The following is a 63,072-nucleotide window of genomic DNA, read 5'->3' as shown; positions in this document are numbered from 1 at the left end:
AGTAACATCTCATTCTATATCAATATCAAGATGTCTAAAACCTTTAATATAAGTTCATTAATACGATGATTAAAAAAATTCTCTTGAAAGTGAGGACTATGCTGGAATTATATCCATATCACATAAAAGAATCCGGAACCCTTCTATGTCACAGAAAAAGACATTTAATACTATCAACTATTTTGAACCTTCAAGACAATGACACAATTAAAGATATGAAAGAATCCTCATGTTGGTTCTAATTTCAATTACCATAAAAAGAATATACTTTTTATGTTAGTTCTAGATTTAACTTACATGAAAGTATTGTTAGTTCTAGATTTAACTTACATGAACGTATTTTATGTGTCAGTTGTAATTTTAATTTTGTATTCTGCATTTAATAATATCATTCTTATTTTCACTCGTTTATTTTATGATCGAGATATTAGAATGAAAAAGAAAATCAAAGAAATGTTAGAGATTTGTAATCGATTAAAAATAAAAATAAGATAAATTTATAATATATAAATAAGTGTGTAAATTTTATTTTATAAATTTATTTTATGAAATTAAATTAAATTTAAAATCTACTTTTAACAAAAAGATAAAAATATGTTTCATATATAAAATTGAGAAAAGGGACTATAAGAGTGTATTCCTTTTAAGAGATAGATTTAAAGGAATAAGTTGATAAATTTGAGTAAATTTTGAGGTATAATTTATTTCGTTATTTTTAGGGTTAAATATGTTTTTGGTCCCTTAACTTTCAGTAAATTTTGGAATTAGTTTATTTCGATACTTTGAACTAGTCTAGTCTTTCATCTTTTGAAATGCGTGTATTTAATCCTTTTAATAAAATTTTATTAAGTTTATTTGACATTTCAAATACGTTTTATAATAGTATTTGACTTAACATTAAAATAAAAATATGTCAAACAGTATAAACAACTCAAATACAATTCTGAAATGCATACGAAACATCAAATAAACCTACCAAAATTTGATTAAAAAGATTAAATCCACGTATTTCGAAATATCAATGACTGAATTGATCCAAATTTTTAAAATAGACTAATTCTAAAATTTATTTAAAATTAAGGACTAAAAACATATTCAACCCTTTTTGTAATGTACTTAGAAGTGAGAGTTAAAATTTGTGAAAAAATGAACAAATGTAGTAAATAAATTTTTTAATAAATGAATAAATAAGATTATTAAATTGTCTTTTTTCTTAAAATTAATATAAAATGATTTTTGAATTATTTAAATAAATATTAGTTCTTCTTTTCCTAAAACAGTTTGAAAGTAACTTTGATGCTTAATAATTGCACTTTAAAACTGTAACATTTTTCGAGGTCTGTGGTCTATTACATTGGAAGTTGCTCCTATCTCTCTGTCACACAAATATATATAATATTTAAACCATTTGTATTTAATAAATCATAATTAAAATTAAAATTTGATCAATGATAAAAGTTATCATGCATCAACGGTCGTTATATTTCTAGCTACTATAAAAAGAAGTTGTTGAATTGTGAAAATTTATAAATATGTAATTAATGTTTAATGTGGTAGGTATTTAAACAAAAATTGACCTTTTACCACAGTGGTTCAATAAATTGGTCAGCCTTTTAATTTTTACTTCTGGTAATGGTTGCTTCCATTAAATTTACACTGTGAAAAAAAAATTTAACATGCAAATCAGTTTTAAATACAAGATTCATAATTTAAACACATTTTTTCTAATATTTATCTTTATTTATCAGAATTAAACACATTTTTTAGAAAAAATATATAACAAGTGAGATATCACACATGTTTCATTTCATCAGTTTTTATAATTTTATTGTATTTGGTAGAAACCAAATTCATGAAAAAACGAAAGAAAAATGGTGGTGGCCAAAAGCAGAGACATGATGTGACATGATATGCAGAGCACATGGAACAGTGAAACATGTGGAAGAATGATGAGTGGTTGGGTTCAATCTCCAATTGCATTTCCATTCCTTCACACTTCTGGAACACATACCGATACCAACTTTTTTTTAAAGCATATCCTCCCAATATTAATATTACTAATTAATTATTCACTTATTGATACTATGGTACATTTATCAAAATATTTATTTCGTTCATGGGTGTCCATAGATAATAAATATTACTAATTAATTTCAATCTTTTATAGAATAAGTAACTGCAAATCATAAATATTAGTAATTAATCATTTATTGAAAAAATAGATGCATTTATTGATATCTTATGGTATAAATATTTCTATAATAATTATTATTATTATCATTAAAACAAAATGTAGTTTTGTTTAGAGTAACTAAATTTATTTATACTTGACTATAGTTTTTTAAAAGTTATACCTTAAAGTTAATTTTTATTAGAGCTGATAATTTAAATAATTTTGTTTAAAAATAAAAATATTACATGATATGATATCTCTTGCATTAAAAAAATTGAGGATTTTTTTTCACGGGATACCTTCTCATGCTTTTTCCCACTCTTCAATTAAAGAGTTTTGACAGACAATAAAACAGATTAAAGACATTATTAAATGCCGAAGTTCATGATATATTATTTTATTATTTAATAATTATTGAAGAAATTTTCAGAATAATTTTTTTTTATTGAGTATTAGATGTGTTTTCCTAAATAAAATATATTTATATTTGATTTTCATCTATTTTGCTCTCTCTACGGAACAGTTCCTTGATTATGTGATCTCGCTCACCCCGACAGGATTATTTGCTTTGTTTTTTTCTTCTTTGCTGCAATTTCGCATCCAAAGCAGCGTCGAAAAAAAGAAAAGAAAAAAGGACATATGTGAGGGGAACCAAAACATCAATGTCACAACTGTTATTTTACAACAATTTATATTTACTTAGTATTTAGTTCAGTTTATTTTAGAAAAAAACACAATCATATGTTTTTATTACATTTTATTTTATTTTGAAAACTACACTTAGAAAGCAATGTGGTGTTGATCACGGACTACACACTCTTCAACACTACTCTATAGCCACAACAAGTTACAAAAAACTTCTCTGTAATTATTTTTTACTAATGATTCTATTTCTACATATTCAGTAATTTCATTATCTTTGAATTATTGAAATATCTTACCTTTAAATAACTTAACTTTTTATTTTAACAAAATAATAAAGCAATTTTATTCTTATATGTCTGCCGATGGCGGCATATTTTTTATCTATTTATTCTGGCGGCCGGGTATCCCTAATACGAGACTAATAAATTAAATATTGTTAATTAATTTTTAATTAGTGTTAATTAATCACTTTGGTGATCGGATCGTGTAATATAGTATCTGACAAACTTTGGAACGTCAACTTGCATCCTGATTGTCCACATCCCTCTACAGCTCTACATCAATTATTCATTACTGGTTATCTCTAAAATATATTTTTTATACGTTAAATTTTACAACCACACGATTTAATCAACGGTGAGGATCTTTGCTGGAGAGACATTACGGGTACAGGGATCTCATACCAAATTCGGAACTCATTTTTCTCGTTTTATAGTCCGCCGTGTTGGGACTTTGAATTGGGCGTGTGTCTTTCACTCTCTCAACAAACACATTATTTCAATAATATAATTCCAACATTTATTAAAAGCAATACAGAAAAATAAAAAATAATAAAAATATTGTTTGGGTGTTTGAAAAAGACGAATAATACCCACGAGAGAGTATGTGGATTACAAGGTCAAAATTACCATAATTATGATAAGATTTAAAGTTATAATGTAAGAATTTACTTATTTACTTTTTCAAGAAAGAAAATATTGGGGTTAGAAAAGGAAATAGCAAAAATGGTAGTTGAGAAAAGTAAAAACTGAGCCACATGCATGGCTGCTTACAGGAACGGATAATAAAAAAAATAATAATAATAATAATTATTATTATTATTATTTAATAATAATAATATAATAATAATGTTTGTCTTGGTAGCTGGCTAATTACCATGATTTTGTCAGTATTCCTGGAATTTGCAATTCAGTGGCTTCACACATTTCAAATAAAGAGTGAATTTGTGTGAAACAGAGGGCTCTGAATTTTGGTCCACCTCCCACCACCACACCCTTCTTCTCATCTCCCCCAGGTAAACTATTTCATTTCAATTCTATTCGATTCGATTCAATTCAACATTTTCAGCTACAAATAAAAAACTTGTAGTCAATGTTTTCTTTTCCCTCATTGTTTCTTCTTGACTGAATATAATATTTTGTGACTTTGAAATTCGTCTCGCCAAAAAAATATTTGTTGACGGCTTCTTCTGGTTAAATTTCGATACCTTGTGGTTTCTTTGGTGTTGCCATACATCTACTAAGTTTATTTTGGATATCTAATTTGTGAAATAAGGTAATCTTGAGCTTCAGAAATGGCTTCCGGAACTGTGCCAACTTCGTTTTCCTCCCTCAAGACATGGGATTCCAATCTGGGGTTTGCAAAAAACGTTGATTTTGTGAGAGTTTCCGATTTGAAGAGCATGAAAGCTGCGAAGAAAAGGGTATCAATCATCAGGAACTCGAATCCTGGCCAGGATATTGTTGAACTTCAACCCGCATCCCCAGGAAGTCCTCTTTTGGGTATGCATGCTTACTTAGCTTCACATATATTGCTTTATTTGTATTTTTTTACTGTTTTTAAGCTTCGTTTGTCTTTTTAGTCCGTCGATTTTCAAATTTGGATTTCTAAATGTTGTCTCGAACGACTATTTGGGTCTGTGCTTGACTACGTGTAAATATATTGGTTCTCTGAAACGGTTCAAAATTTGGTTTTTAGTTCCTACATTTTCTCAAAAGTAATGTTATTCTGGTGTCTGGTTAGAGACTTAAGATACGTATTTCTGTTAAGATCTGGATTGAGTAAAAACGTGTTTTTAACTTGCATTATTTTATTTTCAGTTCACCTGATCCTTTCATGATTTTTCTTTATTGTAGTTCCTAGGCAAAAGTATTGTGAATCATTACACAAAACTGTCCGGAGAAAAACTAGCACAGTGATGGTTGGTAACGTGGCTCTTGGTAGCGAGCATCCTATAAGAATTCAGACAATGACTACAACTGATACTAAGGATATTGCTGGAACAGTTGAACAGGTTATACAACTGTTAATTCTGTTTTGCAGTAATAACACAAGCTTCTGACTAATTTACACTGTTATGCCGATCTATTTTTCTCGATATAACTGCCTGACGGATGTAGTAGTTTTGTTGATTTATCTGATGTCTATGGGCAGGTTATGAGAATAGCAGATAAAGGAGCTGACATTGTACGGATAACAGTTCAAGGGAAGAAAGAAGCCGATGCATGCTTCGAGATTAAAAACACCCTTGTTCAGAAAAAGTAAGTTTAAATTATAGTTATTGTAAAGGACTTGGTTGAGATTGTAAGCATATATTATTTATGTATTCATCTGGGTCCTTATTGATCTTTCTCCAGCTACAACATACCGTTGGTGGCAGATATTCATTTTGCTCCTACTGTTGCTTTACGGGTAGCTGAATGCTTTGATAAAATTCGTGTTAACCCTGGAAACTTTGGTATGCACTTCTTTTATTTTATTTTCTTCATTTTTTTTCTGAGTGTTGGCTTTTCATTCTGAATCCAAGATGTTGATCTTCTGCAGCTGATAGACGAGCTCAATTTGAACAATTAGAGTACACAGAAGACGACTATCAGAAAGAACTTGAGCATATTGAGAAGGTTAGGCCAATCATCTGTCGATTTCAAATTTTAGTGAAGAGCATGCAGTGTGATAATTTATCAGTACTTCATTTTGGGTCCCGCTCCTGTTATACACTCATATATGCCTCCTTAGTCTTTACTGAAGATGTGGGAATACATGTTTTATGTCAATGTGATTAAAAAATGATCCAGTATACAGGAAATGGATTTGGAATGCTAAATCATTCTGTCCGCAAGACTCTTTCCTTACTCTTTTTTTCCGAAAAATAAGTACAGGCTTTTACTGAAGTTGAACAGAAGTCTAAACAAAAGATTTCCAGAACTGTGTCACTTTTGTATTTTCTTCTTGATGCATGTATATTGAGAAGTCTATTTTATTATTTTCAATTCCTGTTGGAATTAATTAATAATACAGAATATGAACTATTGACCCATTTTAGCTTTAAAAAATGCCAGGTTTTCACACCACTGGTTGAGAAATGTAAGAAATATGGAAGAGCAATGCGCATTGGGACAAACCATGGCAGTCTTTCTGATCGTATAATGAGCTACTATGGAGATTCTCCTAGGGGGATGGTAAGCAGTCCTTTCCCCTCTTATTCTGCATGTTCAATACATCTTTTGTGTATTCCTCAGACTTGTCGTTCTTACTGAGTAATGATTGGACAGGTAGAATCTGCTTTTGAATTTGCAAGGATATGCCGAAAGTTGGACTTCCACAATTTTGTTTTTTCTATGAAAGCAAGCAACCCCGTTATCATGGTTCAGGCATACCGCTTACTTGTAGCTGAAATGTATGTCCAAGGCTGGGATTATCCATTACACTTAGGAGTTACTGAAGCTGGAGAAGGTGAAGATGGGAGGATGAAGTCTGCAATTGGTATTGGAACTCTTCTTCAGGTATGCATGTGATTCATTGCATTGTCAAATGGAAATTATTCAAATTGCCATGAAAAATGAAAATATGTTTCCATCTGTGTATTCATCACTGACTCACTGTGTATGTTGACAATATGACGTTCTTTAGGATGGTTTGGGTGATACGATTAGGGTTTCTCTCACAGAACCACCAGAGGAGGAGATAGATCCTTGCAGAAGGTTGGCAAATCTTGGAATGAGAGCTTCTGAACTCCAGAAGGGAGTGGTGAGATTCAAAATAACACTTCAATGAGATGTTACTAAACTTTCTAAATTTTTCTATCCTCAAATACTTAGAACTTACCTTTGTTGACATTACTTCCATCAGGAACCTTTTGAAGAAAAGAACAGGCGTTATTTTGACTTCCAACGCCGATCTGGTCAATTGCCAGTGCAAAAAGAGGTGAGGTTATAAACTCTATAAAAACACTTGAAACCATATGCACAAACAGGAACAATGTATTTATTTTGTCCTTCCTTCTTCTGGCACCACCCTTACATTTATTACTGAAATCTCCATCTTCGGACAGGGTGAGGAGGTGGATTACAGAGGTGTCCTCCACCGTGATGGTTCTGTACTTATGTCAGTCTCACTGGATCAGTTAAAGGTGACATTTTAACAACTCTTCCCTTGTTTTCTCTTCTGTTTGTTTGATTGGATTTCTCTACCAGTGTATATGTTTACATGCATCACATTTCCATTATCTTTGTTTTCTAATTTATTTGGAGGTGGGTATTGTCATTCTGAAAATTTTTCCCTCTTGATTTTTACAGACGCCAGAGCTCCTCTACAAGTCTCTTGCTGCCAAACTCATAGTTGGCATGCCATTTAAGGTTTTTGTTACTCTCTTTTAATGGATGAATGTGTTGTGGATTTGAACAAGTAGTTATTGACATAGTATGGCCTGTATATTCAGGATCTGGCAACTGTAGATTCAATTTTATTACGGGAACTTCCTCCACTAGATGATGCTGAGGCTGTAAGAACCTGCACTGTGGCAACCAAGTCTTAATTTACTTGTTCTACTTCATTTTCTATCAAACTATTTTGGCTTTGTCAATAGTTGTGACGATTGGATTTTTGTTTCCTCTTTGTTGGAATTTTGGATACTGTGATCAGCGACTAGCTCTCAAGAGACTAGTCGATATTAGCATGGGGGTAATAACTCCTTTGTCGGAGCAGCTAACAAAGCCATTACCCAATGCATTGGTTCTAGTAAACCTGAAGGAACTATCTACAGGAGCTTATAAACTTTTGCCACAAGGTGCTTTTCATTCTCTTAGCCCCATTTCTCTTATTTTTAGATTCCAAATTAATTACATGGACCTCCCTTCAGTTTAATAACATTGATCAGACCTTGTCTTGAAAATTATGTTGAGCTCCCTTATTTTTTGAATTTTAACGTAAAAGCTATAGGGGGTTCTGATAACATCTTTTCCTAGTCCACTTCAAATTCACGTGACCTTATATCAATTGTTAAACCTATCAGGGACACGCTTGGTTGTGTCAGTAAGAGGTGATGAGTCTTTTGAAGAACTGGACATTCTTAAAGGTGTTGATGCTACTATGCTTCTCCACGACTTGCCTTATACAGAAGACAAAGTTAGTAGAGTGCATGCAGCCAGGCGGTAAGAAAATTATGCATAATTATTTGTTGCAGCATTCTGGCATTGTGAATCCAGTCCCTGATTGACCTTGCTTTCTGAGTTTAACTGATGATGAACACTAAATAGTGAAATGAAATCATAATTGATTGGTGACATAGTTGATCTGAGCTGCTTGTATATATGATTCCTTTCCACAAAATTAATCTTCATTGGTTCTTAAATTTTTCTAATCCTGATTTCTCTGCATTGGTATCAGGTTATTTGAGTTTCTATCCGACAACTCTCTAAACTTCCCTGTTATTCACCACATTCAGTTTCCAAATGGGATTCACAGGTAGTTTTTCAAGTTATAGTAATATGCAAAAAGTAAGTAGTTCTTATGAAACCTAATCACTACTTCTTGTAGGGATGACTTGGTAATTGGTGCTGGTTCTGATGCTGGGGCCCTTCTGGTTGATGGGCTTGGAGACGGGCTTCTTCTGGAAGCCCCAGACAAAGATTTTGAATTTATTAGAAACACTTCCTTCAATTTGTTGCAAGGCTGCAGAATGAGAAATACAAAGACAGTAAGTAGATCAACCGCAGACAAAACATAAATTGACTATGAAAAAGAAATAACCATGTTATTTATTGACATCCCTGACATGAACTTGCAGGAGTATGTCTCATGTCCATCATGTGGCAGAACGCTGTTTGATCTTCAAGAAATAAGTGCAGAAATTAGGGAGAAGACTTCACATCTCCCTGGGGTTTCGGTAATCACCATATCCTTTCCTCTCTAGTCGTGCTCCTACCTTCCAATTGCCACAATGTAAACTAATTTCATTTGAACAAAATGGGAAATGCCTTTGATTTCCTATGTTTTCTTTCTCCTGCATCAGATTGCAATCATGGGATGCATTGTAAATGGTCCCGGCGAGATGGCTGATGCAGACTTTGGGTATGTGGGAGGCACTCCCGGGAAGATCGATCTCTATGTTGGAAAGGTAACATTCTTCATACCCAAATTACAAAACCTTATCAAAATGAAAAAGAAAACTCAACTTGTTTCCAACTTTCTATGTATACTGAATGGATTTTGACATAATGTTCAATGAATTGTTGCAATTACAGACTGTGGTGAAGCGTGGAATTGAAATGGAGCATGCAACCAATGCCTTGATTGATCTAATAAAAGAGCACGGACGCTGGGTGGATCCTCCTGCAGAGGAGTAAAAGAGGGAGTTCAATTTTTAGATTTGCAATTAAGGTGATTATAAGATAGTTATTGCACGTAGGTAAGTTAAGCACTGAAAGCATAAGTTGCAGCATAGTTTGAAATTCCTTCTACCAAATATTATCCCAACTCTATTTATCTTAGGACGGGGAAATCAACAGTTACATCATGTATACAGACAATACAGTGTTCCTTTGCCCCCATCAATAATACCAATAATAACACTTGGAATATTCCAGGGATATCATTTGTCCATATTGGACTATTATCATGGTTTTTATGTCAATGATGGCATTCAATTTCTTAATCACTATTTCCCATCGGTTTAAGTCATAACTGTTGACAGAAAAAAGGGTAAGAAAAAGAGAGGCAGCGAACAAATCAATAAATTCATTCCCATGTGTGCAATGAATCTATCGATTTAGGTTGACTCCTAGAATTTGACTTTTCAGCCAACTCAATTAAATTAGTCAAAACTGATTTGATTAGTTGGTTTGTTGAATGAGTAAACCAATTTTTTTTTTACGACAAAGTGGAAATATAAATAATGTAAAGATTTTTTATGGTTTTATACAATAACAAAATCAAATTATGTATATGTACACGATACGATAAACTTGTTGATTTTAGAATATCTATTTTATAATTGTATTTGCTGTGAGTGTCAATGTTTTCGTTGATGATATATAAAGTAAAACTTCTTTTATTTCAAACCGAATTGAAATTAGTTGCAATTGATTATCCTTTCAAAATTACTTTTTTTAACATAAACCTAGTTCGATAACCCAGTAAAATGTTTTTAAAAAACATTAAAATTTATTCATTTTATATCTTAGTAACATTGTATACTTTCTATAATTTTTTCACTTGTGCCTTAAAATAGGTGTGAATAAATTCAAAAGTGATAACTAAATTTAATCTGTGTTTGATATTTAGTTTAATCAATTCTGTGTTGAAGGTATCTGAGTTTTATAAAAGGTTAAATATATTTTTAGTCTATGAATTTTGATCTAAAATTGGAATTCGTCCTCGTATGAAACTTCAATATATTTTAGTCCCTAAACTTTTAAAAATGAATGAATATGGTTCTTTTAACTCAATTACATTAACTTTTTTTTTGAAGTGTCGAACATATTTCTCAGTAGATATTGAACAAAAAATGTGTCAAACAGTGTAAAAAATTCCAATACTATGAAAAACGTTCGACACGTCAAAAAAAATTAACATAATTGAGTTAAAAGGACTATATTCATTTATTTCTAAAGTTTAGAGACTATAATGTATCAAAGTTTCAGACAAGGACGAGTTCCAATTTTGAGTCAAAATTTAGGGATTAAAAACATACTTAACCCTTTTATAAATTAAGTTTTAGTTTTTTATAGTAAAGATAATAGTTGTGCTAAAATGGAAGACTGGGGATAGTATGTTACAAGAAGTAGAAAACATAAATAGCTTGACTTTGGGCTTTGATTTTGGGGAGTTTGGGCTAAAAAAACAAAAGGAGTGGGGCGTGAGCTTAGCAGACAGACAATGATGCTAATTGCACATTTTTAAGCTTTCTTTCACTTTTTAAGCTTAGCAGACAGTAAAATCATAAACAAAGTCTCCATCTTAAGAATTGCAATAGATAAGTTCATATTATATTCCATTTCTTCAAATTTTCATCTTTATCTTCTAGAATCTATTTGCATCACTAAGTTTTTGCAGGGAAGTAGTGAAATTTTGGGTTGAAACTTGATTTTGAGATTTTTAATTTAAATGATTTTCATCTTTAAGGTGACCAAGGAGTTTAATGAGTGTTCTTGACTTTTCCACTTCAATGTCTTCAATCTTCAGTTTTGTAGTCTATAAGAAAAACTAAGATAAAGGATAAATAATTTTGTTCTAAGATTTACTTGAGGTATATAAATGAGTTGTGGATTAATGTCAAATCCTTACTAGTGTAGAATTTGGGTAAATTTTGAATTTTTGGTTAATTATTATGGGTTGATAGATATGTTGAGATATTTCTTTATAAGTGATTTCATTAATAGATATCTTATTATTTTATAAGTTTGAATGTATCAAGCTTGTTATACATATGTGCCAGAATTATAACTTTGATAACAAGTTTGAAAGTTATTTTATTGTAATGAATTGTTAAATGAAATACAATCTTTTAATAATTGTTTTGATACAAGTTTTAAGTTAAGTGAGGTATTGCATAGGATATAGTTTAATTTTGAGTAATACAACTTTAAGGTTACATGTGAACTTAATATTGCCTTAACTTTGTTAGATTGTGGTTTTTTTTTTTTTTTTTTAAGTTGTTTTCTACGTATAATCTTTATACGAAGATTATTTAAGTGAATTTATATAACCTCAGTCTTAAAATTCTTTGCTAAAATAAGTAATTTTAATAATTTGTGAGATTTTTGTTCAAACATCATCCTGTCATTTAATTAATTAAATAAAATAAATGAATTTTTAATTAATAATGTTATTCAGACAATATCTTACGTATAGTGTACTTGTTTAAAATAGTTTTCAAGATTTAAATATTGTGTGATTTTTATAATATTTTATCTCATAAAAGCTAATTATATTGGTTATTGATTGGACTATTTTTATATAGGATGAGGTAATACTTGAGTTTTTTATATGAGTGGAAAATTGTAATGAGAATGAGAGAAGATATTATGAAGGTATAAATGAGTTATTCATGTTTTGACTACTAGTAATGATATAGATAAATGTATGAAGTTGGTGGAAAATTAATACACATTATTGTCACAAGTCAACAGTTACATATTTAGTATATCAAAAGTACTCTATCATGTGCAAGTTCCAATAAAAAATTAAAGTATGGGATAATTTTATGACCATATATATTCACAGTATGGTAAAGGAGAATGTTAACCTGTGTTAGATGGTAATATGGGTCTGGTGCTGGCCTGTCCGTATAAGTTCGTGGTCTGCAGTTCACGCGGGTTGGTTTGGTAAGTCTGCATAAAAAAATCTTTTACTTGTGTATATTATTATTTTTTTTATGGATTCTTACATTAATATTTCAAAATCTTGTATAATTAGAAAAGACAAATATTATGTATTTTTTAATGTGTTAAAATTTAAAGAATATATTGTGTATGTCATGAATATGAATATGATGAAAATGTTGAATTATCAATTTATCATCCAACTCCCCAAAGTCTTTACTTAATTTTGTTAATTTTGTGAACTTCTTAAAGTTTCTCAATTTTTAAACATTGAAAATTTTATCATAAAATTAAAAAAAAAAAGCAAAAAACGGGACAGCCCACGGACCTATGGACCAAGTGATGTGCAGGACGGACCAGTGATTACAGCCCGCATAAATTGTGCGGAGCGGGCCGACTCGCATTGTCATTCCTAATCCTAACTGGTGTGGTTAAAAATAATAAATGTAATTAATTTTATATTGAAAGTTAGAATAATTAATTTTATTGATTAAAATAATATAAATATATAATTAATTTTATAAATATAAAAATATTATTTAAAATTTTTAAGCAATAAAAATGAGTATTTTGAAAATTCAATTAAATATCAAATTGATAATTTAATTTTTCTTTTATTTTTGTAAATTTTTTAGATGTTTAGTATTATTGTTTGTTCATTTTTCTATTAATTTAATTTTTTATATATTTGATTATAGGGTTAAATATGTTTTTGTCCCTCAAATTTCAGTGAACTTTGAAATTAGTTTCTCATCAAAATTTTATACCAATTTAGTTCTTCATCTTTAGAAATGCGTGAATTTAGTCATTCTTACCAAATTTTATTAAGTTTATTTGACATTTTAAACGCATTTTATGATAATATTTGAGTTAACATTAAAGCTGAAATGTGTCAACCCGTGTAAAAAATTTAAATAGTATCATGAAATGCGCTTAAAACGTCAGATAAACTTAATAAAATTTGGTTAAAATGATTAAATTCACGTATTTTTAAAGATAAAGGATTAAATTGGTCAAAAGTTTTGAAAAAAGACTAATTTCAAATTTCATTTAAACTTGAAAGACCAAAAATATATTTAACCCTCAATTATATTTTAATTTTTATCGATAAATATTAAATAAAATATTATAACAACTGTACAATATTAAATATTAAATAAATTTTTAGATGAGTTTAAATCACAGTAACATCCAACTTAACCTGTGCTGAAGTTAATTTACCAATGATTATCTTCTTCGGTTATGCATTAGAATGAGTGAAATATCCGTTTAATATCATTTTAATGAATTTTTAAACACTTAATACTTGAGTTTGTAATTACATTTGAATTAATTAAATTATTAAAAATAATTATACTAATTAGTTCGGATAAATATCCACATTTGGATCTATTAAATAAAAAGTGTCTAAGAATAAAAAATATCACAAAATATTATTATTTTTAATTGAAATTTATAAAAAATTTAAAATAAAAAAGTCTAAATTTTATTCAATAAATATTTAAAAAATATATAAAAATAAAAATTTAAAATTAACGACATCCATTATAGAAAGTTTGGCATAAATGTTAAACATTATTTCAATTAAGAAGTTGGAACAGAAAACATCACGATGATTGAATAAATAAACATAAAACATGATGAAAGGCAAAGGAAAATATCAACACTTTAGCAAATAAATACGAAGATGAAGGAAACAACATTACATGATCAATAACATATGTTAATAGCATATGACTTTCCATTGTTGGGTATAAACAATTCTAAAATGAGTTCTTTAGGTGAGTGGGGGACATGGTCAAATGAACTTTAAGGGTGTGGATAGATTTAAGGAAAAATGTAAAGATGGATTTGTGTGAATTTGAGTTGACGAATATGTGTGTTTTTTTTGAGTAGATTTAGAGGGTAAAGTAAGTGGATTTGGAGATAAATTTTATGAAAGTTAGTGAAATATTTGATTGATGTGATAGATAAAATAAATTGTAAAAATAGATAGAATTAGAAAGTTACCAAAATACCCTTGATGAAAAAATAAAATGATTTTGTAATTTGATGTTATAAAAATAATTTGAAATAATTAATACTAATTAAAAAAATTAAAATTATATGAAATTAAAAATTAAAAATTAAAATTTTTATAAATATGAAAAAGGTTATACAATTAAATTTAAAATTTGTGCCTAATATATATATATATATATATAATGATAAATAAATTATATATGTATATAAATTTAAAATTTTTTCTATTGGATTTTTTTTTACTTACATATCACTCACGCGCACGTGTAGCATAGTTTTACCCAATGAAATATATGAAGACATGGATATAAAGGACATAAAAGTAAAAATACACTTAATTCCTACAAATCTTTACCATTTAGGTGAGATAGAATTATTGATGCATCTCTTAAATCTGTCTTTGCACTTGCTCACAAATCATTGCATAAGAACACTATTCAACTTGCAAATTCATCTTCTGTAATTCATGCCTACAGTCAAATCCTCTCATGCGAACACACGCTAAGTATAAAAAAAAAGTTAACTTTTCTTTATATATATATATATATATATATATATATATATATATATATATATATATATATATATATATATATATATATATATTAAGATTTTCTCAATTTATAATAAAAATTATAATTAATAGTTAAAGTGTAATTATTTTTTTATAAAAACGTTGTAGCTTAAGTTTCATGATTCAATTATTATGTTACTTATCTGAGTGATATTATGAGAAAATAACATTTGTTTTCTATTTTTTTATTAATGAGTTGGTTTGTGGTTTTTGGTAATTTTTGTGAAATAGATAAACCTATTGGTGGGTTTATAATAGTTAGTGGGTGATAGATAATATTAAATTATTTATATGTGGGTTAAATATATTTTTATTCTTCAATTATTAGTGAAAATTAAAATTAGTTTTTTTTGGAAACTTTGAACCAATTTAGTTTCTTATTTTTAGAAATGTGTGGATTTAGTTATTCAAACCAAAATTTTTTAAGTTTATTTGACATTTCAAACACGTTTCTCAGCTAACATTGAATAAAATATGTGTCAAACTGTGTAAACAAACTAAAATACAATAATGAAATGTGTTTGAAAAGTCAAATAAACTTAATAAAATTTAGTTAAAATGACTAAATCCACACATTTACATAAAAGAGGAACTAAATTGATTCAAGGTTTCCAAAAGGGACAAAATCTAATTTTTACCTAAAGTATTAAAAACACATTTAACTTTTAAAATTTTTTCACTCAAACTCATCAATTGTGAACAAGTAATATATGTTATAACAACATTATATAACTTTCTTTCAGTGGAGTAATATATGTCAATTTTACAAGTAAAAGTTTTCAAAACATGTGTTATGAAACACATTAATTAGAAGAGAAGCATTATACTCACTTTATTTTTTTACAACATCTTTTCAAACCAAAAGAAAAATAAAGGATAATGGAATCGAGATATGAAAATAAGACGGGGAAAATAAAAAATAAAAATAAAAAAATGAAATAAATATAATATTTTTTATGCATTTACTCTGGTCTAGTTTTGTCTGTATTATGTTGGAACCCAAACTTCATCTTTCTATGCGTAATGGCATCTTCATGTGCTGCAAAAGCTATTTATCTCTCTATTTTTAAATAAGTAAGCAATGCATAACAAGTCCATGAAATACCTAACACATTGCATATTTAATTATTTGGACAATGAGCACTTAAATTTTATTTTATTTTTATTGGTCGAATCCTAATTTGTAAAAGCGACAATAAATGAATATAACTATATTAATAAGTTTTGAATAAAAACACTGTTATGGAAGTGTTTGATTTAAAAAATATTCAAGTTTTATTGAAGTATTATCGTAGAAAAGCTTATTCCTAGATTTTTACTTTTTTAGATATTTTATTTCATGTCACCTAATATTGGGCATGCATTTAAAACTATATAAAAAATACTTAACATAAGTATAAAATATCATCAAAATATGCTCCAATAAGATTTAATAAAATTTTAAATTTCTTATAAAATCACTACTTTTTTTAATTTTATTGGTGTAGTTTTAATTAGTTTTTTTTATTTTCATTAATTGATTGTTAACTTACTTTCTTATTGTTTATTAAACGGAAAATTTTGATATTAATATAAAAATAGTATTATAATAAATATAAATTTTTTTATTATTAAAATAATTTATTTGACTGCTTTCTATATTTATAGAATAAAAATGATAAATGTTTAAATTTTAATCAATAAAATATTTTTAAATAAAACAAGAAAATTGAATATCATTTTATCAAAATATAAAATAAGTAAATGTCATTAATTGAAAACATAAAAAAGTATGTATATTTATTATAAGATTACAATATCTTTTAAACATATATATCACAATCTTAGTAGTATTTATAATTAAATTCATTTTACTTCATAAAAGTCTTTTGAAATACTTTACAATAATTGTTGATAGGACGCATTAAGTTTACCTATGATTAAAGTTCAAGCTGAAGACTCAAAATAATGTATTTTGTTTGTGTAAACGTTCTTACATATCATGAAAAGGGACCAAATAATAATAATAATAAAAAAATAGTATAATGATTGAGAAAAAAACCATCATTTATCATGTGGTGTGACTGAGGTTTGTTTTTCCAGGAGAGTGGTCCTCTTAAAAAGAATCAGGTCGACATGCTATAGAGAAAAAGAAAAAAAAAATGAAAACGAACCTTGTTTTGTTTGTTCTCCATATATAAATCATTTTTTAATTTATTTGAAATTTCAAACAAGACTATAGTATTAATTTAATTGTTTAATAAATATATAACATGATTTTTAGTAATTGAAAATTGAAATTAAAAAAATTTAACATGCAAATGAAGGCAATATAAGTGCATCAGTATAAATAAAAGTAATAGGAGTATTTAAATTTACCTAAAATCATTTAGGAAGTATTTTAAAAATTGTGCTTTTGTTTTGAAAGAAATAAATTTGTTAATAAAAAATAGACAGAGAAAAAATAACAGGGATAATTTGATTAAGTGAATAATAGTTCGATGCAAAATAAAAATAAAAAATCAAAAGAAAAGACATATGTCAAAATTTTGAGTGTGATAGATGAATAATTTATGTTGTACTTAACTTTCTTATTAATAATAATAATATTCCAAGTTTTATACTCATATTTAATTATTTTTTTCATATTCAATAAGAAAACAAAAAAAATTATAAACAAAAATCAAATTTCAATTCTTCATTAATATTATTGTATACAAAATCATGTACATAATTTATATTATTATTATTATGTATTAGAAGTTCTACTAGTCATGTAAATAGATCAATCAAATATGTTTAAATACTTACAGATTTGGTAGAGGATTTTGAGAGTCATGATCAAATGAGTTTTGAAATGGAATCTCTTAGTTTTAAAAAATCTTTATTATTGATAAGTCGGTGTTTATAGACTTCTAACCGTATGCAAAGTCATATTACTGTGTTCTTTTTTCTTGACATGGTAGTATGCTTGACATCTCCTCACATCATATGCGACTTTATTTTTTTTTTCACTCCTAATTTGATCTAGACATAGACCAATTCTTCTTATTTATCCTAGAGAATCCGGTTCCTCTTACTCTCTTATATCGAAACTTTTTTCTCTCTCTTAGATCGAAACCTCTTACCTTTGGATTTTCTGGATTTTGACATGTTGACTGCTCTCACGAATAAATTAAAATCTCAGTTAAAATAGAATTAACAATCTAATACAAATAAATAAAATCAAAGTTTCAAATCAAATATTTAATTCTTGATAAAAGTAAAAATGCAAATGGACAAAAATAAAATAAAGAAAAATTTCTAATTGAACTTACAATGTCGATGATCAAAATATACCTAGGGATGTCAAAAAATTTGTACCTGTGGGTATTCGCAAATACAACTCGCAACGAGTATACCCGCGTGTAATGGGTACGTGTATTATTTATATTCGCATATTAACGAGATAGGTACATGTTTCACATTATTCATACCCATTGATACCCGTACTCGCTATACTCTCAACTAAATTAAAATATTAACTCTTGATTTTGAATGAGTTAATTGATTTAAAAAAATATCTTCATTTATCTATAAACTAACATTCAACACTATTTAAATAAATTATTTAGTGTTACTAGCATGATATTTCTATTTGCACGTTATGATGTACCTATTTTCATATTAACATGGTAGAGTGCTTATTATAATCAATGTTTCCTTTTTCACAATGAAAGTATGTATTGGCCATCATATCTCATATTACATAGAAAAGATATTTCATATCGAATAAAAAAATGGACAAAACCATAAAATGAACAAAAACAACTTATATAATAAGTCTCCTTCTCTGTTTGATGGTTTTGTCCATTTTATTGTTTTGTATGTGGACTTCGTGTTCTACTTGGTAACACGTAAGTTTTATACCCATTTTTTTTTATGCTAGATAGCTCCGATTATTCTTCTTTCCTCTCTTATGCTGAAGTCTTAGATTTATTTATTTTTTTGGATTTTGCCATGTTAACTGCTCCACAAATAAATTAAAAACAAAATAAAATAAAATACAATTGAATTGACCGAAACCTAAATCGTATCAAATGAATGGCAACAGATTGAATCCAAGAACTGAATCAAAATAAAGAGGACAATAAACAAATTAAAAAATAAAATAAAATTGGATACATGGAATAATGTGCTTGCTGAGCAGAACAAAATCTTTCCTGAACTACTACACAAGAACCTCTCTACAACTCTAGCTCTGTTTTAACAGACGATTTCTAAGGTTATGTTCATTTTAGTAGATAATTTGAAGGATAGTAACTGAATGAATTTAAAGAGATAAATGAGTGATTGTAGTGTTGTTTGTTTCGAAGGATATATAAAAGAATTTAAAAAAAAAATTATGAAAGTTTGTAATAATGTGATAGATGTGACAAATAAAAAATATATTTTAATAGATTAAATTATAAATTTTTTTTTGTCTTTATAATTAAAATGAAGAGAAAATAAATTTTATTTAAATAAAATTAATTTAGAATTAATGGAAAATATAAGCTATTTAGTTAGAATAAAAAGTTAACAGATATAATAAATTTAAAATAAAATTTGATTGACTGAAATTTTGTTTTAATTTTGTGTTGATGAAAATAATAGACTCTCCTGCACATCCATCGCTTTTATACTTTCAAATTTACATAAACCAATACAATTATTCCTTGCAAATCTATCTGTTTCAATAGTCTTGGTAGCGAAGATGGTGTGATGTAACTTACAAAAAAATTGTCGACTCCGGCTCATCATTAATAAATAAAGAACTCATTTCTTACAGGACAAAAAGGTTAAAAGCTAAATGTTTGATGGTTTGCGCATATATAGACTCTGACAGCCTACATTTATAAATGAAGAGATGTCATGGAATTCGTTCTTAGACATTGTGTAGGGTCATATAATCTTAGAATACATAACAAGGAAAAAAAAATACAAAAAGTAAAATAAAGAGGTAAGACAAGATAATAAGAAAATAAGATACAATCATATTCAATAAATATAATAATGTCTTTTAAAATAAAAAGTAAGATAACATTATTTTTTAACTTATAAATACATGTACTTAGAAAAAAAAAATAGAGGAAGAGAGACAAAATGCATCACAAAAATAAAAAGAGAAAGAAACAAAAAGATAGAATTTGTAGCAAAGAGTAGCAATTTTTAATCATGTTATTCTTTATTTTAATTTTACTTTACATCTGTTACTAACTTTTTTAAAGATAAAAAAATTTGAGCAGATAACTTATTTTTCTAATTATTAAATTAAATTTAAGTAATTAATAACTTAAAAAAAACATTCAATTTGAATATGGATTTTTGAATTTTTATTCTTTTAATTTTTTACTCCTAACTAATTTTAAATAATAAAAATTTACATTACACTATAAAAAGTTAAACTTATAGTTAATCATTTTCAATAAATAATTATACATTTCAAAATATTTATTAAAACGATGAAAACTAAAATTTTATGATACTCAAACTTCTCAAAATTAAAAAAAAAAATATTGTATAGAAAAGTTCCAACTTCTATTTTTATATATTTTTTTAATAAAACTATTTCAATAAATTTTAACAAATTTTTATTTTATAAATCTCAATTAAAAATTTAATATTTTATTATATGTTGAATGTGTAACATTTTTTTTTCTTTCTGCACCTTATCAAGTATCGAAATAAGAGCAGGTGAGACATCCAACATTTTTTAACAGTCGAATAAATTATGCATAAGCCCATACCTGACAACCAGCCTCTTCAGAAATTGATATTTGTCCCTCTCAATTTATCTTTTCCCTCTCCAACATTTTTTTTTTTGTCAAAATATTATTGGAGAAAATGATTTTATAAATTGATAAAAGAATTGAAAATTTAAACAAAAACTTTTTTTTTTCTTGTGTAGAACTTTAAATGATATTCAGCGAAAATTAATATTAATGCATTAAAAATATTGTTTTTTATATTTGTGATGAAAATACGAAAAATTAATACGCAAAACCTTATTTCAATTTCCTTCGTGCTATTAATTAGTGTATCATTTATCGTCATATTATATCAAATTTGATTAACTAAAAAATATCACATGCCAGTGTCATATTAAATTCGTTCCTTTTAAAGTTTTCCGATTCTTTTATTTTTCAATTCATATATGCATAATTATATTAAATATAATAATATAATAATTAAATTAATACTGTAGATATATTTATGTACAAAATAACTATATTATTTTTATTTTTCCTTTATTATAAAAGGATACCTTTACCTCTTATTCTAGATATTTTGTTGGCAAAAACAACTGTTTAACTTATGTAAATAGATTATTTTTTACCTTACATCACAGAAAAGAAATCAAACATTAAAGTGAGTAAATTTATTTATTATGATATAATACTATACTATCATATAAAAAAGATAAAATTAAATACATGTATTAATAAAAAATTATAAGACAAAATCTATATTTTTAAACTTGACCTTATAATTTCTATACACATACACACATTTATTATGATTAAATATTGTAAGAAAGGAAAATATGAAACATGATTAGTGTTGAAAAATATAAAAAAGAATATACATGAGAATCTTTATTACAAATCTTTATTACAAGTAGCAGCAAGAGGAAATTAAATGTGCAAAATGAAAATGATGACGAACATGATTTAGGAAGATAGAAATGCTTGGCAATAATAATGGTGATAGATGAAAACAAATTAAAAGAATCTAGAAATTATGTTTAACATATGAAGAAAACAAACATATAGAGGAAGAATGCGTTCAGAGAAATTCTCTCCTTACAGCGTATGCATACCGAGAGCGCCGTATATTCTGCTTCCGCTTCTTGTACACCATTCCCGCCAATATTACCACGCTCGCCGCTACAATTACTCCGATCCCTAGTCCTGCCTTCTTGCTCCAACTCAATCCTCCTCTTGACAAATTTTCTGCTCTTTCATCCTCGTCGTCGTGGATATTGTCTCCCTGAGAACTTCCCGGCGAAGGCGCCGGAGAGGAGCCGGGACTCGGCGAAGGCGCCGGAGAGAAGCCGGGACTCCGCGAAGGCAACGGTGAACCTATAGGTGAGCTGGCCGGGGAAGGTTTCGGAGCGTGGAAGGACGGTGACGGTGACGGAGATGGAGAGGGAGACGGTTGTTCGGAGAGAACAAGGTGCAGTGAAAGAAAGAGGAAGAGGAGAAAAACTGGAAATACCGTGACATTTGGCATTGATTAATTATTTCTAAGAAAAAAAGGAATAAAAAGAAGAGAAATAGTGTTGATCTGAATCGTGAAGAGAGTTGGAAAGTTGAAGATATGAAAAACCGGTAGATCTGAGTCTGCAGCAAGTCACAGCATGCATAAAGCGAGGGAAGACCTCGATGCACGAGAAAAAAATCTGAGTAGCACTGATTTGGACACGTGGCTGTTTGCGAAAAAGAAGAAGAAGAAGAGTTGGAGTGTTTTGAAGAAAGTTTAGGTAATGCAAAATCAATTTGATGCTTGCTTATGAGTTATGAACTTATGACTGATCTATCACCAAATGGTGTGGCTTCCATGCAAAGCCAAAGGAAAACTGGATTCTATGCATTTCGACGCACGCAGGAGCGCTTTTCAATGTTTTATTTTATTTTATTTTTTGCATCTTCTATAGGTTTAAATTTAAATAACAATGATGTCTATTTTATGGTGACGCATTTGATTCACAGTTTTATATATGATCTAGTATTATAGAACATCTAGGATGACCTGAAATATATAGTAATTAATACTGATGAGAATATGTGAAAATAATTGTTAAAGAATTAATCAATGAAAATATTTAAAGAAAATTATACTTAATAGTATATTCACAATTTCTTGCTTGTTATTTTCATTTTATTTTTTGCTAACGAGGGCGTACCGCACAATATTTATTAATATTTGGTGTCTAAATATAAGAAACAAAAGAAAGCAAAACTTCGTCTCATGGATCTCCCAAAAGCCAAGTTGATTTAGATAATGGAAAGCTGTTGATTCGAAGGACGTCAATTCCATTTATAGTTTTCTATTTCAAGAATTTAAAGATCCTTAACCGTTTGTGTTTTTCATAAAAATAAACTTGTTTGAGTTGGTTAAATCATTGAGTGGCAAAATTAAGAGAAGGGATTGATCTAGACTCGGTTTTGCACATTATTTAATAATTGTTGTAAGCTCCTTTTTCCTTTTCAGTTGGGTTTTGGGGCCTAGTCTTCGTGGGCCTAAGGTCGGCCCAATAAGGGGACCCAATAACCATACCAGCCCCTAACCCCTTTTACCTCTGTTCCACTTTCAGAAATAAGCTTATGTTCCCTCTCTTCATCTCCAGCAAAGTGCTCTGCTAGGGCACAACTTCCGTTCGTCTCCGAGCTACCAAAACCCTTCCTTTTCCAGGTAAGCTGACCTTTAGAGCTCAGGGTTCGTTCCTTCTCCCCTTTAATTTGTTTAAAACGCGTGGATCAAGTTAGAGTTAAGACTCTTAACTTCGTTTTGTCCTCCTTTCTCCAGTTTCAGCTCACTGTCATAGTTCTTGGAGCTGTTGTGCTACATAGTTAGGGTCTGGTTGCTTTTGGTGCTCAAACAAGGTAAGGGGAGCTATGTGTTTAAGTTTAAAGTTATCGTAGCATGCTTATGTTCTGTTCCATGTTGTGGGTGCTTGAATGGTGTTGAATCGCGAAAATAAATGGTTGGCTATGTTCTGGATGTTGCTCTGTGTCGTTTTTCTGCCTTGCATGTGTGTTTGGGAATGGATCTGGGCGGTTTCCGCCACTGCATGTGGGTTGACAGTGGTGAGCTCTGCTATTCTCGCCCAAGCGAGCTCGTCTCGCCCAGGCGAGAGTATCAGAATGCTCACCCTGGTTCTGCCTCGAGCACTCGCCCAGGCGAGGGGCTGCATTTTTGGGCGACAGGCCAGCTCGCTCAGGCGAGACAGCGTCGCCTGAGCGAGAAATCGTGAAACCTTCCAGGACCCAATGTGGTAGGCTCGCCTAAGCGAGAGCCAGTCGCCTGAGCGAGACAGTTTCTCTCGCCTGGGCGACGACTCCTAGCTTGAGCGAGGCTGCTGCAGTGGGTGGTTCCAATTCTGTTTTTCTCTTTGTTTGATGGGTGGATTGTGTGATTTATTATTTACCCCTTTCTTTCAAAACCTAAAGCATGTGAATATATATATATATATATATATATATATATATATATATATATATATATATATATATATATATATATATATATATATATATATATATATATATATGGTTGCTTGAATCTTATGAACTAAAAGTTGGTATGTTGGCATGAATAATACATGGATTTTGTTTGGTTGGTTGGTTGAGAACTTGCATGAGGATTGGATGTTCAAGATAAAGGTGGTGGATATGGTATGAAACATGAATTTGGTGTGATAGGCGTAATTCCATGAGTCCCGTGGGGAGACTTTATGGTGGCGTGTAGTGTATATATTAAGATAAGGATTCAAGTAAGGATCGCATCCCGAAACTCTAAAGGGTCAGTGAGTCTCAAGTAGAGCAAACTGACCCAAGTGGTGAGAGTAGCGGGAGGCCCTAGTCTTTGGCAGGATAATGACCTTAGACGTTTAAAGGCTAACCTTGTGTGTGGTAGGGTGAAACCCATTGGCAATGGCTCTGCAGAGCAGTAGAGGCCACCACAAGTGCAAGCGTCCAGTGAATCCGATCTTAATATATGTATCCGGATAATTGAGTCATAGTGTCTTGTTTGTCTGCCATAACATGACTTATGTGTATCTGTGTTGTATGCCTGAGAACGTTTATGCACTTGTTCTTTTAAACCATGATTAGTTTCAAGTTACACTAGCTTACCCTTGCATTTTGTGTTGTTTCTGTTATGTTTTCTCTTTTGCGATGATCACCTTCTGGTGGGAGCAGATGAGAGGGAGATTCGAGATGGATCCGGGAGACGCAGCAGTGCAGCTTAGATCTTCTTGTCTGGATGTCTTAGGAGTAGTTTCATGGCCATGAGGCCTTTTGGATTAGTTGCTCGACTGGCAACCTTTTTGCAAAACTGTTGCACCCTTTTTAAAGTTCCTTTTTCTTAAGACAATGTGGTATGCCTAAGTTTCCTTTTAAGTATTTCAGGATGACTGTAATAGTTATCTTCCCTACGCTTTATGTTCATCTGAGTGCTTCTCGTTATTATGACTGTGTGATATTTTATTTAGTAGTGTAATCTATTAAAATAGGATGTCACAATTGTAAATAAAAATTTAATGTTTTTTTACTAATTTAATTGTTTGTTATCTAAACTATTCATATAAATTATTTCTAAATAAATAAATGATAATAATATGATTAAATAAATTTATTTTTATGTATATTAAAACTAATTGTAATAATAGCTTTGATGAACACTAATAAAATGTAACATAATTTTAAATTAGTGAAGGTTTATGAAAACTTTTGAATTTAAATTACCCTTCTGAATGCCTTTGGCATGACACCATTTATTTACCTTGTCCTTCACTTTCCTCTCCTAAATCAGTCGCGAATCACCCAGAGCTGATATCCGCCATGATATTTAACTCATGATTTAGAATTTTGTTATGAAGTCCACTAAAAAAACTGAAAGATCAGCCAAAAGTACTCGAATGGAAAAAGAAATTAGTCACAAAAAATTACTTTTTGTAAAGTACTTAGGTGCGTTGTTAGCCATTTGACACTTGACAAATGAACTTATCCTATCTTGTACATAAAAGTAATGTATATAGAAATATTTAAGAAAAAAATCCGAGGCCCACCAACTACTTAATTTTCAATTATCAGTCATCGATATTGTTGATTAGCCTTATTTACAGCCTCTGCACTACACCCATGAGTTTACATACTCCTTACTTCTGCCACTACATAGCCTTGTGCGAGGTTAGTGTCAGTTGTGAGGTTCCTTGCGTGTATGTGTCATTTCTCCGTCAACAACAACATTATATTGATGATACAGAGAAGAAAACCAGAGCCAATCAAGTAGATACATGCAACTTTTTCATTATTATGCGTACGGAGAAAAAAAAAAGTAAAATTTAGCAGGGAATTTATTGAAGTCTCAACCCAAAAATTCTAAAGTGCCGACAGTTGTCAAATTTGAAGTTAATAGTAATCATATGTTGCCTTGCAATTGTGCCCTTTCTGAATCTAGCCCCCTCCTTCCCCACATTTTTTATTGGCCGGGGTGAGAAGAAGTAGCTGATATTTCACCCTCAGTCACATGCTATCATTAATCTCAATTATAGTTTTATAAAGAAAAAAGTGTTACTTAACTCTTCATAATTCATCCTTCACATCGCTATTGCTACTCTGGCTCTCCTTGGCATCAGAGCTTTCCTTGGCGCCAGAGCTCTCGGATTGAGTAGTAGAGGTTGGTTTCTGGAGCTTGAATGGGATTGATGCATGTTTTTTGAGGAACTTGTAGAAGGCTACCACAGTACGATCTGTATCAACAGTAATCTGCACACGCAATGAACCAATTACATATTTTTTAATCACCCAATGATAAAAGCATATGTATAAGCATATTTAGAATAGGTAAATTGATAAAATATGTGCTCTTGCTTAATATTCACTTACAGGTTCAAAACTCTTGTTTCCTGCTGGGAAGAAAAGAAGGGTGGGGAATCCGTCGGGCTGCCAAGTGAAAACAGATTAACAGTCACAATTAAATTCTCATATTTTTCATTACTCAGTAGAGATGGATTCATTAACGGAATAGTAGATTCGGATAGTAAACCTAAAACCTAGCATGAGTTAGCACTTAACAACGTTTATATTGATAATGAACAATAGCATGTAACAAATACTTGCAAATAAATCTGGGCTAACCTTAGCCCTGGGGTGCTCATTTGTTGTTCCATCCATCTTGGCTATTACAAGAGAATCGATACTACGAAGATGTTTCGCAAGCTTGTCATATATTGGCTCCAGTGCTTGGCAATGGCCACACCAGGGAGCATAAATCTGAGTCCAACAAGCATTAAATTAACATGATAAAGGTGCAGATGCAAATAAAACTCACAAAGTTTAGGATTAAAATTTCACCTCAAGGAGAACGTCCTTTGACTCATCCAAGACAATTTCATCAAAATTATTCCCAACTACTATTTTCACATCACCATCATTCTGTTACAAAGTTAGGAAGCACATCAGAAATGAAAAGCTAAATTAATAGGACAAAATTGATGGTTGGAAAATAAAATAACATACACTTTCAGGGATCGGATCTGACTTGTAAAATGGTTTTAGTTTGTCATCGAGAAAATCTTCCCCAAATGCCTGTGAAAAATGGAGATTAGAAATTTAGTCAAAATTATAGCTATCAAACCTAATGAAGTATTGATAAAAGCATCCATGCACACTTCCTGGCATGTAAGCAAATGAACAGAAAACTCGCAAAAAAGTACCTTAATTCTGTCAGCAGTCACCTCTCCGTCAAGTACAAATTTTCTTCCATCATCATTACCAGTGTATGCAAGTACCTGTATTGAAAATTCCACTGGTTCATTAAATACACTTCCAAAATATTTAAAGGATGTAATTGTTGATGTCATGATTTCCGTGGCACATCATTTAACTAAAATTAAAAGTGAAGAAGAAATAATTAATTTTGGAGCATTAAATATACTTCCGAATGATTTAAAGGATGTAATATGTTAATGTCATGATTTTCATAGCTTGTCATTTAAATAAAATTAAGACAGGGAAGAAGAAATGATTACTTTTGGACCATCTCCACTGATGCCAAAGTATTCTGAAACAGGCTTTCCAACATCTTCATTATCCAGTTCCACAAATACAAAGATCAACTGCAATAGATAATAGCAATAAAGTTAAATCATTACTAAAAATATCTAAGTACGCTTTAGGGGCAAGAGCTAAAAGAACAATATGTAAAACTTTTATCAGTAAAATGTAGAAAGTAAATTTTATTCTTTCCTACATATAAAATGATGGAGAGGGGCTATCAGCGAAATGTAGCAAGACCAGAATGAAAAAACAAATTTCCTATATCATTAGGGGCAAGACCAATACTCTGATGATTTTAAAACGAGATGGATATTTGCAAAAACAAGGATGTGAAGATTAAAAGGTGTTTAGCTTAGAAACAATTCTGCACAGCACTTCCTTTTGTACACATCTTTATCTAAAGCTAATCAAGTCAGAACTAACTTTCAGAATTCGAGCAACTACCATGCCTGTAAGATTTTAAACCTACTTCGTACCTAGTTATCTACTTTTTAAGTTTAGCAAAAGAAAACTACGCCCACCAAGAAACTAAATCCCATGCCATCATAACTATAGCTGAGAAATCCTTCCTCTCAATCTACTTTCATGACCAACTAAGGAGTGCCCTGCCCCAGAATTCGCATGGAAAACAATGAATTCTATTTCAATTTGCACTGTTCTGATTCTGAAATAAAAGACATGCAAATTTGTCCAGAGAAAGAATGACATAACAGTAATAATTAGTAGCCTGTAAGAAATATACCTTTCCCTTGAAATATTTTGCTGCCTCTTGAAATATTGGGACGAACTTCTCTGAATCATTTGAAGTCGCAAACAGCAACACCTAAAATTGTGGTTTCGAACACAAAGCAACGTTATCAAGAATATTTTTCTTGAGAGATTACAATATTATAACATACATGTATTTAAATACCTACCTGTTTCTTGATTGAATTTTCGAAAACTGCTGGGGCACTTTCTCTTGTAAAAAGTGTTACCAAAGGAAGCTTGTTGGAAAAGACAAAGTCCGCTATTGCAGACTTCTCAAATTTGCCATCTGCTTAGACATAGTGAAAATACATCCTTGTTAACAAGGAAAGATAAAACATGTCAACGGGGAAACAAAGACTAAGGATGAAAAATTAAACAAACCAAAGTGGCTAAGTTTTTCTTCCTCCTTCTTGACGAGGATCAAAGCTGGGCGCTTCACATCGGGATCAATATGGAAAAGCTTTGCCACGTCAGAATTCACAGTCTGGTAAAAATTGACATCATCCTCAAGTCTTGAAGCGGCGGCAAGCTCCTCACTCTCAGGACCCTGCACATTATGCATCACAGGATAATGAAACATAACAACCAACAATGTCATTTGTCAAATAAAAAACAATCAACCATTTCATACATTCCAACTATACAGCTCTAGGATCTGATTTAATCCAGAGAATCAAATGAACAATTGCAGAAGACATCAATATTCCAAAAGCGTCAGCTGCATGTGTGTTCGGTGAGTGTTTACAAAATTAATTCTAGATCAAATCGATTCTGAAGATGTCATTTATATTTGGATGTTTTATTCTAAAAACAGGTTAATTGCAAGTATGATTTTTTGGATCCAATGAGATGCATGTAAATGTAACGTTACTTTAAGTCAAAATCAATTCTGGTCCCGAACTAACTCATAAAGCAGAACCAAAATTGAACATTTAGTAAGTCAACGTGATTGTATATTTATCAACCAATTTCAAACAATGCTCGAAGAAATCTGAATACTTACAACTAAAGAGTTGAGGAAGCCCAAAACAACTTTAGTTTCGTTGGTCAAAACACGTTGAGCATCCTCCAATGTAGTCAAGTTGTATATACCAGGTCCAATCTTCTTCTTAATCCACGTCACTATAGCATCCCTGCATTCCAATCAAGTTCAAACAGAAACCAAAAAATGAGTCAGATCCAATCAAATCAAGAGTTGTAATGAGAGAGAGAGAGAGAGAGAGAGAGGGAAGGAGTCTTACTTGGTCCTTTGGCCATTATAAGGCTTGTGAATGCCATCAGCGAAGAAGTAGATAGTGGGGAAACCCTGCACATCGTATTGCTGCCCCAATTCATTCTCCTCCGTGGCATCGACCTTCGCCAAAATGACATCGTCGCCCTTGAGCTCGGAGGCGGCGGCGGCGTACTCCGGCGCGAGTGCCTGACAGTGGCCACACCACGGCGCGTAGAATTCGACCAAGACGAAGCGGTTGTTTTTTATGACGTCGCTGAAATTCTTGTCCTTCAAAACGACGACATCTTTCTCGTCAACCTGAGGCTGCTTGTAGGCCTCGGAGTCGTCCTCGAAGTCGTCGAAGTCGCCGTAATTGGCGTCATCGAAGTGGTGGTCGTGGTGGTCCGGTGCGGAGGTCTCCTCTTCGAGGAAGCTGAGGTCTTCATTGTCGTCGTCGGCCGCGGGCGGGGCGGCGCAGAGAGTGGAGGAGAAGGAGGAGAAGAGGAGGAGCGTAGCGAGGGAGAGAAGGAGAAGGATTCGCATTGTGAGAGTGAAGGAGAGAATTGAAGAAACTGAGATTGGGATTGCAGAAAAAGAAAGAGAGATCTGGGTGTTAACAACAGTGGGAACTCTATGACTATGTGCTGTGTGTGTGACTTCGTTGACTTTCAACTCAACTCCGACCCTAATGAAACCGAAATCAAACCAATTCTCTTTCTACCCAAAAATAAACGCTCACTCAATTTTTGCTGCAAATTGTTGAAACGAGTATATTAGATATCGAATTTTTAATTACTACATTTATTAGTAGTAATTGATAATTTATTGATACCATTATTGCACTGGATTCGAAACTAGTATAATTTATTGTTGTAGTTTTTTATTTCTCGTGCCTGTGTAACAAAGGAAAAATAAAAGAAAAAGAAAAGAAATATACAGTTGTTTGTTTATGAAGAAAGTGAGATGAAAGTACAGAAAATAATTTATCTATTTCACAAGCTAATTAATCATCAATAGTCCAATGCATCCATAATTTGTAATGCTTGTAAAGATAACATGGATAACTTATTAATTTTATCCATGACTAAAATTATTTATTTTATATCTTCTAAAATGGGTTGTTGATTTTAAAAGATCTAGAAGTTGAGATGTCAACTTCAAATGTTATATACACAGCTAATGTAAGAGAATAAATTATGTTTTGAGAGTGACAACAAAGTAGAAGATGATAATCGTACATGCGACAAACTATTAATATCAATGATAAATATTGTGATCAAATATATCATGCAGCAACGATGGTGTCATAAATTTGAAAACCAACATATTTTGCGCAAATTTATAATATCCAATGTAGTTCCTACTTGTTTTCAACATTTTATTTACTTTGTAATAATTACAAATTAATAATATCGTTCCAGGACCAACAATAAGTCAATAAGCATAAAAATAAGAGTTCTGCAACAACAACAAAAATGGTTTCTAAAGTAGCATTGCGTACATGGCAAGGCTTATTATTGAAAAAGCTCACTCCCAAGAGTCACGGCACCAATCTCATCGTTGAATTGAGAATACATGGGAGCAATTTCTCTTTGAATTTGCTCCAACTGTAGCACAATTTGCGCCATTGATGGTCTTCTAGAAGTAGCATCCACACACTGCAATGCCAACATCAAAATTCGTCTGGCACCATGCTTTTCTCTGTATCCCAAGGTCATGTCAACAAATTTGTCCAAGTCAACACGATTTTTTGCCTTCAAATTAGTTAAAGTTGGGATTAGCAAGCTTAAGTTGGAAAATCCACCAAGTTTGGAAGCATTAAGAATGTATAGATATACCTGAAATGCTATATTTTCATCTGGGTGTAACATGTTTTTGTTACGTGCTTCACAGCCACAAATCAACTCTAGTAAGAACACCCCGAAACTGTATACATCACTCTTCTCTGAGTAGTTTTGTGGAAAGCTCAACCTTTGTTCATGGGAAATTAAAATCTCATTTAGTTTTAATCAACAGGGAAAGTTAAAATTGTTTAGATTCTACATTTGAAGTTGTAGCGTACTCTGGGTCAAGAAAACAATCTACATTTGAAGACGAGCCTGCATGATCAACTTGTGTTTGCAGTTTGCAGAATCCATAATCAGAAACCTTGGCAGTGTAAGTTTCATCTAACAGAACATTGCTAGTTCTAAAGTTTGTGTGAACCAAAGGAGGAACCAAACTATGAAGATGTTCCATTCCTGATAAAAATTAAGATTGAACTGTGTGTGTTGTGAATTCCAAAAGAAAAAAGGATAATAAAAACTATAGCCGAAATTGGTTTACCTTTGGATGCGCCTAAAGCAATAGATAACCTTCGCCACAAGTTTAACCTTCCAACAGGTAAACCTTCACTATCTGCATATTGCATAAACACATGCATGAAGCATAAAATACACAATTCAAGGTGCAACAAATCTCATGTAAACATGGAGGAGGGGAAGATTATTACCATATAGGTGACTCCCTACATTGCCGTTAGGGAGATATTCATATACAAGTAATTGTTGATGGCTATCTTCATAATAGCCTATGAGTTTCACAAGATGAATGTGGTGAACATGAGCAATCTGTTTCACCTGCTATCCATTGAAAGAAATCAAATACTTGATAAAGGCCTTCTAAAACTTCATATGTGGCAGTATTGGAGCCAAGAGTGCTAATTTCATACATATATCAGAACAAAAAAGGAGACATCTAATTACATTTAGGACGAAATCTTTTGTCAGAGCAAATAGACACCTTTTTATAGCCACAATAGAACCATCTTGAAGCAAGCCCTTGTATACAACACCAAATCCACCTTCACCAATGATATTATTATGACTGAAATTTTGTGTAGCTTGTTCCAGTTCCAAAAGTGTTAACTCCCTTGTGTTTTGTGGAGAGAAAGCAATGACATGCTGTGTGTTGACTCTTCCCATCTCAACTGTTGAAAATAATGTCATATAATTTTAACAGAATGAAACAGAACATTGATTAGTTAATCGTATCAATTCGTTGAAGAGATGAAATGAACTAACCAGTGGGAGATGGCATAGAAGAAGCAGCCTCAGATGTTTGCCTCAGAGATTTTTTAACACGCATCAAGCAGATATAGACAGTCACCAGAACTACAACGACAACAATGGCAGCAATAACGCCACCAATTATGACAGAACTCCTTCTTCCACCTGGTTTTCTATCTTGAGTTTCTGGAAGAGGTGTAAGTGTTGGAATGTCATTATTCCCATCTATCTTTGTTGTTACTCCACCTGTTTCTCAAGTGGAGAGTTTTTCTTACAACTCTTATGATTGATTGAACTGAATTTTTCAAGGAAAACATTTGAAGTGAAAAGTGAAATTTTTTACATGTAGAGGTTTAATATCGATCCCAAAACCTTATGTTACCAAAATTGAAAAAAAGTATGCTGACTTATCAATTAAATTTTTTGGTGTGAATCTATTTGACTCAGTTTTACCAATCAATCCTTACTAAACAAAATTCAGATAGACAAAGAGGAGGAGCTTACAGAGAATTTGAGAAAAAAAGCACCTGAATCTTTTAGTTTATAGCAGTGAAGACAAGGCCATTGCTTTTGACATGCATATTTCACAATGCTGCATCTTAATTGTGGTGGACCTCCAACCAAACCCTCCTTGAAAGTGATCAAAGCCTCAGCTGCAATCATCAAGTATATAATTCAGTAACTGCATCAAGTTAAATCATTGCTTCCCCCACATTCTATATATGGTCATGATGGCCAATGTGTACTTCCATGTAAAAAAGCAGGTACATTCATAACGTGCAAATAGAAATACCAAGCCAGCAACACTAGGAATTCAACATTCATGGAAAATTTACTCTTTTTTCATTCTGAAGTCCCCTGAAACTTTTTGATACAGAAAACTTTTTCAAGAATGTTATATAAAAACAAGAAACAAGAAAACCATACCGTAGAATTTGTAGGTTGCTCTGTTGGGAAATAAAAGATGAATCAGTATCATTAGCAGAGGCAGCCTTAGCCCCCATAACAATCGCATTGTAAACATGCATCACCCAAGGAACTCCTTATGAATTCTCAGTTTGTGCATCACCCCTATACAGTTTCAAAATATGGTCATTAAATATTAAGAAGAAAACCTCACCCCATAATGGATCTACCACAATGTAAACAAAGATCCAAAGTGACAAAGGAAGTGGATTTGTTAACCAGAAATAGCACACGAGGGACAAAGTTCACGAGTGAAAAGGGAACATACCAAGGAGTGTAATGAACTGTCATAATGGGAATGGATTATAGATACAGCAAACTGATTTATATAGCTGTCAAAATTGAGGGAAGAAAAATGAATTCACAATGCTTCTAGAGAAAGTTACATATTTACCAAGGAGATTTGGAAGTAGTAGAAATAATTGTAAAAGAGATAGAAAAGGGAAGGTGAGTGTAAGACTCTAGTCTATAACATTAGCTTCCCAAAAATCCAAGCAGTGGTCTTGGTTGACTATAACTATACAGCTAAGAAAAGCTGGAAAACTCCTTAAACAGGTTGTCTTCATTCAAATGGACAGGTGGAATTGCTGCTTTCTATTGAACATTGTTACGACCATAAATTTCCAAAGCAGGGAAATGGAGTTTCAAATCCCAAAATATTCCCAAGGAATCTCAAAACCTGGACTAAGAGCCAAGAGCTTTTCAAGAGCTGGTGAAACAAGAAAGTATCAGCTATCTCTATACCAAACTGGTTTCCAGAATTATTTTCCAGGCCATCCTCAATTACCTGCACGGAATTGAAATTATATGCACTGATTCAGCAAATTGTAAACAGTTTTACAAAAGCAAAATCAGGGTCTTACTTTGTTTTTTAACAGCAGAAGGACATTGTTCATACTGCAAAGTGCAATGAGAGGAGAACAATGCGGTGAGTGTGGACCGTGGTAAAAAGTATAAAGTGGTGATTCTGAGGAAGGTAAACTCCAAAAGCCAAAAACATGATCTTTGTCAGGAAAAGCTCGTGGAATTTTAGATCTCTTGAAAGAGTTGAGGCTAAAGCAAGTACAGTACAACTAGAAAGTGTCAAATTGTGATGACAATTCAGGTTGGGTCTAGAACTGATTTGAGAGATATAATCCCAAGACAAAGAAAGGGTCACCATTTACAGGACTCATTGCATAACAGAAACAGTAAGAGGAGACAAACAAACAGGGAGAGAATCTGTTCATCAATGCAGTACAGGCTCTTCTAGTGTTGCAGAAGGCCTAATCCTGATAGCTTTTTTCTGTTTTTCTTTTAATTTTGTCCATACCCTTTTCTTTATTTTTTGTCACAAAGCAAAAATGCTTATTCCTAATATTCCTAATATCTATAGATCCCACAAAATATCACATTGAATGCTTTGCTTAGGCATCATCATTGAAGAAAATTAGGAAAAGAATTCCCACTTCCCAGATAGCAGCCACTACAAATGGTGCAGACAATCTTATTCATATTTGGTTCTTTCTCACAACTCATTATATCCATCCTGAATCATGACCAGTTCAGAATAAGAACTTTGAATTTCTACCTTGTTTCACGTGCCCTTGGGAAGTGCCCTCAAGCTACTAAACCTTAGGTTGTAGCTTAACCAGTTAAGAAAAAAAAAATACAAAATTTCACTGTATAAGAAGTTCAAGGTAAAGTTTTTTTTTTTAAGATTGAGTTGAACTTAAATTTTATTTCTTAATACATTTTGATTAATCTTGTTTTGGTGTGAGTGTTGTTTATGAAGGTGAGAATGAAGGTGTGGTGTGGTGTGTCCAATAAGATGGGAATAGGTGTGCATGGTGGTGTTGTATTAAAATGATGGGGACAGAAGAGGGAAAGGAACATCCTTGATCCTAAAACGAAAGGACCATGGGACTTTTGAATTGAAGGGAGTGGTCTGTTGCATGATGGTGACGGAAGGTGTTGTTTGTGGGGACCGTGAGTGAAAATGTTGAGATGCAGAATAGAAAGATCACATGAGAAGAAGGGTCTTTAATGGTAGATTGGCCATTAGCAGGGAAGTCACATGCTCGAAAATGCTTTTGCCTTTAATGGTCAAAAACATTATTTTATTCTCTTTTCTAAATTTATGACTTTTACCAACTTACATCCAATATCCCTTCATCTTACAATAAATTTATTTCACTGGTATTTTATACACCAAAATAATTTAATTTAATTACTGTTTTACGCAAATCACAAGGAACTAAAACTGATATGCACCTGTCATTGAATGACAGAATTGTACTATATTTTTAGTCTGATGAATAAATCGGTTAAATAACCGATTTAAAGAAATCATAAAATCCGCACGAAGAAGAATTCGTTAAAATACTAAAAAAATGGTAAATCAGATAATCCATTTAATTAAAAACATTTATATTGTGATTGGACGAAACATTTAAAAATGATGATGAGAAATTAAAATATGTATTTGGATTGTTTGTAATTAAATTTCTTTCATTTTTAAATAATCTGTTTAGGTAAAGAAATTAAAATATCTTACATTTCAATTTTTTGTTTGGAGGAAACAATTGAATTTCTTGTGAGGTAAAATTTCATTTTAACAAGATTTATTATAGGCTTAATTATGTTTTGAGTTTATGATAAATTTGAAAACTTTCGATTAAGTATCTAATAAATTTTTGTGTTCTATTAAGTCCTTAAAACTAGAAAGGTTTGACGACCCACTAGGTCGTTGGACCTATTTCTGTCATCGAGCCTGCCCGACCAATCTATCACGTCAGGTCAGTCCAACCCAACTAGCTCGTCAGGCCGGTTGGGCATGTCTAGGTTGTCAGGCCGGTCGGATCCGTACATGTAGTTGGACATGCTCTGTTCATGTGGTTTGTCGGGCCCACCCGACTTGTTTGGGTCATCAGGCCCGCCTAGCTCGTCTTAGTTGTCGGGCCTGTCTGACCTGTCTTAGCCTTCGAGCATGTTCGACCTGTTTGGGTCGTTAGACCCATTTAGGACGCAGGCCTGTTTAGGACGTCAGGTCCGCTCAGCACATTTGGGCTTTCGAGCCCCGCTCGCCCGACTAGTCTTGGTCGTTGGGTCAATCCAGCATGTCTGGGTCGTTGAACCTACCTGATCCATATGGGTCGTCGGGCCCGTCCGAACCTTTTGTGCCATCGGGTCGGCTTGATTCGTCTATATCGTTTGGCTAGCCCAACCCGTTAGGGTTGTCAGGCTTGTGGAGTCCGTTTGGGTCGTCTGCCCGGGTTGGCCCGTCTGGATCATCGCACCAGTCGGGCCCATCTCAATCATTAGCTTGTCCCACTCCGACTATCTAAGCAGATTGGTTTGAAGACCTAATTCCAGATCCGTAGTCAAGACGACCCGACCCTAGATGATGGTCGAGTGAGGTCAGGCCCACGACCGAAACAACCTAGATCGTCATTGAAATGTTTAATAATATATTTTAATTGTTCAGAAATTAAGTGAGAATTTGTTAGAGAACTTAAGGAGAATAAATTATTTTTTTCTTAAAAAATGATACATCTTAATTTTTTATTTTTTTTCTTAACTCATTAATTAAATATAAATACAATATCTCCCAACTAAATCTTTTACATGTGAAACATTGGTACCAGTCAAAATTTTCGGATCATTCTTATTTTGTGAAACATAAAGATATTGAATGTAATGTACCTTTAGAAAATTATATTTATTACTTTAATTATAAAAGCTTCCTGTGGTCCATTTTAAGTGTTATTGAAGTGCAATACACAAGATTAAGAAACACATTACTAAAATTCAATTATATGTTTTTGATGAAATAATCGCCTGATTCTTTTTCTAACGATTAATCATCTTAATTTATCATGTCAAGGTGATTTATTAGAGTATAATTAGTATTTTATTACTCTGTGAGAGACTCTTCCACCTAAATGAAGTTTAAAGATACATAGAAGGGAGTGATAAAAGAAATGCACTAAAATACCATTATATAGATTTTTCTTTTAACCCAATCTCAAGTACACTCAAAACAATATGAAATCTCCACATGAAATTAATTTACTTGTTTAAATTATACTTGAAAAAGATCGTATTGACAAGGTGGTACTATTTAAAAAAAAAAATGGTGTGAAATTTTGTATAACATGTTATTGGGCTTAACCCCGGATAGTAGATCTATTAACTTGTAGTCTACTATTTGCACCACCTTCATTGCTATTAAGATGTTCTGACAGACATTGAAGGTCTAAGAAAAAACATTTTGAGTTCATAACCTAAGGAGCTTGTTTGTAAAAACACTGAAACATTCGACCTTGATTGTTCGACAAGATCCAAATTAGAAACAGATCACTATATCACAATCCACAACAGTAGATACACTGGTTAACCAAAAACAAATGGAAGAAGATAAAAGCAAATAAGTAATGGTGTAGAAGTAAGATATTAAGGGCATTACATTACATTACATGCCCTGCTCTACATCTAGGGTGAGATTTGGAAGTGATTATGACAGAGACAAAGCATATCAAACATGTGTTTGAACAGCACCATTGTGGTTGGCTCTACTCATGTTGGTTCGGCGAGTAACCCTGACATGGTAGACCCCCATAGCCAAAACCACGACAAAAGCAACACCGAAGACAATGCCAGCTAGGCCACCAGCTCCTAATTTTCTGCTACCTCTTTCTAGTGTTTTCGCTCTGCTTTCATGAATTTCAGTGGCTTCCACCTGTGCCGCTAAAGGCATTGGTGAACATTTTGATGCTGCACAAGGGTTTTTGGTCTCGGGCTTCTTTTCATTGGGATGAAAGAAGTTATATGCAGATGGTGAAAAGGCTTCGGGATTCTCGTAGACAAGCCCATGAGGGGCTCTTTCTTGGGCTATGACAATGGAGACAAGGGTTAGAGAAACGAGGGAGAGGAGACACAAACCAATGGGACTCATGTTTTTGTTCTGTCTCCTTCACTTTCTGCAAAACACTTGGAAAGAATGAAAATTTCTGGGTGGGTTTTATAATGCTATGGTTCTGACACCAAAAGGTTGTTCCTTGGACCTGAATTTTTGTGTTGGGAAAAGGAGGCTAATGAATGGGAAACATAATTATGACCTTCGACTCTCTTCAATTCCCAAACTGCCCCCATTATGATTTAATTATTCTAATTTCATGCATAAACCCTCCCAAGTATTGATCAGTTTTGACACTTGAAAGATTGTGAAGTGTTTGATTCTTTGGTGCTATATAGTAACTGGTTTTTAAAGGGTACATTCCGGTTCAAAACAGTGTTACAGATGCAACAACTCTAACTACTCTTAGATTCCAATTAACAACTAGTCTTCACATCTCTGTTATTTCTGCTGCCACTCAACACAATAGCATTTCTTTAATTCATTGAGTTGATAATTCTTTATACATGTCTTAATGGCATAGTGGTTGTAAATGTATTAACTGAAACAGCTTGTGCATAAATATGGCTTCTTCTGATGACCCTGCATTTGATTATTGTGCCATTTGGAGTGTATTGACGTGGCTCCAAGAAAGATGGTTATACATGTACAACTTGAGTACCTTGATCAAGTGCATTACAGTGTGAGTAATTAGTTACCAGAGAACAAATGATACAACAATTAATTAACCATCCTTTTGTAGTTAAAACAGTAATCATTTGCTGCACATATAATGTATGGAACATGGTTTTATGTGCAGATATAATACATGCAATGTATTGAAATTTAGTTGTGATTTTGGATCTCCAACACCAATGTTGTAACTTAATTCTTCAAAATGGTAAGAGTAGTATATTAAGGGATGAAGGGTTTAAGATTTATGCTACGTGGAAAGGGGAGTAGTAATTGAAGCATGGGGTTGGCTTAGCTTAGAGGTGCAGCAAAGGCCCTTTGGCACATTATTGCGAAGGCACAACTCAAAAGCGCATGCAAGACCTCAATGTTTTATTAAATGATATGAGTTTCATTTTTTTCTCCTCTCATCTTTTATTTCTTGATGTGGTTTACTATAGATTATCGATTAATATGTCACTATTTTTCTTTGAAAGAATTAATAACTCATACTAAACCACATAAAAAAAATAAAATATGTGAATCAAAAGATGGAAGTTATACCATAAATTTCCTTATCAAATAATTCAATAAAAAGAGTCTTCTGTTTCCCAAAACTAAACTCACTTCCTCGTTCTTTGTTTTTCCGTTATATAAATATTAAATTTACTTTTCTTTTAGGGGTTTTTCTTTTCTTTACGTATTCTTATTATTCAGCTGGGTTCCTATGAGTTTGTTATGACCATAATTTTTATACACGATTTTCTTATATGAAACCTTTACCTGCTTAAAATATTTGTATTTTTATCAGTTTATATAATTTTCCTGATTTAAAATGATCACGTATAATTTCTTTTACGCTTTATTCAAATCATCACAGAGAAACCGAGCCGTGATTCGTCTTGTGTATTTAAAGACTAAGGCCCATTGGAATGAACAAGGGCTTTAAGATATGCGAACAAAAAACGAACTAAATTGTAATGGGCCTAAAGTTGATGAACTCTGAGCCCATTTTCTAAGTTGTTTCAGTAGACCTTTTACCTGAAAAAAAAAAAAAACGTTAGGGTTATCTTTATTAGGTTGTATGAAATTAAATTAATGTGATTACGACCGAATTGGATCATCAAATTTATTATTAATATAAAATTATATAAAAAATTGATGATGAAGTATAGATTGAGTGCATGACTGTGAGTAATTAAAAAATCTTAATTATTCCAGAAAGTCTTAAACACAGAAAGTCTAAAAAATAATCTGAAGACATGGAGGTTAGTCTTAAAATAAATTGAAGAAAACAAGGAAAATTAATTATTCCACAAAGTCTTAAGAATTAATTGGATAAAATTTAATTAATTTATTAACAAGGGAATTAAACACACAGAAATTGAAACATTTTATCCATACACAAGATTTTAAATTCAGACAACTTCGTAAACATTATCTAAGTCCTTTTATCTAAAACCTATCTTAGTGTTTATTTTGTTTACTGGGTCTTTTATTAAATCAGAAAATTTATTTCAAAAATATTAAAATTCACTAAATTGATGTACAATTTGAATGTGAAATGGTATGCCAGCAGTGATAACAAATAGTCACTTTAAAAGCAAGTTATTAGCGACAATAAGGACTTATTACTTTAAATGCAAATTAAATTGGACACGACAACAAATGATTAAATAAATAAAATACTTGATTTGGTTAATGACTTTATATTTTGCATTTTAGTTTTAAATAATAAAATTGAAAAAATTATAATTGACATCCGTTACTTTAAATATCATTAAAAAAAATGTATTCCAAGTCTTATTATATTTGTGACTTATAATATATATTTGTATTGATGTGATAAAAGAAAAAGTCATCACTTTGGTATATGACTGTACTGTTTAATCCCAAAGTTGATGGTTTGAAGTTAGCTATTATTTTGTATATAAAACGAATGTGACATGAAGACGAACCATAAAATAAATATAAAAATAAATATAGTCGTTGATAAGACTAACGATGACTTTCTTTTAATATTTTGTTTTTCAATAAGAAAATACAAAAAATGTAATAGAAATTTATAACTCTGAATTTTTATTTCGAAAACGTTTTATACAAGTTATAATTATCGTTTTTTTACTTATAATATACATTTAAATTAATATAATAATAAAAAGTCATCGCTTAGCTATAGTTTATGTGACTTTACATTTCAATATATATAAGTTGATATAATTGAAGTTAAACCTAAATTAAGCAGATTAATGAGTGAATAGAAGGGATAGAATTATAAGGATTTGAGATCCATGATATAATACACGATTATGAAGTTCATAAGAGTGTGGAGTGATACGTTCGAATATTATGTAAACTCGTGTAAGTTATTGGCCATGAAATATTGTATTTTGTTCAAGAAGTTGACGCTATAATATTTTAAAATCAATAAAACTATTGTTTCTTACGATATACGTAAAAATAATAATTAGAGGAGTAAAATTTTATTTTATAGTAGTTTTATAGAAAAAATAATAATAAACTGAAAGGATAAACACATTTCAAATATATATATATATATATATATATATATATATATATATATATATATATAATTTGTTAAGTTCGTAAACTTACACCACTTAATATTTTCATAACATTAAAAATGAATTAATTGAATTGTCATTTAATAGGTAACACAGTAAAAAAATCATTACAAAAAAATTAATATTTATATCGACTAAGTTACACATTATTTTTTGGATTAAAATTATAACTAAAATAATTTATATTATTCATAAAACATTATAATTAATTTATAAATTTAAGTTTAAATTAATTTCTAAGATTTTAATTACTTATTATTATTGATTTTAAATTAGATTATATTAGAATACAAATTAAAGTTATTTTTTCAGCACCATATTGACAAAAGTTGATGTTAACATTAGTTCGACTATTTGTCTTGTACGATATTTATTTTTATTTTGTTTTGAACAAAGAGTTATTTGACATAACTAAATAGATATTATTAGTTATTAGAATCTTGCTTAAAGAGAGATAATAATTAACATTACATAAAACAGATTTAACACTTATTCTTTAATTTATATTAGAAAAAGGAAATTTTTAAATATGTGTAACAAATGGAATTAAATCGTCACAACACATTATAATATAGTAAAAAATCATTCCCAACAATTTAGACTACTAGACTAATCAGAAAAATTAATAATTTGTGGAAGTGTACGTGGATTGATATAGTTTGGGTAATATGGACATATAGAAATAATATCACATTTTTAGATCTTTTGTATAGGATATAGAGGATGTATTTAACTTAGCTTAAGTAAAAATTTGGATTTGGATTACACATAAAGTTTCAAAAGTCATGTTTTCATATTTTGATCGATGTTTATGTCTAACTTTATGCATAAAATTATTAGATTGTTTTTTCTTGAAAATAGATATATCAGTTATCTGAATCTAATCAAGTTCTACGTATTAGTCTAATCATTTTTTGGTTGAAAAATCAAGAACTATAATATTGCAAGTTGGAGTGTTGATCCTACGCATAATTTTTTTCTCATTATGCATATTGTGAAGAGAGTTTTGGACCATTTTATTTGCATTAATATGATTGGCAACAACAACATATAATGCAAGGTCATTATATTGTTTTATTTTGAACTTATAATTGTATTGAAAAATCTTAGAAATTAGAAGAGTAGAAGTTATATTATTATGTTTTTTATTTCTGTTTTCTCGTGTGTGTATATAAATCTTTCGAGTGAAACATTTTATTTGTTCCATTAATATATTCTTTATTGCTGGTAAAAAAAAAAAAACTCAACATATAAAAAAAGACAAAACTATTTGAGTTCAAGAGTTCTCAACGATCATAAAGAGACTTGTTTTATGTAAAGATATCATTTGAAAAAGAAGTTACAAAAGTGATTAATTGCTAAGTGCCAAAACATTGTTAAAATCCTTAATACCTTAAAAGATTTGAAGAGGAACATTGTCAAAATAATTTGTTTATATATAAATAAATTATTTTTTCTGATTAAATAAAAAAATTATCTTAAAACATTTTCAAACAAACATATACACTTTTCTATTTTAATCTTTATAATTCATTTAATTCACGCAAGAGAAGTATTTTAATTTTTATCCCAATTCAAGATTATTCAACTAATTTTTGATGTACAGTGAAATTTGTAATACAGTCCAATATACATCCATAAAATTTTACAAATTTTACTATATGCAACGAAAAACACAAAATTCCTACATTTCATAGTTTAATTTCATAATATAGGATTATACTAATTTGGGAACAAAAAAATTATTAGGGTTCATATCAATTTCATGAAAGAATCTATAAAATGATACTTAGGGTTCATATTAATTTGAAAAAAAACTTAATTTGGAATAAATATTATAATAGAAGAATCATAAATATAAGATACATAAATTATAATAGAATACTAATATTGATTCATAAGAAATATTGTGAATAATGCGTTATCCAATCTTTATTTTTTACTTTTTTTTTCTTTCTTTGAATAATTTTATAGCCAGATGAAAATTCTATTATTTTTATTAATTAACACGTTCATCAAATTATTATTTTTATTTTATTTTTTAATATATATATATATATATATAATATGACGAAGAAAATCCTAATCACAAAATAGTTAACTATGAATTTGAAAATCGATCGCTGAACGGTCACCAAAATTAAATTCAGATCATGATCCACACTCAAGGATCGTGAACTTACACAGTGATATGAAACGTTCGTTTCTACAAGTGACACGAGACTAACTGAAACACAAAATAACTAAATGGTTATCCCAAATCTTTATTTACTTATTAAAATCATTGAAAAATGTAAAAGAGCTCTGCATGAATATTAGTCAAAATAGTTAACTCTGAACAATTCAATAGAATATCAATAAATAATAAAACATTATTAAGTAAGCATCACAGTTACTTGTGAATTATAGAAAAACATAGTTAATAAGTAAAAAACTCATCTTTATTATAAGTGCACAACTCTTATAAATAAGTTGATCTTATAACTTTGTCTGTCAATCTAATTTCAATCCTACACCATAGGTTTAGTTACACATCTTCAAAAACTAACAAAGATAACAAAACTAAGTAGAGTGAGATCCAAAATATGAAAGGAAGAAATCCAAAAAGAAACAATATAATATAAAAAATATGATAAAATTTTGAAAATAAAAATTAAAAAAATATATATAACTAAAGCCCATTGTCTTACATAAGTAACATGTTATTTTGAACATAAATAAATATCATTACTAGACTATATACCCAGAAATTTAGCATACACCATCAAAATGATAATATTAAAGAATTTAATGATTGAAAATAAAAAATGTATATCATAGGTAAAATAATTTAAATAATAGTATAACAATTTAATACCCACTGTAACACATAAATTCAGCTGTCCCTTTTATTTAAAGAAGAGACAGGGAGACAGTATCCTATACAAACTCTATCCATTACCATCGAAAGAGGAGAGAATAACAAAAGAGAGTTGAAAACGTGAGATTCACGAATAAAACCAACCATGGGATGAGGACAAATTTCATAAATACTAAAATCACAACAAATTAATTACAGCTAATATTATTGTCACAATCACTTCTTCTTTCCTATCTCTGTCTCTTCTCTGTACCATACCAATCACTGCACCTTCACTATTCAATTATCCATATTCATTACACAAAATCAAATATTTTAAATTATCTTTAATCCAAAAGTCATAATTAATATTAATTTATTATTTCTCTCGTGTAAATATATTTATGCGTAGTCATATACTATACATATAAGTTAGGCACAAAGTACCACAAAAATAAAATATGGCAAAAGATAAGTACCTTACCTCATCAATTTATTATTTTACGAACACAAAACACAAAACAAAGGAATCCCAATGATCAACCTAACGTGTTTATTACTTATTATTTCTTTCTTTTTTATAAATTTTCTTTCAACCTACCACTGTATTATTGTGTACATAATAACAACTAAGAAGAAAATGTTTCACACAAAATAAATTAATTAACCGCTTCATATCGTGTGCGATACTGCAATTATAATTTAATTATGATGCTAAGTTCTAGTACTAAAGTAGGGATGGCAACGGGGCGGGGCGGGGACGGGTTTCGCTATCCCATACCCATTTCCGCATAAAAAACTCATCCCCATCCTCATACTCAAACCCAACGGGTATCAAACTTTTTTCCCATCCCCATCCCCACCGGGTAACGAGTATAATCTCGTACCCATATTCGTACCCGCGTTCTAACTACTTCAATATTAATTTTTATAAAAGAAAAAAAATTACGGTAAAGAAAACATAATATTATGAAATATTCAATATTAGGAGGATTTTCTTCGATGTCAAATACCTTAAAATAAATTATAATTGTTTACATTTTATATTAGAATACCAAATAAAATTTCATGTGAACCAAAACATTTATTAAATTTGCAAACTACAACATTGATGGACTTAGTTGATAAAATTAAAAAATATTTCAAAAAAATATAAAAGGAAAACAAATATTCAAATTAAAATATATTTTAAATGTTTGTTTACTTCAATTTTTTAAATTCTAATGAATCTATTTTTTATACACTAATAAAAGTTATAATATATCACTTGATCAAAATGACACAAAGAACAAATAATAAACATAATAATAAAAGGAAAACAAATATTCAAATTAAAATATATTTTAAATGTTTGTTTACTTCAATTTTTTAAATTATAATGAATCTCTTTTTTATACACTAATAAAAGTTATAATACATCACTTGATCAAAATGACACAAAGAACAAATAATAAACATAATAATAAAATTTTGACATAGATTTTGTATCTTTTGAACTTCATTATATGTTGGATTATATGTTGGATAGTGACAAAAAATATTCATAGAAATTACATTAAATTTTTATATTGTAGTAAATAAAAGTTATTTATACAATTAAAGTGGAAAAAATTACAGTATGATTAATAGTGAGTTATAAAATAACAAATAATTAGATAGAATATATCGAAATATTATTCTACATGATGAAAATAAACAATAAATAAAAATATTAAAAAACTAACAAATGTGTGTTTTAGAAATAATTTGAGAGACTATCGAAAGAAATCGCACAAGAGAAATCAAATGTATAATTAAGGTATGATAAAATGAAAAATACCTTAGAGAACTAATTATTAAATTATGTTTGAAGTGGTTAAAATTAAATAGAAATATCATTAGTGACCAAAAAATTTGTCATTAAATTACAAATAAATTAGTAATTAAATTGGTCACTAAATCAAGTACCGTTTCGATCATTGAATCGGTCACTAATTTAGTCATTGATTCAGATAATAAATCAACTACTACCACCAACGACGAAAAATAGTGACTGATATGGGTTACTGACTAAATCAGTCACCATTTCATGTTTTTCTTGTAGTGAATTATCATATATTATTCCTAAATATCATTATATATATATATATATATATATATATATATATATAATTTTAACCACTTCAAATAGAATTTAAAGTGAAAAAATTACATTATGATTAATAATGAGTTATAAAATAAAAAATAATTAGATAGAATATAACGAAATATTATTCTACATGATGAAAATAAAAACAATAAATAAAAATATTAAAAAACTAACAAATGTGTGTTTTAGAAATAATTTGAGAGACTATCGAAAAAAATCACACAAAGGAAATCAAATGTATAGCTAAGGTATGATAAGACGAAAAATATCTTAGAGAACTAAGAAAACTTTTCAAATATCAACATATATACCTAATGGTTGAAAAATAACGATAATTATTTTAATGAAACAAAAGAGTTCTTCAAATTAAACAAAAATTAATAATAATAATAATAAGTAAAGAATTTTTTTTATATTACCTTAAATTGAGAATATAAACATTCTCATGTGAAAGGAAAATTTATAATAAATAAAAATATTAAAAGTAATATAAATATTCAAATGTGAGGCATAATTTTTTTTTATTAACATACATCATTTTAACATAATTACATAAAGGTTATGATAAGATAAAAAATATATTGGAGATGAGAATGAGGTTCATGACAAATGAAATAATTAAAAGAAATAAAAAATAGAATATATATATATATATATATATATATAGGGGTGAGTTGATTAATTGTGAATATTTTAATAATTTAAACGAGAATAGAGATATGACGGGGACGGGTATTATGGCGGGTATATGTATATTTCCATACCCATCCTCATACCCAACTGAAAAAATCGGGGATTCCCCATACCCATACCCATACCCAGTCAATGCGGGGATTCCCCGTCAAAACGGGGACGGGTTCGGGCAATACCCACGGAACGGGTTTATTTGCCATCTCTATACTAAAGCATTGGGATAAGCATCCCAACCTCTAGTTATAGGAGACTTTAGTGAAATTACTCATTTAAGTTTTTTATTAATAAGAACAACGTTTTAAATTTTTAAAAGAATAATATATGTAATATTTTTTCCTAATTTAAAAAGTCGCATCTATAAGATTTATGTCTTTTATTTGATATGAAAGACTTTGTTAGGTCTACAGGAATTCATTAATAAAAAAATACAATATCAATAAAATTTGAGGTCTCCAGAAATTCATTAATAGAAAAATACAATATCAATAAAATTGAAAAATACAATATCAATAAAATTTGAGGGACATTATATTTATTTTTATATAATACTTCACTTCATCGTTTTTAATTATGTGAAACTTGAATTTCTAATTAAAAAGTCGTATCCATAAAATTTATATTTGAAATAGAATACTTCTTATAAATGGTAGTGAATAGTTGTCAAATCATGAAATTAGAAATATGTATTATATAGAGAGAGAGAGTTGTGTTTGTTCACGAAAACAGGTGAAATAATAAGAAGGTTCAAGAAACTTGTGGTTACTTATTTTCTGGTAGCAGCAAGCATGATTGTGAAAGCACAACAAATTTAACCTATTGGGAGGACCACTCACTTTTGTTTTTATTCGTTCTCAATTTCAAAACACCATCATGAAGGTTAACACCGATCTGGTTCTAAATCATGGAAAAAAAGTTAACACCAATCTAATTCTAAATCACGGGAAAAAACACGTTACGAAATAAATTTTAAACTTAATTTAATTTTATAAAAAATTTATAAAATAATATCTGTATTGAATTATATATTATGAAATCACTTGATTTCTAAATAATCAATACAAGATTTTCGGTATATCACTCTCACGTCAAAACATAATGCAAAACTAAATAATCAATATAAAAACTTCAATATATCACTCTCACACCAAAACATAAAAACTAAATATAAATGGATAGTTAATAGCATAACAACAAACAACTAATTTTACTGCACTAAATACTAAACTCTGAGTTATGATTCTGCTATTATCTTAAGAGATATTTTAAAGACAACTCAACCTCATAAACTTACCGTAATAAATTTTCTATTAAATTAATCGGAATGAAACATAACACAAACCCTTTTAAGGTGCATCCGAAAAATTAAAAGAAATGCAGCATAGTACGATTGAAGTGGTTTTGGTTTTGCTCTTTTTACTAGTGTCGCGATAGAAACAGTTTTTTCATAAATTCAAGTGCTTCAAACTATACTTATTCCATGGTTTGGTGCGTGAAGAATCAGCAATAATTAGTCGTGGAAAACTTGATTACCAAATTGAAGTGCTTAAAACTGTACTTATTAACGCATAGTGGTAAATTTTAGGAGAATACAGCAGCAGCGATGAACGATGAACGATGAAGAAGCAAAAAAGAAAAGAAAAATTGGGGTAATGAAGCATGACATGAGATGATGGAAGTGAATACAAGAGTGGAATACTTGGAAGAAAAAGAAAAAAGGGATAAAAATACACCCTTGACATGATGATGATGATGATGATGATAATAAAAGCATTCTTATCTACAAATTCAAGAGCCCACGGTATCTGGTTTTCCCAAAGCCCACGGGTAAGGGAAAAAGCCAAAAGGAACTCCAAGAGAGGGACCTGTAGACAGACTTCAACTCAAACACTGTTATTGTTTTGGGTGACACACCACAAATCATAATCTTGGTGGATAAGCTTATGCGTTGCTCCTGAACGATCCAAGAGCCTTTATTGCTGATCCTCTCAGAATGTATTGGTGGTAAAATGCAGCCACCGCAGCTCCCACGAACGGTCCAACCCAGTAAATCCACTGAAAACCGACAATCACAACACAACCGTTAACAATTTTTTTTTCTTTTTCTTTTCATAAAAAACATCAAATTTAAGGTTTATTAATTAACTTACTTGGTCGTCCCAGACTTTGTCATTGTTGAAGATCACAGCTGGTCCGAAACTCCTTGCCGGGTTAATGCCGGTTCCGGTGATAGGGATTGTAGCCAAGTGAACCATGAAGACGGCAAACCCGATGGGAAGGGGTGCTAGCACCTTTTATTTGTTTATAATTTCAAAGCAATTAATTAAGTGAGTGAATAACAAAAAAGAAACACAAGATTTAAAATTTAATGATAAACGAGGAAAAGCAAAGAGACGGTCTGTGCTTACAGGAACATGAGAGTCCCTAGCGTTTCTCTTAGGATCAGTGGCGGAGAAAACAGTGTAGACAAGAACAAAGGTACCGATGATTTCAGCACCCACGGCAGTGCCTTTGTTGTAGCCGTCGCTCACGGAGTTAGCCCCTCCGCCGTACCTGTTGTAGAACGATTTCTGGAACCCCTTCGCCAACCCAGCACCGCATATTGCGCCGGCGCACTGCGCCACCATGTACAGCAACGCCCTCACCAACGACACCTTGCGCCCCAGGAACAACCCAAACGTCACTGCAGGGTTGATGTGGCCCCCTGATACAGAAAATCACAAAGTTAACTAATTGGAGCAGAAATAGAAGTGACCGGAGCAAAAATCGATGAAGGTTCAGTTTGCGTACCGGAGATGCCGGCGGTGCAGTAAACGAGGATGAAGATCATGCCACCGAAGGCCCAAGCGATGCCCAAAATGCCTACCCCGTCGCACTCGGTGTTACCGGCGATGGAGGTGTCGCTCTGTCTCTTGTATCCGATGATGGTCAAGACGGTGATGTAAAGGAAGAGGAGGGTGGCTATGAATTCGGCTATGGCGGCTCTGTACAAGGACCACTTGGTGAGCTCATCGGGGTCGATCAACGGCGCCGGAGGTGGGTCGTGGTAGTCCTTGGCGGAGTATTCGGGTTGCTCCGTGACCTGCTCAACGTCTTTGGCCATTGCAAGAACAGGAATTCAGCAAAAGAGTTGCAGAAGAAGAAGATAAGAGGGTAGTGTAGTTGGAGTGAGGGTTTCGGAGAAGAAAGATGGTAGGTATTTAAGGAAGAGTGGTGTAATGAGTAAAATCAATAATTAATTGAAATGTTTTGTATCTATGTGACTATGTGGCAACGATTACATGATTAGCGTATTTTTTTGCCGCCCTATTACCTTCATTTCGCTTGCATGGTCCCACTCTTCTGTTTCTTCCACTTTCTCCTCAACTTTTATTTTCTCTAAAACCTTCTTTAATCCAACGGCTACATGTAAATGCAAAACTAACCAATCAATTTTATTGCCCATAATTATTCTATACAAAAAATGTTCAAACATCACATTAATAAAATAGTTTTATTAAAACCGACAAAACTGAAAATACTTATCAAAAATATGCATGATTTAAATAGACAGACGGATAAAATTTGACCACGTAATTTTTGTATTATAATTAAGCATTTTTTGCTTACGTGAAACCTATAGAATTACTTCCTCACTTCATCACATGAAGAATTTAATACAGCTCCAATCTCGTACCCTTGTAGAACTTTCTAGCACTCCTAGTTCAAGTTCGTGGCTAAGAAATATTAGCATAGAAAATTGCAAGAGGTAATGAAAGAAAGGTATGAAAAACTATTTGGAACATTATGTGATTGTTGATGTGATTAAAATAAGGAGAAAAGGAGCTGTCACTTCTGTTGAGTGACGAAGGTTTGCCAGATAAACTTATCTGGAGGCACCTAAAATCAAATGGGTTTTGAACAAAAGGGTGATTCACCTTATCCTCCTCACAATTATGGGGCCACTATATTTGCTATCGAATCAATTAATTATGATTAATTATGCAAAGTTTTAATCACCATGACTATATATTAGGGTTCTTGGTTTAATACTATACATTTTCTGCATCTTCTTTCATTATCGAACAAAAAGAAGTTTAAACCATAAAACAAAGAATATTCCAGTTTTCCTGTGATTTCATTGCTGTCTCATTCAGTTTATTGGCAAATGGTTGCAAATATTTTAGAAAAGAGATTTTGGAGAGCTGGAAAGAGTTCTCAATCAACTATCGTCTACATTTAAATACTCTCTGTGCTTTAAAAAATTTAACCTTTTGTAAACAAATATGCATTTTATTGTAAAGATGATTCCGTTTTGGATATTATTATAAAAGAGCAATGCAAAAGTTATACACATGTTGGTACTAAAGTTTAATAAGATAAGTATTATAAGAATCTCAAAAACCAGCTGCAGGTAAAAGAAAACAAAATATAATGTTATCTGCTGATATATAAATACAAGATATGTTTAAAAATTGGAAAAAATATTTTAGTCGTTTTCTTTTTATGTAAGTTACCAACGTATTAATGTTATCTAAAATATTTGTTTAAATTATCTCTAAACTAATAGATTACACATATAACAAGTCATTCTTTCAATTTGTATGAAACAATGTTGATTTTTATAATAACAGTTTTAAACATTTTATAATTAATTAAATTTTAAAAATTCTTCAATAGTCAATACACCAGTGCCATCTTATTTTCTCCTTACCTTTAAAATATAACTTATACTTTTTAATTAGTTTATAAAGCAAACAACTTTTGAAAACAGACTTATATTTTCATTCACGAAAAAATGTATTGTAGTTTTCTATGTTCTTTCTGTTTCAATTCTAAAGAAATGTTTATTTATTTAACGTTAGAAGTGGTTTCAAATGAGTTTTAAATATAATTTAATTTCACAAAATCAACTTGTAAGATGAAGTTTGTATCTCATTTATATAAATTTTAAATATAATTTAATTTCACAAAATCAACTTATAAGTTGAAGTTTATATCTCATTTATATATTTTAGTTTATGTAGGACTTCTAACATTTAAAGAATATATTTATTATTACTTTTTATTATATTCTTATATGTTATTTTTAGTTTTATTAAAACAATTTACATATATATTGAATAGATAGAAAAATAAATGAAATAAAAAGCTGAGAAACTGTTTTGTTTGAATTAATATCATTATTAACATCATGAAAAATAAAAATTGAAAGAATATTTGCAAGAGGTAAACCAATAGCACAAAGCAAGTGAGGCATAAACACATGTACATAAACATGAACGAGACGAGAACAATTTTTCTTTCCCCTGTTTGTGGGGGCCACTGGAAACCTCAGAAATGAATTAGAATCACGAGTTTTTTCCATTGACTATCGTGAATATTCTGGTTCATCAATTCCACTGTTAATTTTTCTTCCTCCATTTTCTAGTACTTTCTATATACTAAAAAAAGTCTAACAATTTAAAAAAATATTTCTTCTTCTTTTAAATTCCAAAATCATTTTTCACAACATCTGAACTAAAATAATAATTTTTTTCGTCTTTATATTCTTACAAATATATAATTTAAGTCTTAGAGTTTCGATTATAACAATTTAAATGAAGAATTAAATTTAAATTTCACGTCTTAACATAATTAATTAAAGAAAAACAGGAATTAATGGATGGTGACAAGATGAAGGTGCATTTTGTTCTTCACAAAAAAAAAAAAAACGTGGCATTCTGAGTCAGAGTGAGCAGCACACAAAAATCCATGACTCGGCCATAAACTGCCACAGAAACACAAAGATAAGTTAACGAAATCGTATTGTTACTTCAAAATTTCAAAGGAGATCCACCGTCCACCTCCACAGTCATTTTCATCTCACACGACCATCAACACCTTAAGCTGTTCAACCCGTCGACACGTGTATCACTCTCAGCCACAGAAACACAATTCACTGCTTCTTAAATTATGCACACATGATGTTTGAAATAAGAAAATTGGACTATACCGTATATATGTAGCGGAATTAGGTGGGCGGCTATTCATGTCACTTCGGTGTTGTTATCTCAATCCTCGTCATCGTTGTTTTTTCAATTTTATTTATTTATTTCCGAAAAACTATGCTTACAAACATTGCTTCAGTGGCACATTTGTTGTCCATGTCTGGAGAGTGGTTGGAAAGATACGACCAAAACATATTTCTAATCACAAATACAATTCACTCACACGCTGGACGATTCCAATAATTGCTGTCTTCTTCTCAAAACATTAAGCTTCTTTCTTAATTAAGACAACAAAAGGTTCGTTTTTATTTATATATGGATGAACCAAAAAAGTTCAGTGTAGTTATTGTCTAAATTCCTTGGGAACTTACTTTACCAAACCTACATATTTAGGATATGCAACGCGCACACATCATAACAATTTTAGGTTTGTGTCGAAAGTGTGAACACGTTGGTTGGCTATGAACGTCCCAGTTAAACAGAATTATTGTTAAAATCTACTGATTTAAAAAAGAACTTTTCTTTTGCATCTCAATAATCATACTCTTAATATGGAACACACATGAATGCTTAACATGTAGGAATCAATTTTTTCTATTCGAAATTGTGTTATTATGTCAGAAGTCTCCTATTTATTTAGAGTTGAAACTGAAAATAGCTTGTAAATATTTCTTTTTTAGATACTGAATAACGTGTTGTTGAGATAATACTGTGATGAATTCATCAATAATTGTAAATTTGTAAGTGGTATTTCAACTTTGACTTTGGGCTTCTTCTTTCTTTTTTTTCTCCTTCTCTCCTAAGTCTCTCTAACACCAAGAACACGGACGGTCCACTACTTAATGCAGGGTTTATTTTTAGGAAATTTCTTTTTGCACCCCGTCTTTTCCTTTTGCATCTCATAAATATAAAAATTCTCACTTTGCACTTCAAGCTCTAAAATACACGAGAGAAGACTCTTATTTATAACCTAGAAGGAGAGCAAAAAGTCTCCGACGAGGGAAAAAAGAGTCTAAAAAATTAAAAATTGGAGCAAAAAATGAATATGTAAGAAGTGTGACTTACCACCTAAACAAGTCACATTTGTCATGTCACTCATTTGAAAGTCTTGGAGAATAAGTGTGAGGCTTCTAGATCCATTCTAGATGGAGCACTCCACTTAAGGTCCAATTTAGGCCCAACTCCCTTTTTGGTCAAAATGTTTCTAAAGTCCAATTTCCTCCAAGGCCTAATACATGGTCCAAAGAAAATCCTATTCTACAGGGCCAAAAATACAAAGCCCAAAAATAAATCCTTGTCTAATATTTACAAGCAAATAGTCCTTGATTAGGTCTTCCCATCCTTCTTAGCCCATGTGAACCTAGTGTTGTCGGCTTTCAAAACCCGATGTTACTGGCTTTTAGAACCCGATGTTGTCGGTTTGCAGGATGCGAGTGTACCGGCTTGCAAAATCTTGTTTGGACTTTTTTTTTTGTATTGTGTTTTTGTTCTTGGTTGGCGACCCTCAAGCCCTTGTTGACAAGTCACAAGTTATTGGAGAAGTGAAATAGGAGTATCAAGAAGGACTTGAATATCCTCGAGGTCCATATGATATCTCCTTACTTAGTAGTTATTAAGATCACATGTTCATGTTTCCTCATCTACCTATAATGGGAAAATTTTTTCCTATCGTCCATTTGGATATTGTTGGTACTGTGGCGCCACAGGTTTAATTGTTAGGTGTATTCCGCACGAGCTTAGTTGTTGGATCTTATTGGGTGCATAATTTTTGCGGATAAGAGTGGAACATACATCAATGTCTCGTACCTATTGTTGTTTAGAGATCTTACGACATGTGGTGGATATGCATGGGGAGTTGTTGCATTGGTTCACATGTACTCGACATTGCCATGACATCCCATATGATGTACACGTACCCAGAAGAACAGAGTCATTAGGCAACCTACGAGATTATAACACTTCCATTATATAACATTCTTATGTTTTCTCTAGTTACCATTGCAGGATGCACTAAGACGCGTTGTGAGCATTGTACAAATGATGGTTGTGAAGAACGTGCGGAGAGTAGTTGAGGAGATCAAAACATTTGTGGTCGATGTTGATCTTTATTAGGGATGACAACGGGGTGAGGTGAGACGGGTTTCACTATCCCATAGCCATCTTTAACCTTTATATTTTTAGATTATAGTATTCCATCATGGTTGTAGTATATCACAAAATTTATTTTATTAAACTATAGAATCCAATGTTACCGGTGTTCAGAAACTGGTGTTACCGACTTCAAAATCTGGTGTTATCGGCTTTCAGAATCCAGTGTTATCGACTTTCAGAAATCGGTGTTACCGATTTTCAGAAACCAAAGATACCGACTTTCAAAAACCTGGGTACCAATTTCATTCTTGGGAGTGCCGACTACGAACATATTTAGTTTACAATTTATATATATTTTTAAGGACATAATGGTCTTCACTGTGAAACTTTGAGGTGCAATAAGAAAAATTGGATGTGAAATAAGAAAAACCCCAAACAAAATTGAGATCTGTCGACGTTGAGATCCCTCCACGGTCCACAAAAAGTTCGAAATTGCAGAGCCCAATAGAAGAAAGATTGAATGAGTGGAAGAAGAAATAGTAGCCCAATTGAATTACAAATTATGCTTTAAGAGGACCCGCGCAGAAGTTCCAAACGGGCTTTTTTGAATGCAAAAAAGCACCCATACGAAGAAGTAATAAAAAAGAGACGTCTCATTATTCTTTGACAGAAGATGGACGCAAAAAAAAAGATATGTACATTGTGATGGCACCAAGTTCTGGCCCTACAAACTAGGCTTGTAGGGTTCCCCTGCAATGCCTAGCCCTCATGCGAAAAGCTTTTGGGTATTGAAACAATTCTTCTTCATTACCAAATCCTTCATCGTTGTTCTCCACTATGGTCTCTAACTTCGGACTACTGCGACTCTTCGTCGGAAACTCCAAATGCGAAGGTGCAACCTCATTCCATGCCATCACTATACTCTGCTTCACCTCTTTCGCCATCCTAACTTTCTTTTCTATCAATCAATACAATCTAATCAACGCTGCTGATAATCTTCGCTTACCAAAGCTTTTTGTCTATTGATCTCTCTCTGTTTTTTAACGGAACACAGAGAGAGATAATAAAGCACAAAAACAACTGTTAATACGAAACTGAACCAAACTTTGTTGATCAAAACTATCGATTAATGAAAATTATTGATTGATGAAAACTATTGATTCATCACACCTACATTTATACGCATCTCATCATAAAGTTTACCGTTCAGAGAACTAATGGAACAGAGGAAACTTAGGGAAATTTAGTGGCTATTGGCTTCCGAAGCAACAAGGATGAATGTGCGTGCACTCTTGCTTTGTTTGGGCGTGCTTTCTTAAGATGGAGATTAAGTTAATAAAACTAGGAAAATGTAAAATAAATTGTAATTTAAAAGGATAAAATAATAAAATAATCATTTTAATTTATAAAATAATTAAATTTAAACTATCTGTTATTTAAAGAATAAAATAAATTTACAATTATTTTAATTTAAAAGAACAGTTACTTGAATGAAAAATAAATTAATAAATTATGTGCACGAAAAATATGTGGTGATCGAGTTTGAATACACTTTTTTATATAAATATAATGGATGAAATAATCGAATTTCAATACATTACATTTTCTTTTTCTTTAAAAGAGACGCAAGGAATTTTGGAAACTTCTCTATTAAAAGTTAAAAATAGATTAATTGAATTTTTTAAATAACAAAAAAAGTTAAAGAATAGCTTCTCCAATTCTCCTTCTTTTTTTTTCTTTTCTTTTGCTTTTCCTTTTTTTTAAATATCGTATAACCTATGAGGGTTGGCTCAATGAGGGAGAATTTAGATAATTTTGCATATAGAATTATTGGTTTAAACCTTAATGACATGGTTACATAACACACTAAAAAATGTTCTCTTTATTTCCTTTGCCGTCTTTGCGATACAGAGTATAGATTTCTGGTCTGATTAAATATTTATTTTTTAAGCATTTTTTACAAAAACCAAAAAAATCCAAATAACTATATTTTCCTTTTTTCTTTTACTTTTAATTTTGAAAACAACGAAACACAAGAGCAGAGATATATGAAAAAACATTTTCAAAAATTAATTTATTAGAAAATACCTCTTCTTATTTTTCTCTCTCATAATTGTTTTCATAATAATATTTATCATTTTTATCAAGCTTAAAACTTTTTAAAATTATTTTACATTTAAAAAAAAACATAATAAAACAAATTCTGGAAATATAATTTATAAAATTTTTAAAATTGATGAATAAAAAACTTTAGAATATGATTTTTATTAATTTCTTTTATTAGAAGACTCTATCATGAAAGCAACTATATTAGCACTACCTTCTAGCATCTCCATCATTTTTGTCTTCTTTATTAAGGTTGAAATTTCATATCACGTCCACATACTTTTAAAAATATGCATTCAATTCATTCGTTAAAAATAAACTCAGCGGTTTACACATGTCACACTTAATTTTACTAAGCTGCCAATAAAAAAATTACAATAGTAATTAAACACACATGTGACGAGATGAATCCTTATTACCAATTAGAATAACTTTTTTTTCATATTAAAATTATGTTATAAAAACTTCATGTGACTCTCACTTCTAGATATTTTTAAGGATAACTATATTTTTAGTCTTTGAATCTTGATGTGAAATTAAGATTTGTCTTTGGCTAAAATTTGATACATTTTGGTCTCAAACTTTAACAATTGATTAATATAGTCATTTTAATCCAACCACATTACATTTTTTCATGTGTAAAATGTGTTTTTCAATATACACCGAAGTTGGGTTAAAAATTTTAACATGAAACAAAATTGACACGTTAAAAAAATTAAAGTAATTGGGTTAAAATAATTATATCCATTCATTTTTAAGTTTGAAGACTAAAATGTATCAAAGTTTTGAACATAGACGAATTCCAATTTTGCGTCAAATTTTAAGGACTAAAAAAAATACTTAATACATATTTTCATCTATGTGATTTGATAAAACTAAACTCAATATATCTTATAGAGAATCTCAAATTTAATACACAACCTAAACATCCCAACATAATATTTCATCTCTACGATAATTATGTTTACAGTGCACTACATGCAAATCATTGCATATTAACCTATATCCTTATTCATATACATTTCAACTCAAATCATTTATCATTACACCTACTTTATAATTTTCATCATACATTTCAAATTTTACACATCATCATGTACATCATCAATCGCATAAAAACTCATACACATATCAAATTTATCATTTAAAACCATATATTTTCACAACAAAAATAAATATTATTAAATTTCAATCTATAAGTCATCCCACCATAATAATGTTAAAGTATTACAAGCTTGATAAATATAACAACTTAATGAAATATAAACATCTTTAGTATTTAGAAACATTTAAAAACATGTTATTTCAAGGGTAGAAAACATTGTCTTAATTCAAATACTGGTTTGTTTGCTCAACAATGTAAGTAAATGTCTAAACTTGCTCATCCAATTATTCTATTTAGTGAGTCAAAGGTTTTCTTGTCTAACTAAGTCACCTAATAAATGAAATTATTGACTTTTGAAATAAAACATTTTTGCTCAAAGAAAAAAAAATGGTTGGCCAATACCTAAACTTCTAGGGTTTTCAAAAAAAAAAATGTTTTGCCCAACGAACTATTATGCATGATTTCATATAGATTGTGCCAATTTGGTCCAAAACTATTCCACTCTATTTTTCATACATGTAATTGAGTAGTTCAATTCTAAATAAGGCCATCTTGAGCCAATTTGATTTGGTTGCAACGTTCTACATTTTTAACAATCGAATACACAACATATTCCACTTAGAATTTCACCTACACAATATGTAAACAATTCATTTATAAAATACTTTACTAACTAGTATTGTCTATAAAAAACATTAATTATATTAATTGCATACCTAGAATTAATGTTATAAATATCTCAAAAATAATCATCTTTTATACCATCCATATCTAATCTAAAAACTATAAATATTTTTAAACAAAAGCACATTCATTGCACAAAACTCAATGTGACCAAGTCACATTCACAATCCAAAATCATCTACCTAAATATGCTATCAAAACTATCAACAGTTTTTTTTACCTTCATAGCATGTTTAAGTAGGATTAAGCTCACAACCTTATTTATATCATAGAAAGACTAAACATGTACATAAAAACCTTTGTTCGATAATATAAATATATTATGTCAAACTTTGACTAACAAAAATTCATGTTTGTCATAAAAATCTTACACGTTAACCTTAAACATGCAACCCCTATCATAAAACAATTTTTTATTTAAAAAAAAAAACTCACTAAAAAGCAATTTATGGTATAAGATATTATTTAAATTCAATATGTTGATGTCGGAAAAAAAGACAGTAAAATTTATTTTAATCGATGTAATTAAGAATTTTTAATTTTAATCAACAAAGAGGTGTATACATGTAGAGAAAAAGCAAATGATATTATGCCACATCTTTGATATTTTATCTTTTATTTTGAAAAATTTATCTGAAACTTTAAATTCTTTTGAAAAATAATATTATCAATACTTAGTCGTTAATATGTTTTTCTTTTAACCTCTCTATGTTACAATTTTAATTTCCCAAATTTGAATGCAAAAGATAAAAAATTATGTTGTTGATGTGCGTAATTACTAGATAAGCTATGATTTTAAAAGTTGTAGTAGTTTTGGGTGTAGGAGTAGAACGTCTATTTAAATAATTTGAGTCCTTCAAGTCTTCGATCTTATTTTTTATTCGATGTTTCTGTTCGTCAATCAAGCAGGGTACCTGTTAAAGGTGTTCCAATGTTAAAGTGATCGATCAAAGTAATAAATGTGAAACAAAAATTCCAACAACCACACGTTTAATTTATAATTATAGTTTCTCTCAAGACCAACTATTAGGATTGGTCTAATCACGATTCAATCACTTTTTAATCCTAATTACTAACCTGTTTATGTTGATTAAGTCACTAACTGACTTTCAGGTGTGTCATGGGATGGACCGGCAAACACAACACATAATTTGTATAAAAGACCAAGGTGAAATCCCATGAGAGAAAGAGTAAAAAAAAGATTAACGTTCACCAAAGATGTTGACACACGACTACATCATGCGATATTTAAATCGGTTAAAGGTGTGCTTTAACCAGCAAGTTGATAACATCTTTGTAAAGTTTATTTAAAGTTATCTCCTCGACCGACTCTTGTTGACTTAACCGTTTAATCGTTACTGTCCGGACCGATCGACTCTATACACCACAATCACCTTCCTATAATTTTATATAGACTCATTAAAAAATCGTGTTGGGTTATAATTAGATAGCTTCTGCATAACAAATTATAACAATGTATTTTGATAAAATTTTCTATAAATACTTTCTATATAATAATTAACTTATTATGTATAGACTAATTTATAAAATAAAAAAAAAGCATATACAATACAAATTTATTTTAGCTTGTACTTTTTTTCGAGAAATGCTTATAAATAAAGTTTTCCTAACTTGGTAAAAGTAAAAAGTAAGAGATTGTGCACATCAAGAAATCAAGAAACCTAACCAAATAAGAATGGAAAGAGGGAAACGTACAAGTATGAAGTTAAAATGATAAGGTTGGATAGCTTCTATGCCCATACATGACAAGTCCCGTTTGAAAGGTGTGGAATGGACCATAGATAATGCTATTAAAATCAAGTTTTAGATATATTAAAATAAACTATTTATGTTTCTTTATAAAATAAAAATGTTAGATGCATCGATAAAGATACTTTATATATATAACTTTCTCATTTTAAGTGCAAAAATGGACCATAAAACCAATTCATATTCAACTTTTGAGAAACTTTGTTCCTCATAATTTTAAATGGTGCTATTGACAGCAATACGGGACCATTTCAACTTTCAAGAAGCAATAAATGTGAGTTTGATATATTACAAAACCTAGCTACTCTAGTAATGCTATGAGTGTGAAGTAGTGTGTTTTTCTCTTCTTTACAACCTTCAAAAATACACTTACCAAAACTGTATCTCTGCAAATCATGATGAATTCTACATAAATTGACATAGCTATAGACAATAAAGGAAACTTACCATGCAAAATTGGCATAGCTATTAAGAAAATAATGCATATAGCAATGATTATTAGATAAATTGGAAACTTTAATCCATCATTCATGGCAGCATAGCTTATTAAACTAAGTCTAGCTATTTAACTTTATGAGGCCTATTCCACAGCAAGAACAGCCATAGTATCTCTCTAACCAGCTTCACAAGATCAAACTTAAAAAATGTACCAAAAATGGTCAGAGGCTAATTGAATTCAGTTTTCTTAAATTTGAATATTGTAAATAGAAGAAAACAAAAGTAAAAGTGACCGATCATAATGAAAAGTCAATCAAAAATGTTTTACCTTCGTCTGCTAAGATATAATATACAAAGTATCTAAAGTATATAAGTAAAATTAAATCTTATAACAGAACTTCTATTTTCTGTTAATTTTGTTTTAAATTTTTTTTTTTTTAAATATTTATAAATTTTGTTATGAAAAAAATTTGCAGAAAATTGTTCTCAATTTTTTTGCAAAATATTTTGTATTAAACATTTTTCGCAACAAATTTTGTACAAAATACTTACAAATTTTATAATTTTGTTGAAAATAATTATCCATGAAAGAATTATCTGTCAATTAAAATTCTTAGACAAAATAATAGGAAAAAGTCATTTCTTACAAATATTTTTAATAAATTTACAAGAAAATTGTCATGTAATATGAAAATTTTTGATAATGCAAGTAATTTTTTACAATTAATTAAGCTAAAGCACATTTCTTTGATATTATAATTATTTATTTGTATTGTTTAATAAAAAAAAATTGTTTGTTCTGTCTGTTATACTATTAAATGGTTATTGAACTAATCAAAAATATCTAGTATTACTATATGTCTTAATATAAGAAATATGTTAAAGATTTCAGGTTAACTAGATAAATAAATTTACCTTACATCATTTACGTCATTTTTTAAAGTTCAATTAGATTTAAATTAATTTCTCAATAAATAAAAATTATAAATGAATATTTTTCTATTAACATGACGTATGGAAACAAAGAAAATGTTATAACTGTATTTTTTTTCATTTGAGTTTTTTGCTTAGAGACTCTTTTTACTATTAATTAACCTACTTGCCTAATTTAAAAATTAATTGCTGCATTTGTTTTCATAGAGTGTGTACTTTTTTTTGTTTAATTGGGCTTAATAAAATAGTTTTTCTAGAGGAATCTTTGTAGTCCTTCCACTTGGTGAAACAGAGAACCCATGAGTTTTGATGGTAATGAATAATGGTTTTTGTTCTTCAGGATGTCCTGTAGCCTTTTCACAAGAATAATGTTAATAATCCATTTAGAATGTTAATTATAGAATTAATAATA

General features: G+C 30.4%; 6 protein-coding genes and 1 long non-coding RNA gene across 11 annotated transcripts; 2 read left to right on the top strand and 5 right to left on the bottom strand.

Moving 5' to 3' along the window:
* Positions 1 to 3,973: 3,973 nt before the first annotated feature.
* On the top strand, positions 3,974 to 9,710 carry HDS (4-hydroxy-3-methylbut-2-enyl diphosphate synthase). 2 transcript variants are annotated; one of them, XM_028072841.2, is made up of 20 exons: positions 3,974 to 4,112; positions 4,373 to 4,599; positions 4,954 to 5,111; positions 5,252 to 5,358; positions 5,455 to 5,555; positions 5,642 to 5,718; positions 6,157 to 6,276; positions 6,370 to 6,600; positions 6,728 to 6,844; positions 6,947 to 7,021; positions 7,149 to 7,226; positions 7,393 to 7,452; positions 7,536 to 7,598; positions 7,739 to 7,883; positions 8,109 to 8,247; positions 8,483 to 8,560; positions 8,633 to 8,792; positions 8,883 to 8,981; positions 9,108 to 9,212; positions 9,340 to 9,710. In XM_028072841.2, the coding sequence occupies exons 2-20, from the start codon at positions 4,392 to 4,394 to the stop codon at positions 9,439 to 9,441; spliced, it is 2,223 nt and encodes a 740-aa protein (XP_027928642.2). In that variant the 5' UTR covers positions 3,974 to 4,112; positions 4,373 to 4,391; the 3' UTR covers positions 9,442 to 9,710. The 2 variants fall into 2 exon arrangements, with proteins under 2 accessions (XP_027928642.2, XP_027928643.2); XM_028072842.2 differs by lacking the exon at positions 3,974 to 4,112 and having other exon boundaries at positions 4,184 to 4,599.
* Positions 9,711 to 21,582: 11,872 nt separating this feature from the next.
* LOC114185613 (uncharacterized) lies at positions 21,583 to 22,673 on the bottom strand. Its single transcript, XM_028073451.2, has one exon. The coding sequence runs from the start codon at positions 22,244 to 22,246 to the stop codon at positions 21,800 to 21,802; it is 447 nt and encodes a 148-aa protein (XP_027929252.2). The 5' UTR covers positions 22,247 to 22,673; the 3' UTR covers positions 21,583 to 21,799.
* Positions 22,674 to 23,324: 651 nt separating this feature from the next.
* On the top strand, positions 23,325 to 25,241 carry LOC146886531 (uncharacterized). The gene is made up of 3 exons (XR_014995323.1): positions 23,325 to 23,428; positions 23,543 to 23,619; positions 24,937 to 25,241. It is a non-coding gene; the product is annotated as an uncharacterized LOC146886531 (long non-coding RNA).
* Positions 25,242 to 26,070: 829 nt separating this feature from the next.
* Positions 26,071 to 30,462, bottom strand: LOC114185612 (protein disulfide isomerase-like 1-4). Its single transcript, XM_028073450.2, has 12 exons — positions 29,790 to 30,462; positions 29,552 to 29,681; positions 28,930 to 29,095; positions 28,716 to 28,834; positions 28,541 to 28,621; positions 27,771 to 27,857; positions 27,456 to 27,530; positions 27,259 to 27,327; positions 27,094 to 27,174; positions 26,878 to 27,012; positions 26,626 to 26,682; positions 26,071 to 26,505 (listed from the first exon to the last, which is right to left on the bottom strand). Exons 1-12 carry the CDS (start codon positions 30,302 to 30,304, stop codon positions 26,323 to 26,325), a joined length of 1,698 nt encoding a protein of 565 aa, XP_027929251.1. The 5' UTR covers positions 30,305 to 30,462; the 3' UTR covers positions 26,071 to 26,322.
* A 637-nt stretch (positions 30,463 to 31,099) lies between these two features.
* On the bottom strand, positions 31,100 to 35,238 carry LOC114184287 (putative serine/threonine-protein kinase PBL28). Of its 4 annotated transcripts, none has more exons than XM_085673795.1 (11): positions 34,638 to 35,238; positions 34,043 to 34,561; positions 33,736 to 33,879; positions 33,336 to 33,461; positions 32,824 to 33,054; positions 32,506 to 32,729; positions 32,253 to 32,379; positions 32,087 to 32,158; positions 31,824 to 32,001; positions 31,600 to 31,732; positions 31,100 to 31,462 (listed from the first exon to the last, which is right to left on the bottom strand). In XM_085673795.1, exons 3-11 carry the CDS (start codon positions 33,830 to 33,832, stop codon positions 31,400 to 31,402), a joined length of 1,251 nt encoding a protein of 416 aa, XP_085529921.1. In that variant the 5' UTR covers positions 33,833 to 33,879; positions 34,043 to 34,561; positions 34,638 to 35,238; the 3' UTR covers positions 31,100 to 31,399. The 4 variants fall into 4 exon arrangements, with proteins under 4 accessions (XP_085529921.1, XP_027927377.1, XP_027927379.1 ...); XM_028071576.2 differs by having other exon boundaries at positions 31,100 to 31,515; positions 34,638 to 35,226; XM_028071578.2 differs by having other exon boundaries at positions 31,100 to 31,515; positions 32,824 to 32,994; positions 34,638 to 35,226.
* A 2,772-nt stretch (positions 35,239 to 38,010) lies between these two features.
* Positions 38,011 to 38,982, bottom strand: LOC114185834 (uncharacterized). The gene has a single exon (XM_028073767.2). It carries the CDS (start codon positions 38,708 to 38,710, stop codon positions 38,291 to 38,293), a length of 420 nt encoding a protein of 139 aa, XP_027929568.1. The 5' UTR covers positions 38,711 to 38,982; the 3' UTR covers positions 38,011 to 38,290.
* A 10,226-nt stretch (positions 38,983 to 49,208) lies between these two features.
* Positions 49,209 to 50,747, bottom strand: LOC114185047 (aquaporin PIP2-7). The gene is made up of 4 exons (XM_028072542.2): positions 50,355 to 50,747; positions 49,973 to 50,268; positions 49,715 to 49,855; positions 49,209 to 49,619 (listed from the first exon to the last, which is right to left on the bottom strand). The coding sequence occupies exons 1-4, from the start codon at positions 50,665 to 50,667 to the stop codon at positions 49,506 to 49,508; spliced, it is 864 nt and encodes a 287-aa protein (XP_027928343.1). The 5' UTR covers positions 50,668 to 50,747; the 3' UTR covers positions 49,209 to 49,505.
* Between the last annotated feature and the right edge of the window lie 12,325 nt (positions 50,748 to 63,072).

Source organism: Vigna unguiculata, chromosome 5, assembly GCF_037176805.1.
Source record: "Vigna unguiculata cultivar grain cowpea cultivar isolate G323 ecotype 2 chromosome 5, ASM3717680v1, whole genome shotgun sequence".
NCBI classification, from domain to species: domain Eukaryota; kingdom Viridiplantae; phylum Streptophyta; class Magnoliopsida; order Fabales; family Fabaceae; genus Vigna; species Vigna unguiculata.
The sequence above is the reverse complement of the archived record's forward strand: the minus strand, read 5'-3'. Positions and strand labels throughout refer to the sequence as shown.

Coding starts and splice junctions, on each gene's coding strand:
- HDS (XM_028072841.2), top strand. CDS start 4,392: ATGGCTTCCGGAACTGTGCCAACTTCGTTTTCCTCCCTCAAGACATGG. Junction 5,112..5,251: donor TTGCTGGAACAGTTGAACAG/GTTATACAACTG, acceptor GTCTATGGGCAG/GTTATGAGAATAGCAGATAA. Junction 5,719..6,156: donor AACTTGAGCATATTGAGAAG/GTTAGGCCAATC, acceptor AAAAAATGCCAG/GTTTTCACACCACTGGTTGA.
- LOC114185834 (XM_028073767.2), bottom strand. CDS start 38,710: ATGAGTCCCATTGGTTTGTGTCTCCTCTCCCTCGTTTCTCTAACCCTT.
- LOC114184287 (XM_028071577.2), bottom strand. CDS start 33,832: ATGTTTACAATGCGATTGTTATGGGGGCTAAGGCTGCCTCTGCTAATG. Junction 32,730..32,823: donor TTCTATGCCATCTCCCACTG/GTTAGTTCATTT, acceptor TATTTTCAACAG/TTGAGATGGGAAGAGTCAAC. Junction 32,002..32,086: donor TGCTTTAGGCGCATCCAAAG/GTAAACCAATTT, acceptor AATTTTTATCAG/GAATGGAACATCTTCATAGT.
- LOC114185613 (XM_028073451.2), bottom strand. CDS start 22,246: ATGCCAAATGTCACGGTATTTCCAGTTTTTCTCCTCTTCCTCTTTCTT.
- LOC114185047 (XM_028072542.2), bottom strand. CDS start 50,667: ATGGCCAAAGACGTTGAGCAGGTCACGGAGCAACCCGAATACTCCGCC. Junction 50,269..50,354: donor CTGCACCGCCGGCATCTCCG/GTACGCAAACTG, acceptor TTTCTGTATCAG/GGGGCCACATCAACCCTGCA. Junction 49,620..49,714: donor ACAAAGTCTGGGACGACCAA/GTAAGTTAATTA, acceptor GTCGGTTTTCAG/TGGATTTACTGGGTTGGACC.
- LOC114185612 (XM_028073450.2), bottom strand. CDS start 30,304: ATGCGAATCCTTCTCCTTCTCTCCCTCGCTACGCTCCTCCTCTTCTCC. Junction 28,622..28,715: donor AAAATTCAATCAAGAAACAG/GTAGGTATTTAA, acceptor CCACAATTTTAG/GTGTTGCTGTTTGCGACTTC. Junction 27,858..28,540: donor CAAAATATTTCAAGGGAAAG/GTATATTTCTTA, acceptor TATCTATTGCAG/TTGATCTTTGTATTTGTGGA.